The 72,089-nt window shown below is 34.6% G+C and overlaps 1 protein-coding gene, 2 long non-coding RNA genes and 2 pseudogenes across 3 annotated transcripts; 2 read left to right on the top strand and 3 right to left on the bottom strand.

Annotated features, from left to right (window-relative positions):
• Nucleotides 1-36,401: 36,401 nt before the first annotated feature.
• Nucleotides 36,402-37,160, bottom strand: LOC120154960. The gene is made up of 2 exons (XR_005518923.1): nt 36,875-37,160; nt 36,402-36,777 (listed from the first exon to the last, which is right to left on the bottom strand). It is a non-coding gene; the product is annotated as an uncharacterized LOC120154960 (long non-coding RNA).
• A 15,963-nt stretch (nt 37,161-53,123) lies between these two features.
• Nucleotides 53,124-54,907, top strand: LOC120154963 (annotated as a pseudogene).
• A 1,438-nt stretch (nt 54,908-56,345) lies between these two features.
• On the bottom strand, nt 56,346-57,595 carry LOC120154973. The gene is made up of 3 exons (XR_005518925.1): nt 57,503-57,595; nt 57,316-57,404; nt 56,346-56,816 (listed from the first exon to the last, which is right to left on the bottom strand). It is a non-coding gene; the product is annotated as an uncharacterized LOC120154973 (long non-coding RNA).
• On the bottom strand, nt 57,596-59,714 carry LOC120154971 (annotated as a pseudogene).
• A 7,301-nt stretch (nt 59,715-67,015) lies between these two features.
• LOC120154964 lies at nt 67,016-67,456 on the top strand. Its single transcript, XM_039166566.1, has one exon. The coding sequence runs from the start codon at nt 67,016-67,018 to the stop codon at nt 67,454-67,456; it is 441 nt and encodes a 146-aa protein (XP_039022497.1).
• The last annotated feature ends 4,633 nt before the right edge of the window (nt 67,457-72,089 follow it).

Below are 72,089 nucleotides of genomic sequence, written 5' to 3'. Positions count from 1 at the left end.
ATAAAAGGACCAATAGTGTAATTATACCATTAAAGAAAAACATTGCTGATTTGAGAGGATTTTTAGCTGATTTTCACGTGGGTTGAAAAACATGGCTGATTTGAGACGATTTTTAGCTGATTTTCACGTGGGTTGGGGGAAACTTTTTCTCTTTCTCTTCCCTAAAAGCTTCTCCTTCTTCATCTTATCTTCTCCCTTCACTTTCTTTCTTCTCTTTCTCTCTACTTAAGCAAGAACAAAGAAACAGGTTTCACCTTTCTCAATCTCCTTCCTCAATCTGAATTCTAGAGGTAAGATTATAACCTAGAGTTCTTAAGCTTCATGAAAAGCTCACCATCTTCAAAAATGGTGTCATTGAGCTTTCATGAGGTTTTTGGAGGATTTAATATCCAAGAGCTTCCTCCAACATTCTCATTCTATTTTCATGTGTTATAGTTGTTGTTTAACAACTAGTATCCTTCATTTTCATGTTGGAATCGATTGGTGGCTTTTGAGTGATGAAAAGTAGTGCAAGAACTCCTATTTTGAGCTAAGTCAAGGAAAGATTGTTCCTTGGGTAAACTATAGACGTTTTGAAGTTTCTACTATTCCTTACCACTTGTAATGTCATTTAAATGAATATCTTTGCATGTATGGGGCAAGAAAAACATGTGGGGGGTTTTGGTTCAAGTAAGCATGCATGAAAGATGGTTCCTTTAAACCTATAAGACCCCAAATAAGACTTAAATAAGCTTTGTTAGTCTTAAGGAAGTGTTTGGGTGAGATTTGGGAGTGTTTTTGTGCTCAATACAGAGAACCCAAGTCTGTCAGTATTGGTACTATAGGAATAGTACCAATACTCCTAAAGTACCGATATTGTTCTTTGTCCAAGACAAAAATTAATCATTTTGCAAGGGAAGTATTGATATCTCTTTAAGGAGTATTGATACTCGGGGTCCAGTATCGATACCCAAATGGCCAATATCAATACTGAGGTATTTTTGAAAACATCAAAGCTGATTTGTTATCGATACTCATGGGAGTATCGATACCCAAGGTAAAGTATCGATACTCTCCATAGGAGTATTGATACCTAAGTATTTTTCAAAACATTAAATCTGATTTGGTATCGATACTCACCTGAGTATCGATACCCAACGGGTGAGTATCGATACTATTACCCACGTTGATTTTTGGATAATTTTTGGTAAATTTAATAAGGTGTCGGGTTGAGGTGTCTTGAGTTCGTATAAGCCTTAAATGTTCAATGCAAGTGAAAACAAACAAGTTAACTCAATACTCACCTAGAAACCAAGCAAGATAGTGTGACATAAGATTTGCCTTTGTTTAATACTCGGGAAACGAGTAGGACACCGAGCTACTCTAGCATTATGACGTTTGTCTTCTATGTTATGTTATGATATGATATTCATATATCTTTGTTTGGGTATGCATCTGATGTACGTAAATTTCGGGTCATACATGTATGAATTCTGATGCACGTAAATTTATAATCGTTCCTTATGCTCAGAGCCCGTATCTGTGGGATCGAGATGTGAGCTTCCAATGCACGTAAATTTCGGACCTCACCTCGACCTCTCGAGGATCCATGGTAGACTAATTTCTATATTTTTTATGCACGTAAATTTGGTTCTTACCCCGAAGCTATTACGTTTAGATAAGCTAGTATATTGTCCGAGATGCAAGTAAATTCCTCCGACCACATTGTTGGACCTATCTCATATTTGTTGTTATGTTTCTACATATTCATGATATATTAGGTAAGCTAGGGGTGTCATCCTTATATGCACGTAAATTCCTCCGACCACACCACTAGACTTACCTCGGTACGTTTGAGTGTATTTGCATGCACATGTTTTTGTTTGTCAACATGGTCATTTAATGAATACATGTAGTATGGTAGAGGTATTGTGTGACACGGGGCTTACGAGCTCAACTTTCGAAATATGTTTTTGTTCGCTGGTTTCAGGTTTCGTGGATCACGATGGATAATGAGGTCATTAGAGGAGTCTAAGTAGAGTACCAAAGAATGACAATGTCGGCTTAATGGGCATGTAGAGGTCATGGTTTGAAAAGATTCAATTTGTGTATATGGGTTATTTATTTTATTTATCAATTTTCTAAATTGAGGCCTCGTTTTTATAAATTGTTACGATTTGTACTTTATATAAATACTTTGAAGCAAGTATGATTTCTGAGCGAAATATTTAGGTCTTCACTATTAAAAAATTCGTGTGGCATTCAAATTTGTGTGATTTGGATGTTATAACTCAAGTAAACATTCAATTCATGTATGGCCTCTACACCAAGCTTCGATGCTATTAATGATTCTCAACCTATCAACAAGAATTCTTTCTTCAATGGATCCAACTATACCTATTGGAAGAACAAAATGACGTTTTTCATCCAAGCTAGTGATTTGGGAGATTGGAGTGTAACACCCTTAACATATAAACTGAATACGAGTCAAAGATGTCACATAACATTTACAAACATACTATAGTTGAAAACCAGATCTGTATTTTGGGTTTTGTACGAAACGCAAACCAAACATTCTTTGCTGGGATTACTTCCCATTACAGACGCGTATATGAAGGCTGCATATGAAGACTGTTCAACTATGTATTTATTTATGTATTTATATATGCATTGCATTTTATCTTTATTTTTAATTTTTTGACTGCCAGAGGTCTTCCACGGAAGCTGCTCTCAATCCTGGCATTGGGGGCAGCCTACTACCCTATCTCCCCCTTATCCCATTGCATATGGGAATAGGGTTTTATTGTTGTACTATAGTTGAAAACCAGAACAAATTTGAATTTTTAAAACATATCCAATTTAATCATTCTAATAAAATAATATAATCACGTAAAATCATATTATACTATTTAAATATCCAAATCAATATTAGTTCCAGGCAACAACTAGACAGTTCTATACTATTTCCAATCATAAAGTAAACTGCCCAATAACTGTCTAATTTAAAATATTTCTTTATTCTAAAAATATTTTTTTATCAAAAACACAAAACTTAGATTCATATTTATATTCATAATAATATATCTCAGACATTTCTATTCATATACATTCTATCTAGAAAATTTAAAAGGGTAGGATGTCATTACTGATACTTGTAATTACTCTTTGTTGATTAATGCCAAGCTCCACTCCTTACTTCACTTGCTCTTCTTAACCTGGGCGTGAAAATCATCACATGCTAAGTATACACTTAGTGAGACATTATCAACAAACAAAAGTGATATCAAATATAAAACAACTTAATAATATTATATCAATTTAAAACATTAAAATTGAATTCAAATAAAATTATTAAATATTCAAACTGACTTATTCAAGCTGTTTTTCCCCATCATAAACCTGTAAATCATCATCTCATGATTTCTTCAAAACCATGATAATCAATAGCAAACATAATAATCACATCATATTCTTTTTCATTCAGATATATTTCTAAACATTTCATATTTTATTTTCATATTTCACTTTCGTATTCATTTTCATATTCTTTTCTTTCAGATACTTGTCATAACTTTCATATTTACTTTCATAGCACAATGTATATTTAAGAGAATGCAAGGTACGTGAGTCATACATAATGTGCACACTAGGCACTTCACGGTGCCAATAATCATCATAAGATGCACTCCAAGTATGCACCAATGGTGCCATACGTAGTGTACACGAATGTACCATAACTTAACTTGAACTTTACTTGACTTCCTGGCATGCCAAGTGTACCTATGACTCTCCATGCAACATAAAATGGGCTTTCTTATCATATTATATTCATATATTAATCAACATTTATATATTAGAATCAATTTCAACTTATCATCATAAAATTCATAACTTGGGTAGTTCATACCCGAAATAATCCATAATTTAAATATAGATATCATGTAAAATACTTTAGGCAATTCATGCTCTAAAATAAAAACAAATAATTTATGAAATTCTTAAAGAAATATTCCATCACTTAAAATATAGATAGTTCTTTTATATTATAATAAAAAATTTATTCGAATATCTTTTTAGAAGATATCATATAAAAATGTATTGGGTAATCTCATACCCAAAAATCATTCATAAATCTCTATATAAGCATTATGAAAATAAATCCATATTTATAATTAAATCACACAAATTTCATACTTTAAAAAATAATATGAGGTGACTTATCACAAGTCTTCCTCAGCCAGAATAAATAATTAAATAAACTGCACACACTTTGACACTTTATTTATAAGTCGAAATATAACCCTTGCTAAGCTTTAAGTTTAATCTTTTGCTTTCAATTTGCTTCGATCCCAAAATTTATCATAATTTCATACTCTAATAGTTTGCACTACCTTAAAATAAATATTATTTTGTATCAATCTATACACTTAAAAATTATTCCAGTTATACCATTGAAAACTATACTTGAATACGAATCTAACCATATAAGGCATTTCTTCTAGTTCAATTTTTACAATTTATAGTGAATTTCCAAAGCTAACTTACAGAAGTTGGGATTGAGAAAAAAATGACATCTCGATAGCTGAAACCCTAAAAAATAGGAAGCTAACTTGAAACCAACCCAATAATCCTGACATTTGTCAAAGGGATATAACTTTGAAAATTTAAGGAGCAGTTGATTATTTTGATACTCATTGAACTATGTTTTGCGATTTGCTTCAATTGTGAGCCTAAGAATTAGTATTATTTTGCTTCTTTAACAAACTTTTTAAAAGAAGAAAAATATTTTTAAACAAGAAAAATATTATCTAACAAGATAATTTCCCTGGAATGGTAAGGTCTCTAAGACTTAGAAGCTTGGAATCAGAAACTAGGCCAAACAAATTGAATGATAAAGGCCAATGTTGTTTGGGGGCAAAAGGAACAATTTTTCACAAGATGAAAGCCCAGCAAGGAAAAAGATTTAGCAAAGATAATGAAGAGGATTTTAACAAAGAACCAGTCCACAATTTTATAGTTGAAAGAAGCAGATTTCAGCAAAGAATTGATGACCCTCGGTTTACTACATTTAGGTATTTTAAATACATATCACTGACATATGGTAATCTTTTGTAGATTTAAAACTCTTCAAAGAAAGGATAATCCTATCAACATTTCCAAGGGAAGGGTTCCTAATGAGAAGAACGTGTTTGATGAGGGAGAAGAAGTTCCTAATGAGAAGAGCTTATTCGACCTTGGCTCATCCATCATAGAAAGGGTTGGATCAACATTTCCAGTGGAAGGATTCATAATGACAAGAACTTGTTTGATGAGAGAGAACCAATTCCTAATGAGAAGAGCTTGTTCGACTCGTTCATCAGAGAAGGAGTTGGATCAGTATTTCCAGTGGAAGGGTTCATAATGAGAAGAACTCGTCCAATTAGGGAGAAGAAGTTCCCAATGAGAAGAACTTGTTCGACTTTGGATCTTTCATCACATAAGGAGTTGGATTAGTATCATCATTTCGCTCGATTCCATCACATAAGAAGTTAGATCAACATTATCTCATTGGAGATTGCTTTCTTTGAAGAAGAGTTTTATTTTGCTCGATTCCATCACATAAGGAGTTAGATCAGCATCACTTTTGTTTGATTCCATCATAGAATGAGGTGGATCAATTTTCCCTTTTTGCTAGATTCCATCATATAAGGAGTTGGATCAACATTTACCTTTTACTAGATTCTATCATAGAAGGAGCTAAATCAGCATTTCTAATGGAAAAATTCATAATAAAAAGAATTTGTCCAAAGAGGAGCGAAGGGTTCATAATGAGAATAACTTGTAGTTCAAGAATTTTAACATTTCAGATCAATTAAAAATGATGCTTTTTTATCTTTGCTCTATTCCCGTTTCATAGCAATGAGGAAAGAGGAGTAATTGTCATCAATGTTTTTAAACCAAAGAATACCCTAAACCCAACTTGACTCGATTACACTTTTGGACCAAAATAACCTTAAGCCCAAATAATTATCCACTACCTAAACTAGGCGGAAACATTAAGGTTTCTATGTGAAATTGTTACCAAAATAATTTCGAAGTTTCATCAAATACCATCACGTGAGGGATCTCTTGCTTTCCACGTAGCCGAGAGCAAGTGAACAATGGTCCCCTAGCTACACAAGATGCCCAACAGTGGTCCTAAATAGTCTCTTTGATGCCACAACGGCCTCTACATCGCTACCAGTGTGGTCCTAACTTCACATGAACTTTTGACAACATCAATGGCCCTCGATCATTCATCCTCATCAGCAAATCACAGACAAGAACAAGTAAAATAGAAATCAAAATAGGTTTCTTCAGATTTTCATTTTTTTACTTCTTAAACCCTTGTAACCGTGTATATAAAACCCAAAAAATCTCTGTAAAAGCCGTTAGCAACCACAATAAAAGGAAATCAATTTTTTTCTTTTCATCATTCAAAATGTATTCTTCATTTCTTTTATTCGTTTTTTTATTCTATTTTTCTGTGTGCATGTGGTTTTCGAAAAAAGAAGAAAAGATAGAGCATTTTACCCAATGCGTTTAGATCTCCTCTTAGGGATCCATGTCGCTCATGAGAGGTCACCTTCATCGAGGATCGACGATTTCTATGCGTAGGGCCTCTTCAGCTTCTTCCATGTTGAGTGGGGCTTTATGGTCGGAAAAATAAGGGGTCATCGGAGAGTTAGAAACCGAAGGGTCGAGGTACTCTTTGAGGCTTTTAGAGTCTTTTTTGTGTGAATTAGACCCAGATCGAGGTTTATGAGAGTAAGGTGAAGGCAGTGAGTTTTTTTCAGTCAGTTTGGGTCACCGAACCATTGTGGACGGTGGTCGGATGTGGGTAGGCACCACTACGTATGGTGGTCTCTAAGCTTCTGTTTGCCGAGAGGGGAGAGCGTTTGAGAGATTAGAGAGAAAATGACGCTTTTTTGGTTTGGGGGTAAAATCATTTTGAAACAAAAAATGGGTTTTATAGCCAAACGTTAGGGGAAATCACGTTTAAGTCCCCTTAATTCACGCGTATTTTCATAGTTTGGTCCCTGGACCTTCGCTTTTTATTTGTTGCAATTTTGATTCATATTTTGCTTTTATTTCATTTTGGTCACTTGTTTCTGCCACTTTATTTAATTCAATTTGCTTTTTTAACTTATTTTGCATTTTAATCCTTGCATTAATTTTATTACTAACTTACTAACAACTAACCTACTAACTTTATTTTTTTTTCTCATTCAAATCGTTCTCCAACCTTATGGTGAGCTGCTCTGGGCTAAGATCCACATTATTTATGATCCGAATAAAATTCTAAAATAACTGCTAACTTCAAACTCAGTAACTTTTCTTTTTTATTCGATTTACATTTCTGTTATTATATTGACACAATTTTTGTTATTTACATTTATGTTCCTTTTTTATTTTATTTTATTTTATTTTCACTCTTTCATTTTTGTTCTTTATATTTACTCACTTTAATTTTTTGTTAATTACATTTTTGCCCCTTTTTACTTTATTTTATTTTCATTATTTAATTTTAGTTATTTACATTTACACATTTTATTTATTTTGTTATTTATATTTTCCCCTTTTTATTTTATTTTATTTTTGTTCTTTTAGTTTTGTTATTTACATTTAAGCACTTTATTTTTCTTCTATTTACATTTTTGTCTTTTAAATTTATGTACTTTAATTTTTTTCCTTTAAATTTCTAGCATTTGTATTTCAGTTCTTTTAAATTTCAACATTTATTTTTCTGTTTGCTCTTTTTAATTTGAGCTTTGTATTTTATTGTGCCTTATTTTTAGTCATTCATGTTTTTTTATCTATGTTTCATTTCTAAGGCATGTAATTTATTTCATTTGCATTTTGGTCCTCATACTTTATATTCAGATATCTTTTTTTTGTATATGTAATTATTTAGTACATTCAATAAATTGAGGCAATGTCTTTTTGTATGGGGAATCTATGGAAAAGTCTCTCGACTACAAGGGAAGCGCGTTTCTGAGGATTATCATACAAAATGACATTCTTTTATATGGGGAATCTATGGAAAGTCTCCCAATTACAAAGGACGCGTGTTTCCAAGGATTGTTCGTATAAAAAGAATTCCTTTTTTTTGGTAAAAATGGATCATAGTTTAAATATCATTTAAATTTACAATTTTCAAACATAAAGATGAGTATAATTGAATAGGTACCGATTTCGAGCGTTGTGGAGGTGTTAATCATTTCCTATCCGTAATCGACTCTCGAACCCTTTTCAAAATAAATTTATGGTTAAACTCAGGTTAGTTTTTGTTATTTAACTTGATTTTTCTTAAAATTGTTTTAAAGACATTTTTAGGTATTCAACCTACCTAACCTAAAGGTCGATGGTGAGTCTGAAACCTTTGTTTTCTCAAATCCCAATCTTTTCAAATCAAATTCGTTCGATCTCATTCCAGCTCATAAAAAAGATTAAGACCGTTTTGACACGAAATTATTTCCAGAGTTTCAAAATTCTTGGATAAATTTCGATACATGTTGTGCGGCCCCGTTTTAAAATAGGTTTTAAACCTATTTTCCTGAACCCTCTCTTATATTTTTTCATCTAGCCGTTCAAAAACCACCTTAAACCTCTCAACCAAATCATTCGTCCGCAACTCCACCGTGATCCATTCAGTTCTCTGGTGGCCATTGCTCACTCCAACCATCTTCTATTACCCTCATTGCTTCATTTTTTTTATTGTAAGGTAATTTTGAATGAAACCCTAAATATTTTTTTCTTATATTATGTTATATTTGATTTCCTATTCAAATTTCATGCTACATTTGTTTCTAACATCTTTTTCAAGTATATCAAACTTGTGATGTTTATTTATTTTCAAGATTTTGATTTAAGTTTTTGAAAATTCTTTAAACTTAGGGTTTTGAGATTTCATTGAAATTTATGCAAACATTAGTTAAATTTGATGTAATTAAGTTGATTATTGAGATTATATATGTGTGTTTTTCATGAAAGAAGGTTGCCCATTCGTCAATTTTTGTTAGAGCCCTAGTTTCTATGTTTGCCCACAAATTGTTCGGTAAAATTCATGAACCAAAATTTTCTATCCTATACACTATTTTTTTCATCCAAATGGCTCCCAAAGCTTCAAACAAACTTCTTAAAGCCAATACGTCATCCTCTTCATCCAACTCCTTTAAGTCCCTTTGTTTTGAATCCAACAAAGATCGGCGTAGCTTCCATCAACATTACCATGTAAATACATTCGAACGGAATGTAAATTTGATGAAGAATTTCTTTTCTCAAACATTTATAACTATAGCTTTCTTCAGCTATTTACCACTTGGAAGTGGCTCGATCTTATGTACATTCCAAATATCGTTTATTCTAATCTCGTTCGAGCCTTCTTCTGCAATATTGTTCTTATTCATGAAGAACCTAATCCAAATCTTTCTCTTCAATGTCAAACCCAAAAGGTTATAGCTATCCAATCCTATCTCATAGGTCAAATAATTGAGATTATTTTTAAACCCATAACTGATAACTTAGGAATTCCTTTTGAAGGTTCTTACAATGAGGATTCTCCTATTGTCATTACTCCTCTTCAAGGTCATAATTCCACTCTTTTAGAATTTGAAGAGTGTCTCTTACACCTCTTGTCACTTGGTTTCTCTGCCCTTCGGTTGGAAAAGCCACTCGTATGTGAGACTTAGACTATTGGTGAATTTATAATTTTCGTTCCCAAACTCTTCCTCTCCTAGATTAGATTATCTTTATCGAGCCTGTCAATATCGTCTCCAAAGGTCTACGGTCTAAACATTCCTTACTTTATGCTTGTGTGTTTAGCCACATCTTCACCAAGCGTTAGGTTAATAGTTCCTATGACACCGTATTTCCTCTTTCGAGCACCATCGATCTTACATCAACTCTCAAAATCGGGTATGAACTTTGTCGATGGTGAATGGGTTCGAATCCATCAAGATCAAGATGGAGAAGCTCCCGGAGTCGATGTCGTGTATGAGATTGTTCCTCTTGCTCCGTGTCCTCTCACCACTTTGGAGATGCTTTACAACTACATGGTCGATCAATTCGGTGACATCTCTCACTGCTTTGATGCCATAGATGTACTTCTTAGCTCCTTAGAGGCTTGTATGTCGAATCTTCACCCCTCCCTATTCTTCTTCACATCCGAATAATGATTATAATATTGATGATGAGAAGGATTGACTATTTTATATTATTTCATATTTCATGTTACATTTAGGATTGTTGGATTTTCCTTTGACATTATTGCATTTGGATGTTTTGGTTCTTTTGGATTTCATATTTTGGGATGATTTGATTATTTTGGATATTTTGGTTATTTATGCTTATGTTGGATATTTTTGGTTACTTATAATGGATATATATTGGATTAATATTATCTTGGATTATTATGCTATAATATTTTCTTCTCTTTTGTAGCTAAATGATTTTGACATAACAAAAAGGAGGAAAAAATATCAAAAACAATTTTTGATTAACACTTTTAGTTTTAGTTTTTGATATAAATTTTTGGTTAAATTTTTAGTCTCAAATTGTTTTTCAAATGGGAAGTTAAATGAAATTGTCTTTTGAATGATATATAATTTGAATCTTTTATGACAAATCTTAAATCAAGAATGTTTTTACAAAAATGTTTGTTTTATTAAAAAGGGGGAGATTGATAAACATAAATGATTTTGATATAACATAATATATATTAATTTTTTAAAATTAATTTTAAGTCCTTAAAATTTGTCAAAACTTTAAAATAAATCTTTTAAGTTCAAATTATATTAAAAATATCATTTAAATATTTTAAAATGATTTTCAAAGTCTTATATTTCTCAAAATGTCAAAAACTAACTTTTTAAACAAGCATTGACCAGAAGTTTCGAAACTTTACAAAACAACAGGCTTTAAATTTTTGAAACTTTCCAAGACAATAGGTAGTTTCGAAACTTTTTGTGCTTGTAGCCTTAAATGCGCGAATTTAATGCTTCAAACAGCTCCAAAATCTCTCTAATAACCATAAATGGTTAGTAATCAATAAGTGCATATAAAAGGGTCTTCAAACAGCCAAATGAAGACAAGAAATCTATTCCAACAATCAAAGAGCATTTAGAGCCAAATTTGTATTCAATTTTCCCTTTCTTACATAGAAATCTATTATAGTGCTCTTGGGTGTGTGAGAGCAATTTGCAAACATCTTATCTTGTGAGGATATTCAAAAGTTTGCTTATTTATAATTTTTTGTTAGGAAGGGTTGTACACTTGAGACTTTGGGGGTATAAGTCTAAGTATATCGTAAGGTTACACCTTGTCCTAAAAGGTTAAAATAAATTAGTGGATTTGTTGAAATCGTTAGTGTGGAATCTAAGATAGTGGATGTGGACTTTATTGAAGAAGTTGAAAAAATTTCTTATGTCAAATTTCATTTTCTTAAAAAAGCTTCCATCATTCTTTTAATTGCCAAATCACCTTATAACACCCTCAGACCAATGCGGGTAACCCGATTCAATACGAGGTGTCACATTAGGGCCACCGGAGTGACCCACAATAAAATCCAAGAAAAATTAAAAAAATTTTGAAATGTGTAAAATCATAAAATAATTTATAAATAAAATAAAATTTCAAAAAATCATTTATATATTAAAATAGAATTCAACCTACATGCCCCCTAATTACATGCACTGTACTCTACAAGCAACGCTGGTGGGACTCCTTTACTTATTTCGGTAAAAGCATAAGATCAATTTCTTTAACCTGAAATGGTAAGTAATAAAGTGAGCTTTGGAAAACTTAATAATACAGAACTACCAGATGAATGCAATAGGTCCTCAGGTATATGATAAAGCATAGCTTTCCTTAGTGGGACAGACATCATCAGGTTCTATCGATGATTTCAGATTCCATTAGTCTTTAGTTACAAACAGAGATTTACGGTCCGAAGGAAGTATTCAGAGGGACATATTCAGAAGATTAAATTGGGGAGTCTAGTGTGTTTCAACAAAACGTAGAAATGTGCACATATCCTTTAAAAACATTAGTAGTTTAAAACGTATTTTAAAACCACAGTAATACCCTCCAATCGAACACCTATATATAGTTTCCTCATAAATGAATCCATAAGGACTTACCCTAAGCACACAACAAAGGAGCCACCCTAAGGGAGTACCTTGGGGCCTATTGGCCTACCCAAGGGTCTCTTTAGGTCTGTAAGGAATTATCAGCTTGATCAAAGCTGAAACTCCATACTCCATAATACTACCCATACAATATCCAGTAGAAATCAGATTAACCAATAACTTTAATATCAAAATCATGATCCAGTAGAATGTTGTAAAAATGACAATGTAGTTATTTAAATCACATGAATGCCCTCCTTCCATACACCAAAATACAGTCCCTGTACTAAAGGAGTGCCTTGGGGCCTTAGATCATACCCAAGGAATACATTACGCCCGTAAGGAATTACTAGCTTGATCAAAGTTGAACCTCCATACTCCATCCTACCCATATAGTGTCCCAATAAAACAATTCAAGTAGTAACCAATAGATTTCATGATCCATAAATGAGGAACAATTATATTTTCCAGTGAAAATAGATAACCAAAGCGCACATATCAAGTAGCCATAGTTCATAACCAGTAAACCAATGCATCATTAAATCAGAATATTGAATAGTTAAAAGATTCAATAAAATAGTAACTTCAATAAATCACATTTCAGGCCAGATAAAATAATCATATAGCACATAGGGAATACACTATAGGATCAAATTATTTTTCCAGAGGTACTTAGTATTTATCAGGTAGGGAGCCACGAAATTTATGCAAACTGATTGAATTTCATAATGAGATCCCTATAAAAAAGGATTTTGATAGCTAACGGATTCATCTATCGTTCAGGAAGTGATTTATCAAGATCATAGTATCCAAATATTTTTCAAAGTCACTTAGTAATCAGGAAGGTATTCAGAATCTTTTACATCAAAGTTACTTGAGATTTTAGATATGATAGGAGTGATTCCATTATCCAAGAAATTAGAGGCATTTTAGACATTTTGGTTTCTTGAAGAATTCTTAGTAATTTAACCCAATGAGAGTGAAACAACAATTTATATTATTTAGCATTTAAATTGAATTATCAGGATTTCGAGTCCAATTAATCTATACAATCCCAACTCTGTGATACCTGCCAATCATTTAGACCGAGGTACTTGACCATTATTCACTTCTTAATACTAATTGCTCTAGTTGAACTGACCACGTTTAGAATCATCATTGAATGGGCCAATGGTATTTATTTCATTTATGTATTGCAATGGTATCAAGAAATGTTGATGTGCTTGATTCGGGGTTCCTAACCCTTATAGACGGTACAACATATAAGTTCATCAGCATTTCCAACTTATCCAAATCATCCACTTAATTCTAGGTAATAGAGGTTACTTAGGTCATTTAGTATTCAAGTTTATTCTGATTATTTTGGAGTTTATAGAGTAATTTGATCATTTCAATGATTTAGATACATACAATGCTTTCATTCAGTTCAATTTTGTCATATAATATAGTAGTTTCGATGTAATTTCAACGTGTAAAGTACTTTCGGTAATTTAGCCTCTGGTGTTCGCTTAAGAATTATAAATTCTAGGTCATTTTGGTATTCGATGGTGATTTATTCAAATCGTACTTTAGGGTACTCAATCATTCCAGGACTTAGAGGTACTTTGGGTCATTTTACACTTCATGGTCTTTTTGGTCATTTTCTTCAATCCAATCTTTCCATTTAATTCAACTTTTTTGAACAATTAAAATATAAATAGTAATTCTTGTGTTTTAGCCTTCAGGTATTTGCTGATAAATCAATAATTCTAAGTCTTGTACCTTCTCAGATGTTAAGATCTGATTATCGGTGACTTTTTGAATAGATCAGGAATTTAATAGGTGAAACAATAGTTTGTCTGATTAAATTCAAATTCTCAAGGTACTTCCACTATCAGGGCCAGTCTGAACCATTTTTACCTCATAGGGGTAATTTCATAATTTCTTAATCAGGTGATTCTAGTATTAAAACTTTTAATGAAAAATTAGAATTTAAATATTCTGAGGTTGTTTGTTTTATAGGTTAATCACTAAACCTGAAATTATTTATTATTAGTCTTCTAGTGTCTTATACGTGTAATGTGAGTCTTATTCAGTTTAATTACTTTTCATCTCATTTGGATCTAGTTTAGAAATATATTAATTACACACATGTATCTGAACATATTCGTCTATACATTAACCAATGCCAACATGCTCTATAAAGCATACATAAGATATTAATTTATTACCTTGATTTTTTAGTCATAACATTTAACCAATTTAACTCCATTTGATCACCCTCAAACTTTAATTCTATGTCTCATAATGTATCAGATACATGGAAAAACCAATTACATTAGAAACAAAATTTAAATGTAAAAATTCTTATTGAATCAGGACGAGATTGGATTTGGTTAAACAAGCTTTGGATTCAGACTCAGTACGTCAAAAAAGATAAAATATAACTTTTCAAAAAAAGTGACTTTTTGTCAAAGTCAACGCTGGTCAACAGTCAGGTCAACGGCCAGTCAAAGTCAACGAGTTGACTCTGTTCAAGTTGAATCAATCGGGTTGACTCAGCGAGTTGAATCATCTTGACTATTCGAGCTGACTCAGTCGGGTCAAATAGACCTGATTCAGATTGGGTTGGGCTGGTTCGATCCGATTAAACAGTTTCTAGAAGGTTTCCAGGAGCAAAGACGAGTTTCATGTGCACGCAACGACATGTGGTGGCGTGTGGCAGCAGCGATGAGGTTCGATCAGTCGATCTAGTATTCCAATAGTAGCCAATCATCATTTATAACACCAGCAACTCAAAAATCAACCAAGAACCGCAACAAATAATCAAATAAAGGTGTTTGGAAGCTTTAACATGGTGAATAGTGAGAACAACGACGGTGGATGACGAACTCGGTTGGGTTTTGGGCGCATGAAGGAGGGGAGTCTGGTGGTACAGGCAAGGGGCAAGCGAGGCAATTGGATTTTACATTTAACTGAGCGGCGGGGTGAGGGGTTTTGGCGGAGCTTCTTTAATGTCTCCACAGTAAACAGTAGCTCAACAAATTGGCAGAGGGGCTTTGGATGCGACAACCTGGTCCTCTGATTGGAGGTGACGGTGACCTACACCGTCGATCAAAGCAAGATGGATTGAGGGAGGCGACTTGGATGGTTAGATTGGGGTTTGGGGCTGGTTCACGACCAAAGGGGGAATAGGCTTCTGGTTTTAGGTTAATACCCAGAAAATTTAAAATAAAACTTATATTTTATTAATTAAATTAGAAATAGGAACCTAGCCTAGTGGTTAGGGCACCCTTGACCCTAGGGTCATGGGTTCAAGCCCTCTCAGCCACCAAAACCTCATTTTTTCTACAGACCAAAAAATGGAATAATTCAGGGCTAAGTCCTTACACTTTCCAGATTTTTTAAACCCAATAGTTCTAGCAACTTATAGTTTAGTCCATACAAATTCAATTAATTTATTTAATAAATTTATATTTTAAACTGGGGGTGTGAGACACCCCCTCTTGGCCATTCCATTAATTCGATTGACTCAACATAATACCCTACAAAAAAGAAAAAAAAATAAATATAATATATAATAATAATAATAATAAATAAAAATAATAAAAATAAAACAGACAAAAACGGATGTCGACAGCGCCTCTTTGTCCATTTTTGTGTTAACAAGAATATATCAAAGATAAAAATACAAGTTTTCGTTTGGCTTTATCTTGTATTTTGCAATTCGGTGCTACCTTATGAAAGACTGAAAGAAAACTTCTTATCTCGAGGGATATGTTTTCAAAATTCAATTTCAAGAGAAACATTCTCAAAAGAGTTAAATCTGAAAATGTTAAAAAACTTTCTTTTGAGAGAAAATTACCTCAAGTGAGGTAAAATTTATTTTGTGTTTCAAGGGAAACTGTGATAAGCTAGATTAAATTTTACTTCAAGGGAAACAGTCTCAAAGGATACAAGAGATATGTTCCTTTGCGTTGAGAAAGTCTAATCGTGTAGAGATAACTTGATTTTGGAAATGGCACGACTCCTACATGATGAGGATATCTAGACACTTTGGGTGGGTGATTTTCTCGAGGTCAAATATGATGGTGACATTGTTCTTTCACGTTTAGGAGTTCTAGTAAGTGGACCACATTGTTCCTTCGTGTTAAGAACTTCTATTTGTATTTGGAGATAAAATTGTTCTTTTATTGGTGAAAGTTCGATTTGAAAATAATGTTGCTCTCTTTCTTCTAAATGACGCTAGGTTGTAATTGGTAGGTAATGTATTCCTCTTGCTTAAGTACGATGAATTTGGTGATGATCTCACTATTTTCTCTAAAAGACGTTAAGTCATGGGAAAATCTTACTCCTTCCTCTTATGGACTCTAAGTCGTAATTGGTAGGTAACTTACTCCTTTTGTTGAAGGATGTTGAATCTGGTGACGATCTCACTATTTCCTCTAAAAGACGTTAAGTTATGGAACGATCTTACTCCTTCATCTGAATGACGCTAAGTTGTAAGTCATAATTGGTAGGTGACCCACTCCTCTTACTGAAGGACGTTGAATCTGGTGATGATCTCACTCTTTTCTCTGAAAGACGCTGAGTCGTGGGACGATCTTACTTTCCTCTTAAGGATGTTAAGTCATAATTGGTAGGTGATCCACTCCTTTTGCTGAAGGATGTTAAATCTGGTGATGATTTCACTCTTTCTTCTAAAAGACATTGAGTCACGGGATGATCTCACTCATTCCTCTGAAGGACGTTAAGTCCTAATCTAGGGTCAATCTTACTAATTCCTAAGTGATTTGTTCCTTCGTGTTGAAGAGTTTGATTTTATCTGAAGACAACATGATTCCTTCTTGTTGAGGAAATCTGATTGCTTGGAGATAATTTGATGTTGGAAAGAAATTGCTTATTCACGTTGAAGAAAATCTTGTCGTTTCTCGAGTGATTTTCTTTATGTCAAATTTGGGGCTGACATTGCTCCTTCACGTTAAAGAGGTCTAGTCAAGACAACATTGTTCCTTCACATTGAAGACATCTAGTCGTATTTGAATAGATGTATTTGAAGATAACACAATTCCTTCTTATTGAGGAAATTTGATTGCCCATAGATAATTTGATGTTGGAAACAACACTTCTCAGTCACATTGTAGAGAATTTGGTCATTTTTTTATAACTTGCTTGATGAAGACGACGTTGCTCCTTCATGTTGAGAAGATCTGATTGTCACAAGTTTTCGTAAAGATTCGAAAAAAAAAGTGTACATATATGAATGCAACTATATTGAGTGTTTTTAGACTGAATTCATCTGGTATTTTGAGCTTTTTGATTATGCATAAGGCAAAATTTCAAGAGAAATTTTTAAAAACATCCTCGTGAGAGGGAAATCCAAATTTATTATATTGTATGAGAGGATGAATGTTTGATGCAAAGATGTAAATTTATGTGACATGAATGTCTATGTTGATGCATGTTTTCTTGATCAGTAGCCAAGAATAATTGTGCAAGCAGTCTTCATTTTTTCCTATTCAATTAGCTTTATTCTTTATCACACTAAAGTGTAACCTTGCAATTATTGACTTGTGATAACTTCTTCTCCTTGCTTCAACAAAATTTTGTCTTTTCTTGTCCCAATTCTGAGCATGAGCTTCTGTGTTTGGGAGACATGTGTCAATTGCCTAGATCTACTCCAGGGAGATTGTCTTGTTTGAAAATGTTTTCCTTCCCCTTTTTTCAGAATGTGAGAAAAATTTGATGAATAGGTTTTAAAAATGTTTGATGAAAGAATTTTGAAAAATGAAAGAATTTTTAATGAAAGAATTTTAAAAAATGTTGATGAAAGAAAATGTTGCCCCTTAATTTAGGGTTCATAATTGAGACAAATTATAAAATAAGATTTCATTATAATATCAAATAATTAATAATATTTTTAATCTTCAAAGTTATGGCTCTTTGACAAGTGTCAAGATTTGGCGGGTTAATTTTAGGTTGGCATCCTAAATTTCCTATGGTTTATGTCATCGAGTTGTCATTCTCTTTTCTATCCATGTGAACATTGTGGCATGCTCTTCATTCTTGACTTGACATTTAAATCGGATGTGGACAAAATAATGCAACTAGCATACTCAATTGCTAGACCTTTTATAACACATCCATTTCGGTTCTTTGAAATCTTTCATTTGTTCAAGCTTCGTTGACTCCTTTAGCAGAGATAACGTTGAGATATCATTCTAAAGATGAAACTCCTGAGTGTTCATGTGAAGTTGACTATAATAAGTGTTCCTCAACTCCCTTAGTCCATCATCCACTTACACTCCTTAATTTAAACCTTAGGCATTACCGCCTTTATTGAATGACCTAAAATTCTTTTTCTTCATTCATTTTTTTTGTATTTTTGTGCTTATTTATTTTGTTTTCTTTTTTCTAATTTCTTTCCTTTACCTAATGGAATTCATCACGTCATAAGTAATGTCACGGTTTGAATATAACCATTTCATAAAGCTTAGACTTACCTCAATAAGTGCTTGAAATTACCTTCAACTTATCAACTTAATGCTTTCAGTAGAGTGGCCCCATTTTATTACACTCACCTATCACTATTTTTTAACCTTTTGAGTATTTGGCTTCAAGATTTCTTAAGCTGGTTGACCAGAACATGTTATAGTATAGGTATCGTTGAAGGTCAGAAAACCTCATCTTTAGAGTTCACTTCCCAAGCAACTAACCTAAACTAAGTTCATCTATTCCATAGTTCCATCTGAGAAGATAATGGTAATCATTGAACATCCTTAATGGAAGTATGATCTAGTCAGTTTTACAACTTCATATGCTAGATGCCATATTTTGTCATCTCCTATACATACCTGAATCCCATGCCTTTTGATCATCTCTTCATGGGAGGAGAAGGCTAACTTGGTCCTGCAAGAGAATGGTATAATGTTTGGGTGTATCTCTGAGGCATGATCACAGGTCCCTGTTTTATAAGTGTTCAATCTTGTCACTTGCCCAGAATCTATAACCTTGATTCTAAAGAGAGCTTTTAGTTCAAATGATATTTAAAGAACTTCAAGATTAAAACTTTTTCATTGCTCATAACTATAGAATGAGACATTTTATTTAATATGTTTGAAGAAAGTCACGCTCGTACTCTATCAAAGGTTGGTCACCCTAAACTAGGTGTGTAAATTGGTCCCTCAAGTCATCAGTTTGTGATTCCCCAATGTATTTCTGTTTGAACTCCTTTAGAAAGTATTCTCATATCGGTCTCACTAGCTCCAAAACTAGCTCAATTATCTTTTACCAGTCGATGGCATCGCCTTTCAGTAGTGTGGAGAGTCTTACAAAACCACTTATCGGCGGTAATAAGATTTTCATCCCTAGAACCAAAGAAATACATAGTTTTATAGTTAGAGTTGTTCCACTGGTGATTTTTAGTGTGCTACTGGTGGTGGAACAGGTGTGGCCAGTATGAATAGTCTACTAGGAATGACCCTAATGATAAGCCTAAGGGTAGTTGTAAGGTCCCTGAAGAAGGTGGCCTCATCTATTCATGTGTACTATGGGATACCCATCTTATCGGAATATTGAACGAACTCATCGTCGATATCTTTGACGAGCAAGACATGACTCATTACGACTCTCTTGACTGTGTGTGAGATCATCGACCAAATCCTATAGAATTCAAAGAAAATAAGGGTCATTATCGTTATTCCAGATAATCAAGAACTTTTGACACTCTAGGCAGTGATGGATCCGGAAATATTTTTTAGAGTGGACACACACATATTAATAATTGAAAATTTTTGTATGGGGTGGGCACAAATAAATTTTCAGGGTGGGCACCCATAATAAATTGAACAACTAATATAAAGAAATTTGGATTCCATGGTATGTGCCCACCCTGAATAAGTTTTACATCCGCCACTAACTCATGGGGCATGTACATCATTAACTCTTATCGACTCTAACCAACGAGTCCTAGGAACAACTAAACCTTATCCAACCCAAAGTCTGGAAAATATAGATATTATTGGTACCACTGGAGTGGCTAACCTCTTTTCTTTCTTTTCTTTAAAAAACATTTCACATAAATAAGTTTCATCCATAAATAAGAAAACGTAAATAATTCAGTTTTACAAGGAGAACTCCTAAAATAACATTTCAAATACATCCAGTTTATCAAAGAGTTACAACTCAATATACAAAATGGGTCTATGAGATACATGCCAACTAAAATAACCAAGACGTACTATGTGACTTATTGAAATCTGGAATCCTCAACATGGTGATAAGCTTCCCTAATCGGTACCTACTGACCTACAAAAAAAATGAATTTTGAACGCTGAGCTACGACCTTAGTGCCACATAGATAACTCTACTATACTACATGCACCCATTAGTTGAGAATGCTAACAAGTTCGGTTATGTGGAAACAAAATGCATTAAGCATAAATCATAGCAGAATATTGAACACAAACACAATGTATGGATATAGCAATGCATATACATATATCAAGGCCTTACCATCGAATAACGGAAGTGCCTTAACATTGATTCTAAAGTGCCTCGACACTAGTATGGAAGTGCATTTGCACTAATACTAAAGTGCCTCAACACTAATAGGAGAAATCTGGATACCTCACTCACAATTAATAGACGAGTGTTCATACACTCAAATTTTTCACTATTACTATCACTTTTAAAACTTATTAGAGAGGTTATAGGAGTTCAAAACCCTTTCCCAAACCATTAACTGAAAACTAGACTCTCTATCTAATTCAACACAATGGTACCGAAACTGACCCCTTTAGTATCGATACCTTCCCTCCAATATCGATAACCACCCTTGATATCGATGTCAATTTTTATTTGATGTTTTGAAAAATGGCTCAGTATCGATACCCCTACTGAGGGTATCGATATTCTTCCCTCGGTATCGGTACTTGCATGAGTATCGATACCAAAATAAGCTACTATAATATGTGATCTATACCTGGTATCAATATTCTATCCCTGGGTATCGATACTCCACTAACAATATCGATACCCAATGAATGTATATCGATACCTGATGAATAAGTATTGATACTCCCAATCTAAAAACTTTTTGTTTTTAGGCTATCATGTGAACAATATTAGTATTGTTCTTCTAGTACCAATACCTAAGCCCAAAATATCACAGTTTAGGCACGAAAATGTTTCCAACTTCCCTCTCAAGTCTCTCCACGATCCTTAAACATTAGGAATGAAATAGGAATGAGTTACTTTACTAATAGTTGTTGGAAAAACGTCTATAAGGTCACCTAATCACCAACTTATCCTTTTTCTTGCTTTTGGAGCTTTCCCCAACTTTTTTCACTAGCCAAAGACAATGAAGGGGATTACTAACATGTTTAAAGACTCTAAATGAGTATAAACATGATTATGAACACTTAGGAATGGATTTAGAAACATCATAGGCGCTAAAACAAAAACCTCTCTAAATCCCCCCAGCATGGCCACTATAGCCAAAGCATGAGATGGTGGGATTAAAATGAAGCTCTAGAGGAGGAGATTGTAGTTCTTACCTTCACAAATATGGATTAAGGCTAATGAGCAATAAAGTTACTACCTTTGAGAGATTTAGAAATGGAGAAGAAGATGAGAAAATATGAAGAAGAATGGAAGGGGAATGCCTTCTTTCCCAACTTGTGACATATATACAATTAAGGGGATCATGTTTTCATTCAAACTATGGGTAAATTGTTCTCTTGGTCCTCCTAATTTTGACCCCTAATAAAAAAATACCCTTTTTAAATCTATTGGGCTCAATATAAGCCCTTTACCCAAGCCATTCTTAACCCAATTGTTCCTCAAGGCCTATTCACACATTTTAAGCTCAGTCGAGTTTTTTGAAACTACTAACTCGGGTTTTGGAGTATTACACTTGAGATCATAAATGACCATATAAGGAAAAGGTTTAAAACCTAACTAAAATACTTGAACAATGATAGATACTAATAGATCTTACTACATCGACAAACGAGCCAAAAAGGGAGATGAAAACTACTGAAAAACCACCGACAAACCGCATATCAAAATCGAGCAACGTGAGAAACTATCCATGAATGCAACCATGTATTTGAATCTAATATGAGGGTCCAAAGCAGGGAATATCGATTAGATCTGAAATAATCTAAAAACATACACTAGTGAGAAAACAAACAAATTTGACACCATATTTGTCTTCATTCATACACATTGGTTTGCATATGGATCCAGTTTTATTACTCATATATATTTATTTTTATTTTTTTTGCAAAAAGACACCCAAGGTCCCTAAACTTTGCAAAAAAAATTAATATGGCCCTTATCCTATTTTTTGGATCAATTTGATCCTCCAACTTAAGAAAACAACCCAATGTGACCCTTTGACCAATATTTTTCGTCCTTGACTAACAGTTCTGTTAATTATTACTGTTATAAATTCGGTAAATTACAACATTCATCACCCAATTATTTTCTTCTCTTCTATTTTTGTCACTAAACTCTAAAAGTTTTCAATTTCAGGAACTTTAGAGATTTAGTGACTAAGGCTGTAGTTAACCCATTTTATTTTAAGGGTAAACTACACTGGTCACTTTTGTTTCAGGGACAAATTACTAATCATTGATGTTTTTATAAACCCAAAATAATCCAACGATAAAATATCAATTTACTCATTTTTCCCATATGTTTTATTTCCGAAACCTATCTTCTCCGCTGCACCACTTCCCATGTTTCTCGTTCCTTGGTCCATCTCGATATGAATATGATCGTGTCTTCGCTGCTCAAGGGCCCCCATCATCACCTCTGAATCTGAAACTTCTTTTTGTAGGGAAGATTTTATCTCAGCTTTTCCTCTGCCTAGCTTGTGTTTTCATGGCACTCCATCTTGGGTTTTTAACATAAAACAAATAGAAGGCCAAGGCTAAAGATCTTATTCTTCTTCAACCCCTTTCATCCATATCTGTTGACTCTTTAACAACAAAGTTTCAACTTATTCCATATCTGGTAAGGCATCTCTTTCCTCTCTTTGTTCCAAATGAAGAAAATAAACCTTTCTCCCCCCATCCCCAAGCTTTTAAAACCTCTCATAAATTTTTGTTTCAACAAGATTTGATCTTTGTTTATCAACCATTGCTCATAACTTTGCTTTAATTATAATGTGGTTCCCTTTATTCTTGGAGTAAATCTTGAAGGACTTGTTTTTGTTGCAGAAAACATTAAAAGGAAAATGGCTAGAGAAATTTGTGATGATAAATCGAAGAATGATATTGTTGTGCTGTCGGCTGGTTTTTGTTACTTGAACGTTTCATCTGGTAACTCAACCATGCAAACTCATCTCGTGAATCAAATACAAAGCCTTGTAAAAGAGTCGATGACTGAGTTCTGTCAACCTGAGTTCACAACTGCGTTACAGACATGGCATGCCTATGATAATGAACATGATGCCATTAGGTTCATCGGTTCATCGAGTTCTAGAGATGGCTTCTTTGTAAAGCCTGCAAATTTACATTATCAAGGGCAGTTCCAACTGAGGAATTCAAAGTACTTGGGACCTGCACAAAAACTTTTGAATGAGTTTTGCAGCCTGGGAAATGAACAAATCGATGCATCAAAACAAAAGCTGCCGACCCATGATATGAAAATGGAGCTGGTTCTTCAATTAAGCAGGGGAAGGTGCACGGTAGGATAGGCTTGGGGAAGAAAACATATGAAAAAAAAGGGTAAATTGATATTTTATCCTTGAATTATTTTGGGTTTACAAAAGACCTATGATTAGTAATATATCCCTAAAACAAAAGTGATCATTTGTGTAGTTTACCCTTAAAATAAAATGGGTTAACTACAACCTTAGTCCCTGAAGTCTAATGGTTTCAAAATTAAAAACTTTTAGAGTTTAGTGGCCAAAATAGAAGAGAAGAAAACAATTGAGTGTTGAATGGTGTAATATACCCAATTTATAACAGCATGAATTAATAGAATCGTTGTTCAATGACAAAAAAAATTAGTCAAAGGGATACATCGGGTCAAGTTGGAGAGTCACTTTGTTCCAAAAAATAGGATGAATACCACCTTAATTTTTTTTAAGTTCAGGATCTCAAGTGTCTTTTTGCTTTTTTTTATAAAATACATAAATGATATATCGATTTCAAGATATTATTTTGTTGAGTTCTGATTATTAAAAGTTATAAAATTATCCTTCGTAGCATTACTTTTATTAAATTTTTAATTATTAAAAATTATAAAATAATCATTCGACTATTCATATATTTCAAATTAATTTTTTTTATTAAAAATTAATAACAATTTGAATTAAATATAAACATGTTAACTGGATATGGTAAATGAAAGAAGAACATTTCATTTTAAACGATAATATACATTTTTCTTAATAATTTCATTATTGTAATTAATGAGACCTATTCGTTAATGAGACTTATTGATTAATAATAATATACAAAACTTCTTATTTTTAAAAAAAATATTACAATAAATTGATATATTTAATGGCCACGTGTGAGACGAAAAGAAACCAAACTGTCAGTAATCATCAAAACTGGACTTTGTAATTGCCTTAAAAACTGCAAAAAGAGAGCACCTTTAAAAGAAGAAAAAAATGTATCCGATTATTTTTGTTTAATTTAATCCTTTCGATTATTTTCTTATTATCATTCTATTGTTAATTATTCATATATTATTATATTTCATCTACTGTTTTATTATTTTTATTAAAAATTTAATACGTTAATTATCAGTTGATTTGGTAGAGTAAAACATTAAGTCTCTTGTAAAAAGATCAAAAACTCAAATCTTAACTATTGTGAGTGAAAAAATAGGATTAAGATAGTTATCCCATAATAAATCTATGTGATATCCAATTTAGATTACTTGATTAATAGATTCATATATTAGTTATTATTCCAAAATATATATTTGAAACAATCCAAAAATGTCACGAATTATGAAATTAAAAAAATAATAAAAATATTTAAAAAGTAAAGAAAAAATAAAGAAAAATCCTAAAAATATAAATATATATCTAAATTTTAAAATATATACTTTGATTGTATATTTTTTTTAAAAATATAATTATGCTTAATTTATTTAAAAATATTTTTTAAAAAATAGAAAATTCATAAAAAATGATTTTTTTTAAAAAAAATATCTTTTAGATCTTAAGCTAAAAAAGTTGAAATGATTTATGATATCATGGAATAGAGGGGAAACAATGATAGTGTTGTTTGTCCTGTTATAAAAATGGAGGTGCATACTGCCTCACATTAACAGTATGCCACCTTCCAAGTGAAAAAGCAGTTCTTAATTATTAGATCGTATGATACATAACCCATTATTTCCCATCAAGAAAATTGTTGAATAATAAATGAAATATGTTTTCTATCAAGCTAATGCCTCAATCATTATATCTAAACTGTTGAATAATAAATGGAATTTTAGGGTGTATTTTCACATTTGTTATTAAAGTCACTTTATGAATTTATTAGCAGATAACAAATATATAATAGCAGTATGTGTCATAGTGGAAGGTGGGACAGGACAGAATGAAGAAACCTTATCACATAATTTCAATTTTCATGTACGATTACTAAACTCTATACGAAATTAAGTGTATCTCCATTATTTTAAAAAAATGATAAAATTTATTTTAATATGTTATAAATAAAAATTTTGTATACCCATTATTTATAAGAAAAAATATTAAAATTTTAGACTTCATTCTTAAATTTCTAAATTCGGTACTGAGGACTACTAGGATCGAATACAAGGTTTGCATTTCAGCTAGCTGTCCTCATCACCTCGATTCTAGATCATTATTGTTACAAATTTATCGCCCAAACACATCGCCCTTTCACCCTTTCATTTTCGATATAAACCTCATCCCATCACCATATCTCATCTCTCATCTCCCTGTTTCATCATCTTAGTTGTTCACTTGTTCTCCTTCTCTATTTCCTTGTTTCGGGTTTCCGAAATGTTGCAGTGCCACCCGAAATTCACCGCCGGCCTAGCATTCAAGCTTAGAAAGAATGGTGTAGCCAAGGATGACTTGCCGACTCTCTCTCCAATCGATCCGTCGGCGAGTTGTCCTTGGCTACATTTTTCTTCCTGCTTCTCATGCTAGGCGTGTTGGTGATATCTTTCTCCATTTATTATTACTGTTACCAAAAGTATATCTAACAAATCTGTGTCTATTCATATTAAGATTTATATAGTTTACCTATTGTTCAATTTATCTATTCATATTATTTACTTAAAATTCATTTAGTTCATGCAAACTGATCAATTATAGGCATGTGCTATCAGCCAACTTAAGAAACTCTTGTTAGCTACATGAATGTACCCCCATAGAGTTTATTTATCAGTTTATTTAATCAAAGCTAAACTAACATTTATAAGGTAATAACTGAATTTGATTATTACTGTTATGCATCAGAATTGGAGAAATCATGAGAATATTGATCCAAATTTTGGAGGAGATAGATTGTTGATACAACGAGATACATTGTGGCTAGGATTAGAGTCAAATTTAACTCGAGAACAACAAAGAATGAAAATGCAAGTTGACCATAAGCGTCGAGATAATACCCTGCAAGTTGGTAGTTGGATGTTTTTATGCTTGCAACCATATTGTCAGAGGTCACTTTGGTTTCACAAGCAGCACGATATTGGACCCAATTATTTCAGACTCTACGAGATTCTTCAAAGGATGAGTATTGGAGCGTATAAGCCGGAGCTACATGCATCTCCTCGACTACATCGAGTTGTTCATGCAGCCATGCTTAAGCCATGTCATGACATTCTTCAACAACTGATCACTCCACAACCTCGGTTGGAAAATTCAGGTTCAACATCTGCTTCGAACCTTGAGGACAAGGTTCTTTTCCAAGAGGAGGGTATTGTTATGACCCAAGAGCAGTCCATGCCAACTCAGCACGCACATCAATCATTGCCAAGTCAGCAAATGGTGAGGAAGAATACACGTAAGCAAGGGCATTCCAAAATCGATTCGTTTGGTGGTTACATTAGCTGGCTATTAAAGGCAATAGAAGATAGAAGGAAAGCATGAAAATATTGTTGAAATCTGTTATCCTCTTTCCTCTCTAATTCTCTGTCGTCTTCTCTGTGTTTCTTCTATCCTATCTCCCTTCTATCTTCTTCTTAGTTACTGTAATTCTCTTGTTCTTCTGTGAAAATACAGGTTTATCATCTTCGATTCATATCAGTGTGTTCTTGAGTTCACAACAATTACCTTCTTGAGTTTTCCATGAATCGAAACATGATGGTGTTTCACATCTATGAACAAATAAGTTCATCTTAGAAGTCCATAGATGTAAAACACATTGGTAGGGGGCAAAGACGAAATTAAGAGAATCAATTCCAGGCTTTGTGAAGTTCATACCATTTCGAGAGCTCTCCTGATGGCATTGATGAGAGTAGCAACAGAAAGCTCCTGCAAATAGGAAGGTAAGCCAAAAGCTCGGTGAACAGAACATAGAAACATGTTCTAAACCAAATTCAGATAGGTAGGATAGTACTGTTGACTCAAGTGTTTCCAAAATATACTCGATTCAAAATAATCTAATGATCTATCAAAATTTCAAACATAAATGAATAAATACGTTGAAACAACCCCTATACCAAGGACGAATGCAAGATTTTTATATTAGGGGACAAAAATATATTATCAATAAAAAAATATAAAGAAAATATTTAAATTGTATGAAGATTTTATATTAGGTATCCCCTCACCTTGAGTTAGCATGTGGAGCTACTCTGGTGTAAGCGACCTTCTCCTGGGTTCATATGGAACCTAGGTGTGCGGGCATTGAGACTAAACAGATGGTACAATATCTCTCTAGGATGATACTTAAGGATGGTTTGGGGTCAGTGGGCCTCATATCGTGTTCTTGATTGAGGAATGGAGTTGCAACCTAGTATCCATCCGTTATGTCTTGCGTGATCTCCCTTCCAAGAGTACTTATGGCTTTGGGATTATATTATGGCTTGGGGACTAATATGTGGCTTGTCTATTTGGATAGGGTACTGTGGGATCGACTAATGAATTGAGGGATGATTCTTTGTCAATGTGGCTTGGCTTCATGACTAGTTTATTTGAGATTTGGATCTATGTTGGAAAAGGCTTACTTGTCTGGGAGTTGCCTCATTCAAATGATGTATGACATAACGATAGGGCCGAGACGTTATGTCTGTGACACTAAGCAAATGATTTTGGGTACCCTTAGCTTCTCAGTTGTTTGGCGCATTAGGTCATTCAGGTTTTTTATTTAGCTCATTAGGGCATCCGGGCTTTTATTTTGGAGAATACGACAAATGTTACAGTATTCATGGAACTCGTCACATCAAGGTGACGAGCTCTATGTAAAAAATCTTTTTTTATTAAAATTTATCAAATTGAGGAAAAAAGCTTGAATAAAAAATATTTTTTGTTTGAAATTCATCATTTCGAGATGACGAGTTTCATATATTATATAAAATGACGTAGATCCCAAAATAAAAGTGTATCTGCCCTACTTTACCAAAAAAAATATTGGGCCAAGAAAACGTAGCTTTTCTATCTGGTATTTTAGCCCAAAACTTGTAGGCTTTGAGCTCCTACAACACCCGAAAAGGTTCTTCAAAGCAACAACCAAACACGCTTCTATTATTGAAAGGAAAATCCAATCACACGGTTACGTACAGATTTTTATGAGCAGCTTAAACTGAATTAGAAACAAATGAAAAGAGAAGGAACCGGAGGGTACATTATTAAAATAATACTTTTTTAATATTCTTTTACTAAAATACGACCAAGTTGTATTTACTAGCTAAAGCTTTTTATGACAAGTTACTTTGAGATTTAAACATTACCTAAAAAGACTCGTTTTTGGTGGGTTTAAATACTCTTTTTTTTTTTCACTTTTGCTTTTCCCCCCTCTCTCTCTTTATATAATCTTTTCTAAATTTTCTCCAGAGCAATGGTCCAAGTATATATTTAACTATACTAAATTATCACTATAAAATGAAGAAAAAAATTGTTAGATCTATGATTCGAACTTAGCATTTAATGAATAAGATTAAACATTAATTTAATAAATTCCAAAATTATTATTTAACATATAAAAACATTAAATTAAACTTAATTAATTTCTCGTTTTAATTTAAAATAAAAATAATTAAATAATTATTTATATATTTTTATAAAATCAATATTAGTTTATTTTAAAAATTATATGTATTATATCATAAGTAGTTTAAAATTATATGTATTTAATTATTTAAAATTTAATTATAAAATTTTGAAATACAATTAAAACTTATTTATATTTATTTAATTATTAAAATTTAAATACAAAATTTCTAATTTATAATTATTTATGAAAATAAATAATAAATCTATATTTAAAATTATTTAAACAATTTGAAGGATATAATATAAATTTTAATTTAATATTATTCATTAATTATTTAATTAAATAAATAATATATATTATAATTTAATTTCTTTCATTTTATAGTGATAGTTTAATATAACTTAAATATACACTTTGACATTTAGAATCAATTGTTCGCCCTATCTCAGATGGTTGAACGCTTCTCTTTCTCTCATAAGACCTAGTTTTGAACCCAGCAAGCACTCCCCATGGGATTTTATTCTTAGTTTTATTTCTAATAAGGTGGTGATATTATTAGTTGAATAAAATTAATTAAATAATAATTTAAAAATTAAAAATACCAATTCAGCTCTACCTTAAGTTAAGGTGTTAAAATGAAATAAAAACTAAACGATATATATAATTTTGTATAAAAATAAAATTTTAGGTACTAAATGCACAATTTACCTTAACTAATGATATCAATTCAATTGGAGAAATTAAAGTAAAAAAAGTTTTCCTTAGAAAAAGGAAAGGGAGGTGGGTGGCGTTGTCAAATTAATAACAACCTTAGGCTTTGTTCACCGTCACCGTTTAGAAAGTGTTTTTAAGAATTTTTCATTTTTTAGTTATAAGTCTACGTTTGAAACTAAAACTATAATATAATTTTAATTGTTAACATATAATATGTTTATTTATAATTTTTTAAACTTTTAATTTTTTTTATCAATTCATAATTATATGATTAATAAATTTTTTAAAATTTTTAAAAAATTATATCATAACAAATCGATTTTAACAATATTTTAAATTTTATAGTATATTTTTATAAAACACCTACAATCATTATAAATAATTTTTTTAATTAAAAGTGTATTTTTAATAACTTAAATTTTTATATATTGTAATATCACAAAATTTGTATATTATTTAAACATATATTTTTAACATATAACATCATATATAAAATAATTATTTACTTTTAAAATAAACATTTTGGTAATATTAAATACGTGAATGTTAAATTAATTAAAAATATATTTGTTTATCACACTTTATAAAAATATAATTGAAAGTTTATAATGACCGAAGTGTAAGGGCATGTTATATACCAAGGAAACATAGATTTGAAGCATCCAAACATTTCCTTCTGCTTCACACAAAATTAGAAAAGTTTCACTCATGAAAATAGAACATACGTTGGACCAAACATTTATCTTTCATGAGAACATCAAGTATTATCATCTTTTAGCAATAAATATCTAATTCCAGAGAGAGAGAAAGAAAGAGAGGGAGAGGGTGTGGGCAGCCCAGGCGGTGGCATTGGGTTTTTGATTTCAAGCAAATAAAACCAGCAGGCAATAGTTGAGTGGATATGCCCTGGACACTTTGCAGGTGATTAAGCTTGGGGTCAGTTTTGAGTACATGTTCCTGTCCTTGTAATAAATTAGACAAAAAATGCTGCAAATTTTAACCAGTGGTTGAAGATGATTGTTGTTAGGAAAATAAACCGAGTACAAGTAATTTCCCTATAACCAGATTAGTGAGAATGCGAAATAAAAGCGGAAAAAAAAATACCCGAAAATTGATAATGGAGTTCAGCCAATTGTGCTTACGTCTCCGGGCTGCTGCAGATCTTTTACTAAGAGAGAAAATTTACAGGTGTTTACAAAACACTCACTACTCACAAGAAAGCTCTCTAGTATAGGAAGAAAGAAATGTTTTGGGATGATTTTGAAGCTAAATGGGTAAGGGTATTTATAGTAGAAACTTAGGGACTAATCTTTGAAAATACCCTAAAGTGCAATGACTAAAGTGAATTTATCCATTCCTTTTTTCAACAAACATCTACCAAAATTTTACCAAACTTTGAAAAACATTTTTCAAAGAAACATTTACCAAACTTTGAAAAAAAAACATTTTCCAAAGTTGGTTGCCAAACTTTGAAACTTTTAACAATCTCCCACTTGAAGACTGATTTTAATATGTCTTCACACCTCGATCAATGCAGCAGCATGTCTGGTCTTGTTATTCTAGCATGCCAACTGAAGTTGAACACAACTTCAGTTTATCCGTAGTCACCGTCTTTGTCAACATGTCTGCCGGATTTTGAGCTCCACTAATCTTTTCAAGTTTCAAAATCCCATCTTCCAGAAGAGACCGGATAAAATGATATCTCAATTGTATGTGCTTTGTCCTGGAATGAAAAGACGGATTCTTTGCTAGATGGATAGCACTTTGACTGTCGCAATACAAGATATTGTTTTCTTGTTTCTTGCCTAACTCTTCCAAGAAACTTTGAAGCCAAACCATCTCCTTGCTGGCTTCCGTAACAGCGACATATTCTGCTTCAGTTGTGGAGAGAGCAACTATCTTCTGTAGTTGAGAAACCCAACTCACTGCAGTTCCTCCTAGAGTATAGACATACCCTGTAGTGCCCCTTCTGATGTCGACATTTTCGGCTAAGTCAGCATCTACATAGCCTGTCAGTATCATATCTCCACCTTTGAAACAAAGTGCTTTGTTTGTGGTACCCCGAAGATATCTGAGGATCCATTTGACTGCTTCCCAGTGTACCTTGCCCGGATTATTCATGTACCTGCTAACAGCTCCCACTGCATGAGCAATATCTGGTCTGGTACAAACCATGGCATACATCAGACTTCCAATTGCTGAGGCATACGGCACCTTCACCATGTGTGCACGTTCTTCCTCCGTCTTTGGTGATTGGTCTTTGGAGAGTCTGAAATGAACACCTAAAGGTGTACTTACTGGTTTAGCATCTTGCATGTTGAACCTGGAGAGTACTTTGTTGATGTACTCAGCCTGTGATAACATCAAAGTCCCCGACTTTGTGTCTCTCTTGATCCTCATCCCAAGAATCTGCTTTGCAGCGCCCAGATCCTTCATAGCAAACTGCTTCGACAATTTTTCAAGTGTATAATCTCTTGCATGTCTGAGCCTGCAACGAGCATGTCATCAACGTACAATAATAAAATAATGAAGCTGTTGTCGAACCTCTTGATGTAGCAACAATGATCTGCTTGGCATCTAATAAAACCACTGCTACTCATGAAGCTATCGAACTTCTTGTACCACTGTCTAGGAGCTTGTTTTAAACCATACAAGCTCTTCTTCAACCTGCATACCAGGTTTTTCTTGTCTGCCTCTATGAAGCCTTCTGGCTGCCTCATATAGATTTCTTCCTCCAAATCACCATGAAGGAAAGCTGTCTTTACATCTAACTGCTCAAGATGTAAATTCTCTGCAGCTACAATTTTCAACACCAGTCTGATTGTAGACAATTTTACGACTGGAGAGAAAATTTCATTGTAGTCAATACCTTCTTTTTGCTGAAAGCCTTTGACAACCAATCTTGCTTTGTAGCGTTTGCTCCCATCGTGCTCTTCTTTGATCCTGTAAATCCACTTGTTGTGGAGCGCTTTCTTGCCTGGTGGTAATTCAGCTAATTCCCATGTCTGATTTGACATAAGCGAGTCCATATCATCTTTCATGGAAGACTCCCACTTGACTGAATCCTCCACTTGCATTGCTTCATCATAGCACTCTGGTTCACCATTGTCAGTCAGCAACAAGTAGTGTAAAGAATGAGAATACCGTTGGGTTGGTTTAGGAATTCTGGAGGAGCGTCTCAGTTCTGGTGTGCCTGGTTCTTCTTGAACTGCTTCAGGATTGATCTGAACATCATTTCCAAAAATCTCCTCGAACTCAGCAAATTCCTTTGTTTCAGCTTCGGTATTACTTGATTCTGCGGTTGACCTATCTTTGTACATCACATTTTCATTGAAAATGACGTCTCTGCTTCTGATGATCTTTCGATTTTCGTAGTCCCAAAACCGGTAACCGAACTCATCACCACCGTAACCAACAAAGACGCATTTGTTGGACTTGGCATCAAGTTTACTTCTTTAAGCAGAGTTTATGTGTACATAAGAAATACAACCAAACACTCTTAAGTATGAAAGGTTTATTTCTTTCTTGCTCCAAGCTTCCTCTGGTATTCCGCCATCCAAAGGAACTGAGGGCCCACGGTTGATCAAGTAAGCTGCAGTGTTGATAGCTTCAGCCCATAGAAATTTGGGCAATCCGGCATGTATCCTCATGCTTCTGGCACGTTCATTCAGAGTTCTGTTCATGCGCTCTGCTATGCCATTCTGCTGCGGTGTTATGGGAACTGTTGTCTCCATCTTGATCCCATTGTTTGCGCAGAAATCTCTGAATCTATTGTCTCTGTATTCTCCTCCATTGTCAGACCTCAACCGCTTGACTTTCAAACCAGTCTCATTTTCCACCATGGCCTTCCATTTTCTGAAGGTATCAAAGACTTCTGATTTCTTCTTCAGAAAATAAACACACACCTTCCTTGTTGAATCATCGATGAAGGTGACATAATATAGTGAGCCCGCAAGAGATGGAACTGGGGATGGTCCCCATACATCAGTATGAACCAACTCTAACCTTTCTGCCTTGGGTGTCTTACCAATCTTTGCAAAACTGACTTTCTTTTGTTTGCCAAAGATGCAATCCTCGCATAGTCCGACATCTACATTCTTTAGATCCGGCAGCTTCCCTTTTGACAGAAGTATCTTCATTCCTTTCTCGCTCATATGGCCAAGCCTTTGGTGCCATAGGTTTGATTTTCCATCAGCATCTGCTACTGCAATGATATTCTCTAAATTTGAGGTTACATAGAGAGTACCAGTCTTCTTACCACGAGCAATGACGAGTGCTCCTTTGGTAATCTTCCATTCACAGCCTGAAAAGGTTGTGTTATATCCTTCTCCATCAAGCTGTCCAACAGAAATCAGATTTCTTTTGAGGCCAGGAATATGTCTCACTCCTGTCAGCTTCCAGGTGGTCTGGTTTGGCAACTTTAGTCGGATGTCTCCTTTTCCGACGATCTTTAAGGTTTCATCATCAGCAAGATGAACCTTCCCAAAATCACCACTGACATAGTTCTCCATGATTTCTTGGTATGGGGTGGAGTGGAAAGATGCCCCTGAATCCAAGATCCATGATTCAATCGGACTGTTGACGCTTAGAATCATGGCATCACCTGTCTCCTCTGTCACGTTGGCAGATTCCTGTGCACCGGTATCTTTCTTCAGTGCTCGGCAATCTCTTTTGAAGTGACCCTTCTTGCCGCAATTATAACATGTAAAATCTTTATTTCCTGTTCTTGATTTGCCCCTTCTGGATTTTGATCTGCCACGATTTGAATTTCTTTCTGAAGTTCTCCCTCTAGACTCGGTGTGCAAGGCTGAGGAGGTTGATGCTTCACCCGATTCTCTTCGTCGAATTTCTTCACTCAATACCAGGTCCCGAACATCGTCGAATTTTAATTTGCTGTTTCCCGACGAACTGCTGACTGCTGTAACAGTAGCATTCCAACTGTCTGGTAGAGATGATAAGAGAATTAAAGCTCGAACTTCATCATCGAACTCAATTTCCACTGAACTCAACTGGGTTGTGATTGTGTTGAGTTCATTTAGGTGTTGTGCCACCGATGCCCCTTCCGCCATCCGCAAATTGAATAATCGCCTCATCAAATGAACTTTGTTTGAGGCCGATGGCTTCTCGTACATACTGGAGAGAGCCGCCATAAGACCCGCCGTGGTCTTTTCCTTTGTTATATTAAAAGCAACATTGCGGGATAACGTCAGTCGGATAACTCCAAGGGCTTGTCTGTCGAGAAGAGCCCAATCTTCATCCTTCATGCCCTCTGGTTGCTTTCCTGAGAGAGGTTGATATAGATTTTTCTGGTATAAAAAATCTTCAATCTGCATCTTCCAAAAACCAAAGTCCGCACCATCGAACTTTTCAATTTTCACATTCCCTTCGTCTGCAGCCATCGCTCCCACTCGAATCTGGCTTCGTTTGGATCGTTTCTGACAATTCTTGCGAATCACCGTGTATTAGAACACCACCGTCGACAAACTCGTATCGCCGATCGAATTTCACTATTCACGAAATTCACTATTCACGTAAATAGTAATCAATAGTAACCTCGCAGAAAATTTGAAAAAATTCACAACCAAAAGCTCTGATACCAGTTGTTAGGAAAATAAACCGAGTACAAGTAATTTCCCTATAATCAGATTAGTGAGAATGCGAAATAAAAACAGAAAAAAAATACCCGAAAATTGATAACGGAGTTCAGCCAATTGTGCTTACGTCTCCGGGCTGCTGCAGATCTTTTATTAAGAGAGAAAATTTACAGGTGTTTACAAAACATTCACTACTCACAAGAAAGCTCTCTAGTATAGGAAGAAAAAAATGTTTTGAGATGATTTTGAAGCTAAATGGGTAAGGATATTTATAGTAAAAACTTATGGACTAATCTTTGAAAATACCCTAAAGTGCAATGATTAAAGTGAATTTACACATTCCTTTTTTCAACAAACATCTACCAAAATTTTACCAAACTTTAAAAAATATTTTTCAAAAAAATATTTACCAAACTTTGAAAAAAAACATTTTCTAAAATTGGTTGTCAAACTTTAAAACTTTTAACAATTGTCAACTGTCCTTGCAAAGGGCAATTCTTGAAGCTTCCATGAGTTCTACAACATCCACCCATTTTTTTCAGTACAGTAGCTGATATCTTTCTTTCGGCACACAAAGGGAGTTGAGAGTAAATGGATACCTCTTATCTTATTTTGAATCGTCATATTCAGGGATGCCCATTTCAACTATATCCCAACGCAGAGCAATCGATAAGCAGAGCAATCGATCTATCCAACAATCTCACAAATTACGCAAACAGAACAAAAAAATTGCAGCTAGAGTGAAGGATACAAACAGGACTAACCGTGGCATTGGTACATCTAAAGCTACATAAACGACCCTGAGCTCCTCTATAGAACCGAAAGAAAGGAAAAACATGTATATTAAGGCTATAACACATGGATTTATGCTCCTCATAGTTCACTTTAAGGAACTGCACATCTGAGTTCATCTCTGCCAATTGGTAAATCTGGCAAATCCACTGGTATCAATACGAATACATGGATATACACAACAATGAAAAACAATATATATAAGCTTTCAAATGCATATTCTTATACTTTGGGATAAAGAGCCTTGCAGCCACCACAGCCAGGGGAGAAGAAATCTACTATAACAAGTTTATCCCCAGCATTCAAAAGAGAGTCTACCAAATCTTGTACAGATGTCACTTCTTTCATATTTGGTTGAACTCCCTTCTCCCACCATTTCTGGGTTTTACCAATAAGGCCAGTTTGCATCTGGAACAGATAAAATATGATAAGATACCCACAGCTTTTTCACCAAAGAAAAAAGAGATCTAAAAATTGGAAGAAAGAAAAAGCTACTTAAACCAACCTGTGCTTTAATGGGGAACTTGACGAAACCTTCTATCAATCACACTTTTCTTCTCTAGAAAAACCACTCCTTGTCCATTAAAATCACTCCCCAAAGCCTGAGATTTCACCTTCAAGGAGTGAAAAGTATTCTTTTTTAAACAAAACCCAGAAATTGTCCTAGAAATTACTTGATTCTTTCACAGGCTATGGTTACTAGCTGTAAACAGATTCGTCTTCCCCAACACTTCAGCCATGCTTAACTTTCTTTCCTTTGTTTCCCACAACAGAAGCCCAAATCCAGATTGAAATCGAACCCTTTGAAATCCAGATGGAAATTTTTAAAAGTTGAAAACGTATTGGATAAGGTTTCATTTGTGTGTGTGTGTGCGTTTTTTGTTGTTTTTTTTTTACATTTTAAACTTTGGTGGTTTTTATGGTGACGTGGACGTACATGTGATGATGAATTTGTGGGTTTTTTGACACGTGGCTTCATAACTTAGATTATGCAGAAGTGAAGGACGGTTTGGGATTTATAAAAGCTAGGTGCTTTGAGACCTCACCTATTACTTCTGTGGCCCACATTGGAAAATTATCAGATGATTTTTTATATTTTATATTTCTATCTTTTTCACATCAAATTTAATAATTTTTGTTGAATTAAATTATCTTAATCGTTAAATAAATTATTATTATTTTTAGAGATTTTAAATTCAAGCATCAATAATTATATGACAGAATATTTATACATTCATTGTTAAATAATTGATAACCTCTTAAATATATACTATTACTTGTAATAGTGATAGAACTAGACAAAAAATTTGGAGGGTCAACTTAGAACTTTAAAAAAAAGTCCAAATTAAAATTTTTTTAAAAGTTGTTAAGGGTTTAATTTATATTTTTTCCTAAAAAAATTGGGTTTAACTAAAAAATTTAAAATTTGAGAGGTTTAATGAGAATTTTTAAATATTATGGAAAGGGATTTAATTAAGAACATTAAAATTTTTTAATTCAATATGAATTTCTAAAATTTTAGAGGGTCAAATTGATTTTTTTAAATTTTAAAAGTCTTAATTATAATTTTTTAGATTTTGGGTGACCATGGCCCCCACTAGTCATTCTTATATTTTCTCACTTGAAATAACCCTATATTAATAAAAAAAAAAAAGAAATTTTGATTACAAATATTATTATTTTATTAAGTTTTAACTATTGAGACATTGAATGTTGTTAGTTTATTGGTGACAACTTAAAAAGTTTATTTTTTATTTTAGTCCCTAAGTTTTAATTAAAATATTAATTTTTTAATAATCTAAAGATAAAATATTAATTTATCGTTTTTAAAATATATTTTCTTCCAAAACCTTGTTTTTTCATTTGCGCCGCACATTTATTTCTCAATCGCTTACGCCCTAACAAAGACAAACTATCCTGAGAGGCTACCACCAAAAGATTTAGAGAATATCCAAACTTGTTATCTTTTACTCGTAAAAACAGCTCTGCCATACTATTTTCATCACAGATATATATAGCACCCTTTTTGCTAGGTGTCGTAACTAATTTCCGGCGGTGCGACGTCTCGACTTATTTTTGTGAAAACATAATTTTGTAAAAGAAATATTTCGGAGTCACCATCGACCTTTTGAGTTACGTAGGTCGAACATTCAAAAATATTATTTTAAAAGAATTTTTAGGAAAATGTCATTTAAAAGATTTACTGATCTACGTGTAACCAGGGATTCATTTTTTAATAATAAAATGGGTTCGGGGGTCGATTACGTGTGGGGAAGGATAAGTACTCCCACAACGCCCAAAATTGGTACCTATTGATTATATATTGTCTCTAATTAGTAGAAATCTAAGAATTCGAATATATATTTAAATCAAGATTCCATTATTCCGAGTTCAACCATACAATTTTATAGAACAAAAAATTCTTAGAAAAAATAGAAAATATTATCATATTTCCAATTGAAGAGAAAATACTCCCTAAAATAATTTAGGACGAATATTTCTCTTTCCAACTAAAATAAAAGGAATATAATATTTTTTTCTAAGAATTTAATATTAAAATAATTTTTATATAATATTATCATATATAATAATACATGCAAAATAAATCTCTAAAAAATAAAAACATACTTTAATGGTACAAATAGACAATATACATATGAATCTATTCATTAGATGGTGACAAAAAATAAATGCATAGTAACCTTAGTATCCTAAACATTAATAAACAAATATCATGGCATGAGACAAGAAAATGACAAAATAGAAGCATCAGAATCATAATAAAACCATAGATATAGGACTAAAATGGAAAAACATAAATATAAGTAGCTAATCTCGAAAGAAAAAAAAACATTCAGCAAAGGACTAAATTAACATAATACAAAACCAAGAACCCAATTCACAAACCGTATAAAATAAAAAGAAATTGTGACCAAACTGCAATAAATAAATAAAACAGTAGCTAAACTAAAATGAACAAAAAAATGGTGATCAAAATAAAATGACAGAAAACAAATGAGCCAAAATTGAAGCAAATAAAAAGATTAATTGGTGACTATTCTATGCGCTTAAATTTAGGGGGCCTAATTAGCAAATAGTCCAATAAGTAATAACACATGTACAAAAACGGTAAATGACATAAATGATCCCTCCCTTGGGATTGGAATGCAAAACGCGAAAAGAACTAAGGGACCTAAAGCGAGATAACCCATTAATTAACCCTATATAACACACTTTAACCTCATTTCATTTTAAACCCTAACCCCTAAAAAAATTAAACACTCTCAACTCTCCCTTTTCCCCCCTCGGGCGAGGACCCTCGCCGGAAGCCAGCACCGTCGCAAACCCATCGCTTCGGCCATCACACGCGGTGGTCGGAGCCCTAAAATCGACTCGAAAATCCTCCCTTTCTCATGTAAATTTTCGATCTACTCATCCTATTTTTTATATTATTTTCTGTTATTTATGGGCACTAGGTTAGATTCGAGAGTAATAAAAATGCATATATATGGTGGTTTTTTTCTTGATAAATATCCGTATTACAATACCTGAAGAAAATCAAAGGAAACTCTACTCATCCTAGTCGAACATGCAAAGATTCGAAATTGATATCCTTTGAAGTCTGTTATTGATTGAATATAAAGTTTACAGTGTATTTTTGGTGGGATTTTTCCGAATCATGTTTACATTATCTTTGTTTGGGTTAAATACCCAGTTACAACCAAATAAAAAACATGTCCCCATTTCCTTGTGTTCTGTTTTTGCAGGTGAGTGGGGTATTGGTAGTCGTGTCGGAGCAACAAGGCGTGAAGGCATGGGCTGTTGGGGAGTCGAACTGCACTTGGGATATAGGGCTACTGAGTGTTGTGCATTGTTGTGCAGGAACAAGGTTGGAAATGGTGAAAGCATGGGTATTTGCAAATAAAAAAAAGGATGTGCAAGTACATGGGATAGTGGTAGGGTTTGTGCTTCACGTGGGGCATTGGTTTGTGCTCATTTTAATTAATTATGGTACTCACAGCTGTCCCTCTTTGCTCATTACTGTGAAACGGGAATAAAGCAAATATAAAAGAGTGTCATCTTTGACTCAATCTTTGCTCTTCAAGTCGATGTTTTTTTTCATCGTAATCTTTCTTTCAAAAGTGTTGATCCCTCAAGTAAGGTGTTGCTGATTCAACTCCATATGCGATGAATCGAGCGAGAACAACAATGTTGATAATACTGATCCAACTCCGTATGTGATGGATGAGCCAAGGTTGAACAAGTTCTTCTCATTACGGACTTCTTCTCCCTCATCGGATGAGTTCTTCTCATTATGAACTCTCTAATGTTGATCCCTCGAGTGAGGTGTTACTGATTCAACTCCATATGTGATGAATCGAGCTAAGGTTGAACAAGTTCTTCTCATTACGAACTTCTTCTCGCTCATTGGATGAGTTCTTCTCATTACAAACTCTCTACTGAAAATATTGATTGGTTCTCTTTGAAGATCTTCCAACCTGTAAAAGATTATCATGTGTCAGTAATAATTGTATTTGAAGTACCAGAAGGTAATGAACTGAAGGTTCTCAAATCTTTGTTGAGATCCATTTTTTCAAAAATAAAGACGTGAATCAATTCTTTGCTCAAATCTTCTTCTTCAATTGTGAAATGAAACCTCTGCTAACTTTGGAATTCTTGTCAAATATTCAATAGCTGGATGAAAATAAATAAGAAAACTGTTTTAAGAGAAGCTCTCTTGAGTGAGATAAAATTTCTTGTTTCGAGGGAAACAGATTCAAAGATTGATGTTTCAAGGGAAACTGTCTCAAGGGAGACAAAATTTGTTTCAAGGGAAACTGTCTCAAGGGAGACAAAGATTGTTTAAAGTAAATATTGTCTCAAGTGAGACAAAATTTGTTCTTAGGAAAAATATCTCATGATCCGTCTACTAGAAATGTTCGTCCCACGAGTGAGGCGTTTGATTCGAAATATAACGCTTTACGTAAAAGGGAACGCTGAAAACACCCTGCCCGAAAGTCTTATGGATGGCTTGAATGACTTATCATCTTGCTCGAAAGACTTATAAATGGCCCGAAGGACTTACACATCATGCTCGAGAGACTTACTGATGGCTTGAAGGACTTACTCATCAAGAAACCCTTGAAAATCAAGCTTAGTTTCTTAGTTGTCAAGAAACCCCTAAAAATTAGACTTAGCTTCCTTTTTTGAAAAACTCTTTGGAAATAATCCTCAATAAACCCCTGAAAATGAGGCTTAGTTTCTAAAAACTGATTTGAAAACATCCTGCCCGAAGGTCTTATGGATGGCCCAAAGGACTTACAAATCAAGAAACCCCCGAAGGCTTAGTTTCTACAATCTCATTTGAAAACATCCTGCACTGAAGGTCTTATAGATGGCCCGAAGGACTTACAAATCAAGAAACCCCTGAAGGCTTAGTTTCTAAAATCTCATTTGAAAACATCCTGCACCGAAGGTCTTATGGATGGCCCGAAGGTCTTACAAATCAAGAAACCCCCGAAGGCTTAGTTTCTAAAATCTCATTTGAAAACATCATGCACCGAAGGTCTTATGGATGGCCCGAAGGACTTATCATCTTGCTCGAAAGACTTATAGATGACCCAAAGGATTTACGCATCATGCTCGAAAGACTTACTGATGGCCCGAATGACTTACTCATCAAGAAACTCTTGAAAATCAAGCTCAGTTTCTTAGTTGTCACCAAGGAACCCCTACATATCTCATTGGTCCCTCAAGTGTGTCATCAAGGAACCCCTACATATCATGATAGTCCCTCAAACTCGTCCTCAAGAAACCCCCTACATATCACGATGGTCTCTCAAGATTTTCTTTAAGGAACCCCTACATATCACGATGGTCCCTCAAAGTTATCCTCAAGAAACCCCTACATATCACGATGGTTTCTCAAGCTTTTCATCAAGAAACCCCTAAAAATCAAGCTTAGTTTCTTAGTTATCACCAAAGAACCCCTACATATCTCGTTGGTCCCTCAAGTGTGTGATCAAGGAACCCCTACATATCACGATGGTCCCTCAAACGTGTCCTCAAGAAACCCCTACATATCACGATGGTCTCTCAAGCTTTTCTTCAAGGAACCCCTACATATCACGATGGTCCCTCAAACTCGTTTCTTATAAAAATTCATTGAAAGTCGTCATCAAGAAACCCCTGAAAATCAGGCTTAGTTTCTTAAAAACTTTTGAAAATATTATGTTGTTTGGGTAACGTGACCCCACATCAAAGTATTGAATCTTCTTGGATTGGACTCCTCAATTCTTGAGGTTCTGCCAATCAAAATATAATTCCCTTCATTTAATGCTTGAATTCTATATTTTTCTTCTTTTCTTTTCTTGGAAAACCTGTAAAAAAAATATGCTTTGATCCATGCAATATGAATGCAACATGTAATGCATAACTTTCTTACGTGCAGAAATATTTATCGGTGATCATCTTTTGACTTCAAAATGGAGATCTCGGTCTTCCTTCACTCTTGTATGGAGTTTGCCCATAACATCAGTACGGTCAAACTAATCCTGTGGAATAATCATGTCCCTCTCATCTTCTATATTTTGTCCTACTTCTTCAACATAATTCTGGAAGAGGAGTTACCTCTCTTGAATTCTTGTTACGATCAAGTAGGTGACTGGGCACTTTACACGTCTTTGACTCGATTTTTCAATCAGAATTATTTCTCTAGAGTCCTTGGCTAACTGCAGCGTGAAGGATTCATCTCTCTCGGTAAGCTCTGCTTGTGTTCATCTTTCGACCCTGGCACTCCAAGCGACGGGGGTTATTCACCATGTCTGCTTGGTTTGAATCTTGTTATCTTAACGACATCTGGTTTAGATAATGCCCCAATACGGGTACTCATAGTTCTCTTTGTGCTAAAATCTCCATCTTGAAGGGTCTTGCTCTTGTATCGCTAACTAATAATGTTAACGAATAGCTTGAGGGCTTATCTTCATGATGCCACCATCAGATGGACACTTAAGAAATGATCATAACTTTTTTATTTTTTTTATGAGTTGGGATATGTGCCCTCTTTAATTAAGGCGATCATCTGCTTCTTGCGATGTCACAATGAAGTGTTAGAAGTTCCGTCCTCTAGTCCTTATGATCTCTCAGACTATCTTCTTTCAAGAAATACTTCATCGTTCTGGCATCGTTTGCTCTTTTCTTCGTTAGAGGCAGAATGAGCCTCATCAGCTTCAAGGACCTTTTTCACTTGAGATTGTCCTGTTTGAAAATGTTTCTCTTTCTTTTATTTTAAAAATGTGAAAAATATTGAATAAAAGAATGTTGTCATTTTCTTCCGGCTCACAATCAAAACAAATTATAAAACAAGAATTCATTGAATAGCAAATAAACCATATTTTATTTTAATCCTTAAAAAATTATATACATTTGAAAAGTGTAAAGATTAATGCTGATAAAAGGCTCAGGTTGACTTGGGAAGATAATGTGTTTCAGGTTAATTTGGGGAGGTAATGTGTTTCAGGTGTCTTCTCGCGTTCTCGATTCTGGTGTTCATTGATCTGATGAAGCAACAATCATGCTTCTCTTCTAGAAATGTTCGCTGGTTCCCAACCCTCGCGAGCGCCTTTGGACTGTGCAATGCTTTATCAAGAGATGTATAAGATTGTCCTTCTATACAGTGGTTGGCAATCTTCGTGTTTGAGCTGCCTTTTCAGGTTTTCAACTTGAATCCTCCTTTGGTTTCAAGACATCATCTAAAATTATACGTCATGAACCCTCCTTTTATTTTTTCCTATCATGCATTAAAAATTTTAGAAAACTAATTTTTGCAAATAAAATTAAACCTGAGGGGAGGAGTGAAATCTAAAGATAATCTCTCTACTTAGAAATCCATGTATGATTAGAAGGGACTTTTCAGGCACGTAATGTAGGCTAGGACTCATGGTTATAAAAGAAAAGGATAAATAGGCCCAAACAAGTGTTTAACGGTTATCGAACCAAGGATCAATTTATTTCTGTCATCTTCAATCTTGCTCTGCCTTATTTGAATCTTCTCGTGTGTCCTTTATTTTATTTTCTTTTGGTGTTCTCTGAACTTCTGGTGAATTAATTCTAGATCTTTGAACTGCTCGTCCTGAAGTGTTGGATCTGTCTATTTTCCTCTTTCTTTTTTCTTTTTTTCTTTTTTTCTTTTTCTCATTTTCTCTCTCCTTTTTTCTTTTTCTTTTTTATTTTTCTCTTTTTTTTCTGTTTTTACTTTTTTTTTCTGTGTTTTTTCTATATCTCTTCTTTTTCTCTTTGTGTTGTTAACTCGATTTGATCTTCGAGCGTTTCGTATTTGGTCCACCTTGTGATATCTTGTTATTTCTTCCTATGACTTGCCTCTGTAGCGAAATTCAGATTAATGATTTTCACTCATGCGAGTAGATGTCCTTCATCTTTTCCCCAAGTGTGGAGGGTGACCCTTGGCTAGGGTTGAATCAGAAGAAACTATTATAGGCTCAAAAGGGGACAACAAGGGATATATATATACATATAAAAGGATAAATAAAACAAAGCCGTTCATCATCTCATACACAGAAGTCTTTGTAAAAGAAGTATCCTCAGGGGGATGAGTATTCAGGATTAATCGTATTTACATGAAAACAATGTAATTAATGCATGATAGAATTATTTCAATGATTTCATTTCCTATTTGCCCCCAGTATGCCTCAATTATCCAAATTCTCTCGCAATAACTTGATCCGCAACACTCCATCTTTTCTTTTTTTGCAGAAAATATCCCCGTCATACCCCCAGGATTTATTGAGATTGGGAAATGAATGTTGGTTCCATGTATAGGAATGAAAATGTGTTACTTTAAAGTCGTTATTCTTAAGAAGGTAATGTTATTGAAAGGTTATTTCTATCTGGAAATGGGTATGGAAGGTCTAATCTTTCCCCTTGTCAAAAATCTATAATTAATGAAGTAGTAAAAGAACCTTTAATTCATTTGATATTCAAAGAACTACAAGATTAAAACTTGATTTATTGTTCATAACCTTAGAAAATGACAAAAGTTCAATTAACAAAATATTTATTGAGTATACAAAGAAAAAAACACGTTCAAATAGGACAATGCTAGTGCAATATGGTTTAATTGTGAATGAAAAAACTTTTTTCTTATCGGCACCAAAATGTCTCATGACACATTAAAGGTTAATACCCTCGGGTTAAACAAATTTTGGACCTTGCTCTTTGGTGTCCCATATATCTTAATGATGTGTCTGTTTGTTGATGCCTTTCAACAGACACCTTTTCTCGGTTGTCAACCAATGTAGCCAAAACTCCAGTCATCTGACCCAATACCTCTTCTTGATAGACTAAGGCTTGACTCCTTATCCTCTGTTGCAGCGTGGTCATTTAACATCGCATTTGATCTCGTAACTTTCCTTGGGACTACTCTATTTATTCTAATCTCTTATCCATCGAGAGTGGAAGAGAAATATAAATGGCTGATCTTGGTATTACTGTTATGTAACCTCTCAGAAATTAATCTGATGATATTTTTTACATTAGAAATGTATGAAAAATAAAATAAATGCAATGCATGCAAAAGAAATGTGTCAATTCAGAGTAACCATCTTAAAACGATTTTCACTGAACACAAATGGTCTTAGTACATCAAATAGCCAAACTACAAATAATAAATAGCTTTGGCTCCTAGCTTTTCTATCTCGTTCAGGAGCCAGGTTATCTTCCAAGCATGATCTGGTGATGAGCCATCAATCTGCTTCAAATCTCTTGCAAAGACAGCTAACTCGACCAACTTATGAGCCACGTTGCTTAAAGTAACCGCCTCATTCATAGTATTTTTTTTCCACTTTACATTTCAACCTTTGAAGTTGTAGGTGATATTGGCCATTTTCTTTCTCAAAAGACTCGGCACAGTCATAAAGTTCTTGTGCAAAGTTCTTACAGTCAACAATCAGCTTTGGTCAATGTTTTATTTTTAGCTTTACTAGTTTTTAGCTTGGTTTCTAAGTCGAATAAACCGGTTGTCCACAAATCAAGTTTCTTTTGCTAAAGCCCCAAATTTCGCCAGGTTTCCCTACATTCACCTTCTGTAATCTGCATATCTCAAGAGTTCTTCTTAGCCCGTCCTTCATGCATTTTGCAATTTATTTTCCATCGTTCAACATCTTTCTTCAATTTAAAAGCCTCTTTTGCCCATTCCTCCGGGGTATTGCCCAAACCCATATTTTGGAAGGCTTGATTGATTCTATAAAAACCATCTTTCATGGCTTCTAATTCTTTGTTCAGAATATCATTTTTGCTTTACAGCTGATGTATTTGAGCTTTGTATTTCAGCAAATGTTCTTTATTTTGGCTATTCTCACTGATGTTTTTTTCCTTGGACTCTATTGGCTTCACTTCAACCAGATGTTTGGTTATTGAACCAGGATGACCTTCCCTCTCGAATTTCAGTATTCCATGCTCTATCAGGCAATAAACTCGACGCTTGAAGGCAACACAAGTGTCGATATAATGTCCTTGAGCTCCTGCGTGATATTCACAGTTGGCATTGACATTGTACCACTCCAGATACGGAGGTTGCATAGGTTTCACATACTGCGGAGTCATTTCTCGTGCTTTTAGCAACTTGTTGTATAAATCTCCGTATGAGATAGGAGCCAGATCAAAGTCAAGATCACTACCTCCTATATTTCGGTCATCAATAAGGTGAGTCTCCTGTTTGAAGTGATTATGTGTTTTTTCTTCCTCCATATTTCCTTGAAATTTTATAATTGTCACTGTTTCTTTTGTATCTCCTGATAACTTGTTAATGCGGACAATGATTGTACAAGACTCCTTAAGTTTACTTGGGTCACTTTGTTCACAAGTAGCCTCTTGTGTTACAGTTTTATTTTTGTCGAGTTCTCTCTCTTTTTGCACAAAAACCTCTTCTCCTTTGGCCAACAAAGTTATTATATCCATCATCTTGGATATTTGTTCCCTCATTTGTTGCATTTCACTTTGCTTTTGTTTGGACGTACGACTCTATACTCTTCTTGTAACTTCTTTCAGAGGCCATTTCCTATTTGTATCGTGGCCTACTTGATCATGAAACAATTTGTCCATTGTGAAAACCTTTTAATTGGTAACTATTCAGAATCAACACCTTTTTGCGTATGTGACTATATGGTGCAAGAAAAAGACATAAAAAGGTTAGGACATATAGAAACAAATTAGGTGTAAAGGTAAATGCAAATACGAAGATGCAAATATATATGATAAAATGTTGATCCCATCGACGGATATCGTAGAACAATTTTCATGAGTGATAAAAGTTTTCACATTACAAGACTGTCTACTTTACAGATATGCATTCACTTCGATGGTTGAATCTAAAGTTGATCACTTCTTTATATTGGATCTTCGTCCTTGAAAATGATGCCCCTCAAGCGCTTTGTAACCTAACTCTGTTAATGCGCGGGCGGTGTTGAAGTCAATGCATCGCTCCTTGAAGGCTAGTTATGAGATGATCGTATATAGGAATCTATGGCTGGATTACTTCCTGGATCAAATGATTATCTTTCTAATCTCAAATGTTGCACTACCTTTGAACAAGTCTCAATCTAGTATTCTGAACTTCTCTTATCCCTCGGCGTATGTCTGTGTATGCGACTGCTTTATCGAAATTTTTTATCTCTTCTTGTGCAAAATTTTCTCATGAATATCCCCTTACTGATCAGCACCCTTGCATTATGTTATGACGATGCAATGTAATGCAAAAATGATGAAATATTACATAGACAAAAGAAAAAAATAGGTTAGTGTACACAAACAAAAGAAGTGAAAAATAGTTAGTACAAGTAAGATAATCAATACATATACAAATGTTATTCAAAGATGAATAAAACATCTACCCAGTCATGATATCTACCCAAACATGCTTTAATTAAATAATATTCCTACTCGGACATGCTTTCTACCCACAATGATTATTCAAGAAATTAATCCTAACCGCATGGTATCTAGTTCACATGTTGTTATTCGAAAAAAACAAATATATTCTACGAACATAAAGCAAAAATGTAAAGGTTCAGAAACACTCCTCCTTTGTGTACACTTATTTTAGGTACCTATTAATAGATAGAGGTTTGGTATGTCTATACCTAGGGTGATTGTTCTACGGTTCACTATGTGCATGGTCTCGTCTCTATGAGAAAAAAAAGTACTCGAATTGTCCTTGTCGGTGCCCCCTTGGGCTGCCAAACCCTCGATCCTCACCCGTTATAGGCTTAAGCGGATCGAGTTCAATTTGAGGGGGCACATTTCCCTATGCATGACATAGAGAATAAATCCTCACAAAGATATAGGATATATGAACCCGGAAAGTTACTTGCTAGGTCCGACACGGAGAATAAATTCTCACGAAGACGTCACTTTCACTCCCACTTAAAGGAAGAGCTCGGGTATAGAGCTTATGTTATGCAATGCAAGTGTCATATGTGAGGATAAATTCTCAAACCTTTGAAAAACAACCACACAAAAACGAACTAAAGTGAATCCAAGACTTTAATATCTGAAAATCAATCAAATGCACACATTAGTACAAAAATATAAAATAATGATTGAAAGGAATCATAAATTAAATAAAACCGAATTCTCAATTTCTAACTATAGAGACAATATATAATCGATTTAAGGCTTGACCCTCTATGTCCCCAGCTGAGTCACCAAAGCTGTTGTAACCGATTTTCGACGGTGCGATATGTCTCGACTTATTTTTGTGAAAACCCAATTTTGTAAAAGAAATGTTTCGGAGTCGCCATCGACCTTTTGAGTTAGGTAGGTCGAACACCCAAAAATGTTCTTTTATAAGAGTTTTTAGGAAAACATCATTTAAAATATTTACTAGTCTACGTGTAACCAGAGATTCATTTTTTAATAATAAAATGGGTTCGGGGGTCGATTACGTGTGGGGAAGGATAAGCACCCCCACAACGCCCAAAATTGGTACCTATCGATTATATATTATCTCTAATTAGTAGAAATCTAAGAATTTGAATACATATTTAAATCACAATTCCATTATTCCGAGTTCAACCATACAATTTTATAGAACAAAAAATTCTTAAGAAAAATAGAAAATATTCTCATATTTCCAATTGAAGAGAAAATACTCCCTAAAATAGTTTAGGACGAATATTTCTATTTCCAACTGAAATAAAAGGAATATAATATTTTTCTAAGAATTTAATATTAAAATAATTTTTATATAATATTATAATATATAATACAGACAAAATAAATCTCTAAAAATAAAAACATACTTTAATGGTACAAATGGACAATATACATATGAATCTATTCATTACATGGTGACAAAAAATAAATGCATAGTAACCTTAGTATCCTAAACATTAATAAACAAATATCATGGCATGAGACAAGAAAATGACAAAATAGAAGCATCAAAATCATAATAAAACCATAGATATAGAACTAAAATGGAAAAACATAAATATCAGTAGCTAATCTCGAAAGAAAAAAAAATATTCAGCAAAGGAGTAAATTAACATAATACAAAACCAAGAACCCAATTCATAAACCGTATAAAATAAAAAGAAATTGTGACCAAACTGCAATAAATAAATAAAACAGTAGCTAAACTAAAATGAAAAAAAAATGGTGATCAAAATAAAATGACAGAAATAAATGAGCCAAAATTGAAACAAATAAAAAGATTAATTAGTGACTATTCTATACAAATGCACTTAAATTTAGGGGGCCTAATTAGCAAATAGTCTAATAAGTAATAACACATGTACAAAAACAGTAAATGACATAAATGATCCCTCTCTTGGGACTAGAATGCAAAACGCAGAAAGAACTAAGGGGACCTAAAGCGAGATAACCCATTAATTAACCTTATATAACACACTTTAACCTCCTTTCATTTCATTTTAAACCCCAACCCCTAAAAAAACTAAACACTCTCAACTCTCCCTTTTCCCCACTCGGGCGAGGACCCTCGCCGGAAACCAACACCGCCGCAACCCCATCGCTCCGACCACCATATGCGGTGGTCGGAGCCCTAAAACCGACTAAAAAATCCTCCATTTCTCAGGTAAATTTTCGATCTACTCATCCTATTTTCTATATTATTTTATGTTATTTATGGGCACCTAGGTTAGATTCGAGAGTAATAAAAATGCATATATATGTTGGTTTTTTTCTGGATAAATATCCGTATTACAATACCTGAAGAAAATCAAAGGAAACTCTACTCATCCTAGTCGAACATGCAAGGATTCGAAATAAATATATCAGAGGGAAAAATCATTCGAATATGAATAAAAATAAAATAAAAAAACAGTAAGTAATTGATATCCTTTGAAGTCTGTTATTGCTTGAATACAAAGTTTACAGTGTATTTTTTGTGGGATTTTTCCTAATCCTGTTTACATTATCTTTGTTTGGGTTAAATACCCTGTTACAACCAAATAAAAAACATGTTCCCACTTCCTTGTGTTATGTTTTTGCAGGTGAGTGGGGCGTTGGTAGTCGTGTCAGAGCAGCAAGGCGTGGAGGCATGGGATGTTGGGGAGCCGAACTGCACATGGGATATAGGGCTACTGGGTGTTGTGCATTGGTGTGCAACAACAAGGTTGGAAATGGTGAAAGCATGGGTATGGGATGAGATTTGCAAATAAAAAAAGGATGTGCAAACACATGGGATAGTGGTGGGGTTTGTGCTTCACGTGGGGCATGAGTTTGTGCGCATTTTAATTAATTATGGTGCTCACACTAGGGTTTACACATTTACATGGTTATAGCAACCCATAGGGCTGTAAATGAGAGGAGATTGATCACGAGCTAATTGAATTCGACTCGGTTAAAATTTGACAAATATTTGAACCGAATGACTCGACTTGAGCTCGACTTGAGTTCTCAACGAGTCGAAACGAGCTACTTGATACTCAACTCGAAAAACTCGTGAGTAACTCAAAAATACAATATATTAAGATTTTATTTTTTAAAAATAAATTATTAATAATATTAGCATTTATGTGATTTTTTTAAAACATAAAAGGTAAGGTTTTCATGCATTTAAGGTTCATGTTCGATTTGAGTTTGAGGCTTCAATCGAGTTAAGTTTAATATTTTTTTTTCATTTTGAGCCTTTACGAGCTTTTATGAGCTTCAATTCATGATTTTGAGTTCGAGTCAAACTTAAAAATTTTAATCTCGTGAATTTTCGAGTCGAGTCGAGCTTAACAATATTTAAACTCGACTCGGCTAGTTTACACCCCTAGCAACCCAGGTATAATATGCCATCATAACAACCTGCCACCTACTAATTATACTAGCATTCACCCTACTCCTTTGTAGTTTAGCATTTTATCAGGACCATTAACAGCATTATCCCTTTGTCGAAATGAGACAGTAAGAGCAAGGGACTTGGTAAACTCAATGGTCTTTTGATGTGGAGCTGGTATATAGTTGACATGAAGACATACAGCTGCAATTTTTTCACTCACAAAGTGAAGATCTAACTCACATATTTTGAGCGAGCGTGGAAGACGACATGGTCAGCACTCATCACAGCAGCATTTGTGTTATCGATCCACACACCCGAAGTGGTCTCCAAAGAAACCCTTACTTCTTTCACCAAGGCTTGCAACCACACTATTTCTGAAACATCGGCAATATATTTCGATAGTAGTGCAACATTAAACATGAAATCGTTCATTGTTCAAAATGTTTGTCCAGCTCCAAATATTTTATAAATCATTTGGTGCAAGCCTCTCATGATAGGTTGTATTTTTGTTTGGACGTAAGCAGTTGAGGTTCGTTTACCCAAAGTTCTCTGTTTCATGTCTGTCAAGTGAGCGGCGATGGAGAAGATGAACAATAATACAATGTGCGGTGTAAGTGGACAAGATAGAGTTTGAGAAGTAAATAAATTAAAAGAATAGTAAATTAAAATTTTCCCTAATTATTTTGGGTTTATAAAAAGATTCATAAGAGTGATATTTTATCTAAAGTTCAAAGATTAAAAAAAATTAAATCCTTCTATTAATGAATCACATCATAATACCGACACTCAAAATTTCAAAATTCAAAACTTAATAAAACGATAATGTAAATTATCAAAATTTAAAAAATTTAAAAAATTTAAAATATTAAATTGAAATATAAATCATAGTTTAAGTATGTTTGTAATTAACTTTTTATATATATATAAATGTAAAAAGAAGTAATAAGTCATTGTTTGATTTACCTACTATTTTATGAGTGTAAGCCCATTTTTAATTTGGCCCATGAAAAATGACTTCGAAGTTTGTTTGTTTGTTTGAACGGCTGCTCTGCTTCCTTTTCTTCATGCTTGACTTTGGAATAAATCATGAAAAAATATATAGGATAAATCATCTTTTAATACCTGAACCTGGTAATTGTTTTCATCTTAATTCCTGTATTTTAATCCATATCAGTCCTAAACTTGACGCCTTTTTCATTTTTAGTCTTTTTGATGATGTCGCATCCTGAGATTGCGTGGCTTTATCAAAAAGATGAAAAATCAGAGTTCAAGGACTAAAGTGAAGAAAAATTTCAAGGACCACGTTAATAGAAGTTAAGTTCAGGGATTAAAAGTTTTTTTATCCCAAAAACTCATTGCTCTTCTCATAGTTGCTCTGTAGGTCCATTTTGATCCCCTCCAAGGTCTTCCATATAACTTTCCCTACCAAACAGCCGCCATTCAAAGAATGTCAACACTGTGAAAATGGCAAAAAGGAAACTACTCGAGAATCTCTGTCGAGGATTCCATTACCCCCAAAATTTTCTTCCCAATATGTTACTTTCTCACCATCCATCCATTTTCAACTCACCATTGAAGTCAAGATTTAATCTTTATGATCCCAACCCTCACAGGCTATCCACAGCAGTATTCAATGCTAATTCTTTTACATTAACCTCCAAGAATCACCAGCCGCTTCTCAAATGCACACCCCAAAGTTCGGCACTTCCTGTTGTTTCACTTGATGACGAGGAACATAGTGTTGAAACACTGAAGAATCAGCTGCCAGAAGGATCCCAACACCAAGACAAGGACAAGAGCTTCTGGGGTGCTGTTAGTTTGATTATTGGTAAGGCTCTAGGGCCTGGAATGTTGGGTTTACCAGCTGCAACAATAAAACCAGGTCCACTTCCAGCAACCATTGCCATTGTTCTGTCTTGGGTTTATGTTATTTCGACCATCCTTCTTGTTGCAGAGCTGAGTTTTGCATTAATGGAGGAAGATGGGGTTGAAGAAGTGAGCTTTACTGGTCTTGCAACAAAAGCATTAGGGGGTAATTTTGGTGCTTTTGTTGCGGTCATTTATGCCTCCCTTAGTTTGCTTTGTTGGTCGCTTGTGTTTCGGGCATCGGTTCACTGATGTGTCAATGGTTTCCCTGGATGAATTTGGTATTAGCTCATGCTTTGTTTCCACTAGCTGTTGGGACTGTCATTGTGTTCTTTCCATTGAAGGCCATTGATGTTTCCAACCAGCTTTTGTGCTTTCTCATGCTGTTCTCAATAACCGCATTGGTGGCCATTGTTTTATCGGTGGACAGAGCAAATGTGTTGGGCTTCTTTGCTCATGGCTCATGGAATCTGTCAACTATTTTGCCTGCAATTCCTGTTACCGTACTCACATTAGGATTCCATGTTATCACTCCGTTCATTTGCAAGATTCCTGGAAATTCGGTGTCAAGGCTCGAAAAGCAATACTGATCGGAGGGGCTGTTCCGTTAGCTAATGGTTCTATCATGGAATTTGATTGTTTTAGGACTGGCTGGAAATACCTCGCCGAAAGACCCTATATCCCTCTTACTATCAGTGAATCCTTCTGCTTTATCAGCTGCTCAAGGCTTTGCACTCTCTGCGTTGGCAACTAGCCTGATAGGATATGCTGTAAGCTTCCCTAAGCAACTTCTTAATACCTTGGAATTGATTCTAGGGAAAGCAAGGTTGGCAAAGCAAATGCCTTATCAGTCTCAGTTGGTCTCTAATGGTTCCGGGAGAGTTGGTTTTGTGGTTTATTTAACTCGGCTTGAAAGCGGGAATTTTGGGAAAGCTTCATTTGGATCAAACAGCATTGCTGCTTCAGAAAATGTACAAAGGTTGAGAAAACCCGACCTCAAATCATTCGAAAGATTTGTAATGCCACTAGTGCTCACTGCTCCAGTTCTCATAGCTTCCTTCTGCCGTCCAACTATTTTGAGAGCCCTTGATTTTGCCGGGGTTACCCAAACTGCTTTCTCTTTGGCATCCTTCCCCCTGCAATGGCATACATACAGCAGTCAAGGAAGAAGCTCAGGTAATGCAATAATAGTTAAATACAGCAATCTACTGCATATACCCGGCAGAATAAAGATTACTGTCCATTGCATTTTCCCCATTTCTTGGTTAACGTCTTCAATTCAACAGGTCGTCGATCCTCCCAGGAGGAGATGCCGCACTTGCGCTACTCTTTTGCTTCGCAGTCGTTTTGGGGATATGGCATTAGATAACCAACAAGTAGTTCAAACAGAAGATCATTGCTGCTAGCAAACATTTTCAGGCTGCATGTTGATACTGAATTCAGACCATGATTCCTGCAAAATGTTTGTGAAATATTGTATCTCGTCTTTTTATCGGTCCCCTCACTGGATGAACCCCACTGAATGCTAAAGTAATAAACTCAGTCTTTTGTTGTTCTTGTGCATATCTATATGATTACATCAGATTTTTGCTTAAATCAACAATAAGCAAGTTTACCCTCAAATGAATTTACAGGTAAACACCATCATATGTTATGGTAAAGGAAAATGACATCTTTGGGATTTTCATTACAGGAGTCATAGCTTAGCACACAAGACAGGAATTTCCGTGAACTTTTTGAATGTAGAATTAAGAGAGAATGAAGAAAGAGAATTTATGACAGTAAATATTACAACCTCAAATGTTAAAACACAAGAGTAAGCCTTCCTTTTCGATAGCTTATCGTTTCTTCCAAGTAATGAATGCTAAATTATGTGATTAACGTGTAAAAGGAAAAGAACCAAAAGATATAAATCATCAAAATGGGGAAACTGAGATTACACTGTGAATTGTGATTACAAAGCTCAACACAATCAAGGGTAATAATCCTAAATATTTCTATTTCCAATCAATCACCAGCATGCTTGTGCCCAGTTTATGATGGACGGAGAAAAACCGCAAGGGCAACACAACGGCTTCACTTACATTAGAGCTAAGGAATGATGATGAAGGTTTACCATAAGCTCTGTAGGAGCAAGTTGGCAAGACCCTGTTCGTCTTTGCTCTATTTTCACCACTGAACATGACACCTTTGGTGTGGACCTTCAAGGCCAGCCAAGTAAATATCCCTGTGAAAACTTTAGTCGCAAGAGACTCGTTTCAAAAACATATCCGCTTAATGCGGACTTGTGATTGTAAAATTATGGAGGTAAAACCGCCTTGCTTAATAACATAAGGCTTAATCACCAATGTGAAACCACACAGTTGATAATATGGAGCTTGCTCTGTCGCCTCATATCAATTCCGGCCGAACTGGACTATTATTGGCTTGCCTTTAAATACATAACCATTTACGAGGTTTTGCAAAGAAGGATAATCCGATTGAAAACAAAATGAGAAATTCATCACCGTATCTAACATAACAAAGAATTTATAGACCTAAAATGAAGCAGTATTCCCTGGGAGTAACTATTACAGTGAGAAATCAATAACAAAGAGTGTGCTAAGAATTACCTATCTTAGAAGATGTTTAAGGTCGCTTGCAAATAAAACTAAAATCTTATTAATAGAAGTATGCGATTTGTATTAATTATACAAGTAGGAGAGCCTCAAGAACACCATTTTGAGCTTCAATAGGTTGTCTTTGGCTAATAACACATTATTAGCCAAAGCTTTTATCTTCGGATATAAGAACTGATGTTTAACTTCACTAGCTTTGTCACAAGAAAAAGATTTATGGCGAAAAGGAACCAGGTTGGCTATTTTGGTAAAAGAACCAGAATGTTGAGAGGATAACAAACTCAAGGAGAGAGCCAATTTATTTTGCCCCACTTTTGTTATTGATAATACCAAAGTAACAAGTTAAGTTCTAGCTGGTTTGGCTTGAGATTTCATTTTGCTCACACCGGTTTGTCCCTGGTCTCGAATTTTAAATGCTGAGGACTAGGTTAACATAAACACTCTCTCAAAGACAACAGTGGGTGTTAAGGCAACTTTTATGGGATACACGAAATAGACAAACTCAGGAAAACAAAAACCTGAGAGCAACATACCAAAGCATGATGGGCAAGTTCAACTGATGGAAAAGTCACAAAAGCTTGACCCCTCATCCTTCCCTCCTGATATCAAAAGATTATTTTCAGCATCGCAATTAGGTAACCACATCACTTTTTGACCTGCATATAAGTGAAATATTTTAAACAGAAAGACTCAATATTTCCATAAGTATAACCACATATTCTTCTGATGTTCAAATTCCAATAATTCAACTCTTGGTTCAATGAAAAAATTCAGATATTTGAGTTTGATATCAGTTTGTGAAGTCAAGTGTCGATTTTCCAGTAAAAAGATCAGTAATTAAGTTGGAAGATGAAATTTATAAAAGCAATGTAAATGAGTTGGAAATTAGCTTCACATTAAGAATGGATTTAGCAGCATCAATGCTTCCAAATAATGATCCTACATCACAACAAGACTTAATCAGCAAAAAACATTTTGCTAATACCAGCAAGGAACAAAGTAATGATGCACTTGAATTCCAAGGAGTTAAAAAGAGCAGTTTTAGCCTGCATAGTTATAAAGTTAACTATTATCTTATTTTCCCATTTATTACGGTCATTGAGCTGCTAAGAGGCCACTATTCAATACATCAAGAAGGAATGCATTTAGTCTCACCAAAGATGAAGTAGAAATCTTCAGGAACAACATCCTTTTGCCAAGTTCTTTATATACAGCACAGAAGCAGGATTACCTGCTGTATAGTTCTGCACAAACCAAGATTCTCGATTCAGTTTATGTTTTCACAGATGCACAAACTCAAGCTAGTTTCCATGATAGTTTGTTGCAAGAACAGCTTTCGTACTTCAACAGATGAGTAAATGGAATCTTGGGAAATTGCATATTTGATTTCATCTACTATCTAAAAGCAATCTGCTGAGATAAGATCCAATTCCTTAAACATTGGAAGGGATAAGATTTCTTCTGGTGGCAACTTCCCCTTCTCCAGTTCATCCGCAGTAGCAAATTGTTTGGCATCTATACCCTCCTCATTAGGTTCCTCTGAAATCTGTTTATAGTCATCATCAGGATCAGCATGTTTCTGCTCATTTGGAATCTGTTTGAGGGCAATTTTGATCTGCGAAAACACCAAGAAGATTGTTAAAATTTAGACAGAGTAAAGCTCATCCTAACATAGTCCCATTAGATAATAGTATGACCTGTAGAAACGGGTTCTTCTTCTTTATCAACGGGATTTCTTTTGGGATCAGGGTGGCAGGTTTCACTCCAACAGCTTCATGAGCTACACTTCTATCAATTGCAGGGTCCACAGTAGCTTCTCGCCTTGCATGCTTCCTTGCAGATCTTGGAGCACCTTTATCACTGGCCTCCTACAAACACGTTAGTAAAGGAACAATGAACAACGAATGAAATCATAAACAGGGTTAAACTTGACTAAAGTAGGCACAGATGTTCTGGTTAATTTAATCTAATATGTGATTATTAATTTTCAGCATTTAGCAGCAAGATCTTGCCTCATCAGAAGACTCCATTTCAGATTCACTAGAAGATGCATCTTCCAAATGAGGCTTTGCAGGTGAGGAGGCAGGAGGTGGGGGTGGTGACTGCAGTGCAGGTACTGGAGGTGGCAGAGGTGGTGTGGGCAAAGCCATACGAAATGGAGCTGGAATGTTCATTTTATTCATTAGGTGCAACACCTGAAATAGAGATACTATATGGTAAGAGATACATATCCAACTGCGGTTAATCCGGTATAATGAAGTAAATATCACACAGAGGATAAAACCTAAGAAGATTAAGAAATATTTAAGTAGGTTTAAAATAAAGGTGAAACTAAGAAAACCTGGGTATATAAGCGAGGAACGGCAATAAGTGCATTAACAATATTGGTCAAAATATTTCCATCCGGTGGAGGATAGGCATATCTGCAACAAAAATATGCATAAACTTTTGTTCATATCTGACACGTTTATTTCATTTAGAAAGAAAACCACGTACTCTATGCAAACTATAAAATCTTTATTGAATAAATGCTTAAGCACTGGTTGCAAAAAAATTGAACCCAATAATTCTATACCATGCATGCATAATGCTTGACATCATATTGGAACCTTCATATTTCAAGCATCTTCTAATAAAGTGTAAAAGGAAACTTGAAAAATAAATAGGAGGAAAGACTCACTCAAGGTGAGAAGGAAATGGATAGTCTACACCAAGTCTAGGAGCAATGGGTTCACTAGAAGGTATTGATCCCAATCTTGAACCTAGACTCGGGTCTATAGTCGAGTTGGCATCTTTCAGCGAAGATGCAGATTGTGAAAAATCCTTTCCAAGCTTAACTCCAGTTTGCTGAGGTTTATTATGTTCGGTTGGCTTACTAGCTCTCTCCACTAACAAGACTTTACCAAGAAACCTCAGGCTGAGAAACCAAATAAATAGGATAATCAGTTAATGATTTCTGATGTTGTATCGATATAAACACATGAAAACATAATTAATAGAACAATCATGATATATAACAATAAGATAGGGGTTCTCATCCAATGCCAGTGAGAGATAACTCGTGCATTTGAAAAAACCTAGCGCCTAACAGGAGATAACAAAAAGAACAAACTAAGCAAGAAATTTACCCGTTTAATTGACAGTGTGCTTGAGAAGCCAATGCTCATTTTTGAAATCCACAAATGCACAGTTTCTTAACCTACATAGCAAAAGGAGGAAAATATGAATCTATAGGATAAAAACATACAATGTGCAAGATCTTAGAAACTAATTCCAAACTGAATAAAATTTACACTGAACCGTCAAAAGTTTAAAATTCATTTACTTTCCACTATAGCAAGGACGAACAGCGAATGCACCATAGTGAGAGAAAAGCCGAAAAAGGGTTTCAGGAGGAATGGACTCAGGAAGATGCCGAATCAAAAGGGTAGCTATCGAATCCCCTTCTAGAGGGTTCGCCGTTTTCCTTCAACACCTTGATATCCAAAATGCTGCATTTGACGACTGCTAAAACGCTGCGAGGTTGGAATAGCAGCCATTAAAACATCACAGCAACTTATTCCCTCTCCTAAAATAATAAAATAATTCAAATACTAAACCTTATAGAAAACAAAGCCATTGAAACGAAGAAGACTAAAAGGAGTATTAACAAACTTATTTTCCAGCTTTGAATTTTGATATGCTTGTTATTTTTTTCTGGATATGGATATTACCAAAACTCATAATATAGTAATATAATAGCAACTTTACAAATTGAAAAACAATAAGAAGAAGAACAAAACATCATCAGCATGGAACATAAAACTACACAAAATTAACAAGAATTACCCTTCTTACAATCACATTTGTGTCCCGAAAAAAGAAAACTTCTCAGAAACCCATGTGATTTCTTAGTTTCCGTATATGTATTTCACATTACAAGGTAAAAGTAAAACCGCACCTTCGAGTTCTAGGTATTGATTTGCTCCGCCTGCTTGCTTCTCTAGCTTGTTCTTCCTCCGAAACAAAATCTCAGGGAGGGTTCTAAAAGGAAATTGACGGGTTCATACAGATAGATCCAATGGAATGATCCATGGAGACTTTGGGGTTTCAAAATGGGCTTCTGAGATCCAAAATCTATGGTTCTGAGCTTTGTTCATGTGCTCATAAAAGAAGAAAGAGCAATAATATTTCTATATCTATAGTCTATTCTATTACTAATATTCTTTGTTTTCTTTTTTTGTTTTGTTTAATAAATCTTATATTTTTATGAAAATTTTAGATTTTTTTGTATATATATATATATATATATATATAAATAACACGTTTTTTTTTCTCTTTATGAATTAGATTTGTTATTATCTTTTCAGTTACGATTATTTAGTTATTTTGTTGATATTGTTCATACTTTAATTTTTTAAGATAATTCTCTCAATTTTGATCGGTATCTACAATCATCGTAAGGATGTCGTACTTGAGTTGTGATCAACTATCAACATATCATCGTGTTATATCATTATGTTAATGTATTGGCGCTTATCATTTACCGCCAACAATAATGTTTGTTGTATTTTTTTATTTTCTTTGAATTGTTTAATTATTTTATTATATGATACTATTTTTCTTATTCGACAATCATTTTTCACTCTTTGATGATTTTAAAAGGAATGATTAGTTAATGTGATTAATCTACCTTATATTTTATAGATTTTTTAATTAAGATTGTGAGTTTTTATTTAGGGTAAATTATGCGTTTAGTACATAAACTATTAGTTTTGGTCTGTTTTAGTACTTAAACTTTCATTTTTATCAAAACCATACCTAACATTTAATTTTTGTTTCATTTTAGTACCCCCGCCTATTATAAACTTAATAGATGAGCTCGTCGATTGCTGGTCATCGCCTTCGTCGACCTATAAAGCCCAAACTTTTCAGCCTGTATTTGACCCTTTGTACGTGATTATGACCTCTATTTCACCGGGAATATCTCAATCTCCCCAAATCAACGATGGAATCTTCAATTTCTTCATCCCCTAATCTTCATTGTCATCCGTCCAATGGGCCTGAAATTGGACTATGTTGGTTGACTCGTCATTCTCTCGTGTTCTACCATTCGGATTGGTCATCTGACCACTAGAGGCCTGGAGTTATGCCATGTCAACCCGTATGTTAAGTTTTTAACGGTGGGAGTATCAAAATGAAACAAAAAGTAAACCTTAGGCATAATTTTGAAAAAATGAAAGTTTAAGTACTAAAATTGTAATTCCTCGAATCTCAGGTCAGTAGTTTAAATCAACCCGATACCCATAAGTAGAACCCATTAGATCTTTTAAATTAGTTTAGACCAATTTTTAGGGTATTGGGCTCAAGTTTGGCCCAATAGTTAAAGGCAAATGATGCTTTTTAATTGGGATAAAAGGAGAAGGGCCAAAAGAGCAATTTAACCATTGCTTGTTTTGAAAGATAAAACCTCCTTATTTTAGTTGTTTTTCACGTGAACCCAAGCTTACCAAACCATTTATCTTTTCTTCTTCCTTTTCAATGGTGGGTTAATGGAGCAAGCTTTTTGAATTCTAAACCTAGTTTGAATCAACCAAGGTAAGAATCTTAATCTCCATCCCTCAAGCTTCAATGCAAGCCCCGAAATCTTAAGTTTTGGTTATGTTTTCAAAATGGGCTTTAACAGGTTTAAGGGATTTAAGAGATTTAAGTTTGTTTTTAATAAATTTGAGTTGTTTACAGTGTTCCTAACTTAGTTTTAACTCCTAGATGTAATGCCCAAGATTTTGGGTTAGGAGTTTTAGGTTAACCCGGGATGGGCCTTGGAATAATTTTTAGCTTAGAAGAAGCCTTGTCCCAAATTGAAGAGGTGTTGGGCTTGAGATAAGCCCAACAAGGGGAAAATGACCATTTTTAACTTCCAACCAAAATCAGGAGGACCAAAAGTGTAATTGGACCATAGTTTAAAATTAAAGCTGAAAATCAATAAAAGAATGTGATATCACGTCTGAAAACTCTATCCCTATTTACTCACCAACTCTTGTTTTCTTTCATCATCTCCTCTTCATCTTCTTCTTCACAGTAATTCCAAAAGATATAAACTTTATAGATTTCTAAGTGTTTCAAGATCAAGATAAGGTAAGAATCAACATGTCCACATTCCTAGCTTCATTTTAAGAAATAAGGGTTTTAGAAATGGGTTTTAGGATGGTTTAGAGAACCCTTAAGTCCATTATGTTTTTCAAGAAGCTTAGACCTTTAGAAGTGTTTTTAAACCTTTCTAAACCCCTAGAATCATATGGTAACCCATGTATTTGGTTATACTTAGAGAAATATATTAGAGAAAGCTCCAAATCTAAGGGGAAGGAAAAACTTACCTTGGGTTGATCCATTGCCCCTTTCCAGCAGCTTAGACACTAAAGTAACTCATTTGTAACTCAACTTTACTATGTGTAAGTTATTTAGATGAAATGTAGTAGGTTGCATGAGCTGGAAGCATTTCCATGGTAGATGCATGATTTGGGTGTTTTAACATGTTTTTAGACCTATTTATGACCCCCTAATATCTCATAAACCACTTAAACATTAGTTGAGGACCTCACTATGGATTTTAGAGTAGAAATACAAGATTTTTGGAGCCAAAACAAAGCCTTTTGTAACAGGGATATCAATACTGTATGAACAGTATCCATATTGATCTTCAGTCAAGCTTAAAACTGGGCAATTTTAAAAGGGAAGTATCGATACTCATTCTTAGAGTATCTATACTAGAGTCCCAGTTTCGATATTGGTTGGGTTGTATCGAGACCAGTTAATTAAAATATAATTTTGGAACCGATACTCACATAAAGTATCGATACCCCAAGGAGAGTATCGATACCGAGATTATTTTTTAGAAACATCAAACCTAAATTTGGTATCGGTACTCAGTCTAGTATCGATACCCAAGGACAAAGTATCGATACTCCTCTAGGAGTATCAATATTGTCTATTCAAATAACCCACTCAATCAGCAGGGTATCGATACCAGTAGATGAGTATCGATACCAATGGTTCAATATCGATACTAAAAGACCAGTATCAGTACTGACGGATAATTTTAGATAAATAATTCAAGGGACATTAGATCATATCCGAGGTACCCTAAACATACTCGGATAATAGAAAATAAGACTTCAAGTGATAACAACAAATAATATTAAAACAATAGAAACGGTGATAACTAAGTTGACATAAAACTAACCTTGTTTGATACTTGGGAAATAGGCAGGACACCCGAGTTCCTTCTAGCACAATATGACAGTCAGTGGATCTAAGTCAGTGTCATGCACTTCAGTGGCCAACTGGGAGTAAATGTCCCAAGACTCGACGAAGTAAGTTGGCGACTATGCACTTCTGATGATGAATTTCGAATCTCACTCTAGATGTACCCGATGGTATATCAGTAATGCTAAAGGGGTACGTGAGCTCCGATATGCAAAATCCCTTAGTCGTACCATGATGCCAACCACAAATTAGTGGTTCAGTAGTTGTATGCTCAGACTTGTGCCACTTGTCATTTTATTAAGTGAATGCATATAGTATAATATAGTTTTTAGTGAGGCACTGAGCTTGTAAGCTCAACGTTTAGATTATGTTTTCGTGCGTAGGATCTTAGGGGCAGTTGGTGGGAAATTATCATCACTAAATATTCTAGTATAGCAGATAAGATTTTCAGGGACCTTTAGAGTACGTCTTGAGTCATCTTTAGAGGACATGTGCTATATATAGACCCTTATGTATATTCAATTGTAACTCTGATTTGCATTTGGTACTATATTATTTTAAGATATAATTTGGGAGTTTCCCATCATTTTGTAAACCCATATTATCTTGTTTTATTTTTATTGCTATGGATGGTTTATTTTTAATGATTATAAATAGTTTTAAAAGAAATTTTTTGGGTTACTATTTTGGTAGTCCCATGTAACATTGTAATTAATGGTTATTCGGGTGATACTAGATTAGGGTGTTACATTTAGTGATATCAGAGTGTCCAGGTTTAATAGTTCCTAGGACCTATGGGTTAGAGTTAGTCAGTGTCTAAAAATGTACATGCCTCTAGGGAGTCAAGAGTACTATAACAACTCGAATGAGGATAATGACCCTTTTTCTCTTTCTAATTTCATATATAACTCATGGAAGATGATCCGACCCATTATTAGGATAGTAGAGACGAGAGTCAAGCCTTACTAGTTTCAGATATCGATGATGATTTCGTCTCGGATACATCTCATCAGAAGGCACCAGTAGATGCGAAGATTGAGGTGATGACCTTTTTCAGAGACTTCACCTCCATACCTATATAGATAGCTAGGTCTCTCCCTAGTTCTTCAACTACACCACCTCCCCTACCATTACTTCTAGCTCAGCCAATGGCCATTTCTCATTAGTCTCCAATAAAGCGACTCCATAGAAATAAGACCACTCAGTGGCTCATAAAGATTTTCACACCCTTATATAGTTACATCTTACCCTAGTGGGTAACCTAAAATGTGTCATCTTGCTGCTTAAGGGTGATGTAATAGATTGGTAAGAGACTTTTGAGATGGAGATGGAGCCATAGAGGCCGATTGGGAGCAGTTTCTCACCGAGTTCAGAGAGAAGTACATCGGACAAATCCATATTGATGACCTGATGGAGCAGTTCATGCACTTGACTCAGGGTGATCGCTTAGTATTGGAGTATGAACGAGAGTTTCTCATGCTTAGAAAATATATAACATATTTGATATCAATTGAGGAGTGTCGCTGTTACCGGTTCAGAGAGGGCCTTCATGGTAACATATTGACCCACCTTACAACTGATCCTCCTAGGATATTTGCTCAGCTGACCCGCTAGGCAAAGGCAGTTGAGAGGGCTTTGAAGAGACAAGCTAGACAGTCCAATGAGGTGACAAATTGTTTAGGAGAGCCATTGAGTCAACAAGACCTTCTCAGGCTCTAAATAAAAGGGCCAGGGATATTCAGGGTTCTTTGAGGCCTCCAACATCTTAGTTTAGGAAGATTAGGTAGAGTTCGGGCCATGGGGGTAGATCCGACTCGAGGAGGATACCATTGAACATAGTTTTGGGGAGTGTTTCCAGTGAACCGTCTAGAGGGTACATATACAATATGTAATCGATGCGGAAAGAGATATCTGGAATATTCCAGTTGGGATTCAGAGGTTGCTATAGTTGCAAATCTATGGATCATTACGCCAGAGACTGTCCAGAAGCATAGGGTACAGCATCAGCGACGACTCAGCGTTCGACACCGTCGGTGTAGAAAAGATAAGGGCCAGCTAGGGGTGGTAGTGTTGTGTCTGGACAATAGAGCCATGGGACTGCTAGATCGGTGACTAGTGCAGAGTCGAGAGTGACATCCAAACAATATGTTATGTGAGCCCGAGAGGAGTTCGATTTGGTAGACGTCATATCAAGTACCTTTACAGTATTTTCTTTACCAATCATCACTTTGATAGACCCCGGTTCCACCCACTCTTACATCTGATCCGACCTAGTTCAAGGGATAGAAATTCCAAAAGAGGACCTGTAGGTAGGTGTTTGATTCTCAAGTCTCATAGGTTTAGACATCCTTGTGGAAAAATCTTCAGGCGGTGCCCAGTGAGGATTCAGGACCAGACCTTCCCCACATATTTGATGGAGTTACCCTTCAGAGAGTTTGACATGATTTTGGGGATGGATTGGCTAACTGAGTACGATGCCATTTTAAGGTGTAAATCCAGGCAGATTAAACTCAAAATAGCCGACAGGACCAAGTTAGAAATGATAATTGAGAGATCCATCCAGCCATGCATAGTATCGATTTTCAAAGCTCAAAAGATGATCGATTGTGGATTTTAGGCCTTCTTGGTTCAATGGTCGACACCCAAATTTTAACCCAAACACTCAAGGATATCCACACAATGCAAGATTTCCTTGATGTGATCCTAGAAGAATTGTTGGGTTATCATCGAGTGTGAGTTGGGGTTTAGCATTGAAGTAATATTGGGTTCAGCTCCGGTGTTCATTGCTCCCTATCCCATGGCACTGATAGAACTAAAAGAATTAAAGGCTCAGATTCAAGAGTTGTTAGAGAATGACTTCATCCAACTGAGCATCTCTATTTGGGGAACGTCGATCCTATTATGAAAAAGGAAGCGTCAAATTTCATCGCTAGATGTCTAGTGTGTCAGTAGGTTAAGGCGGAACACCAGGTTCCTTCAAGTTTGCTATAGCTCATATAGATTCCTTAGTAGAAATGGGATAGGGTGACAATGAACTTTGTGACTGGGTTATCAATGACCAGACCGAGACAAGACGCAGTTTGGATCATAGTTGACCATCTAACCAAATCAGTTCACTTGCTTCTAGTTAGAATGGATTATACCCTTGAGAGGTTAGCTCAGTTGTACATCCATGAGATAGTTAGATTGCACAGTGTATCGAACTCCATTATATCAAACATAAATCATTGATTCTCTTCTCATTTTTTGGAAACCCTCCACAAATCCTTAGGCACCAAACTACACTTCAACACAATATTTCACCCTCAGAGAGATGGTTAGTCAGAGTGAGTTATCTAGATCCTCAGGGATATGATCAGGTGCACTGTCATTGATTTAGAGGGTAGTTGGGAGGTCTATTTGTCGTTAGTGGAGTTTACCATCAACAACATCTTTCAGTCGAGCATCCTGATGGCTCCTTATGAGGCCTTGTATGGGCGCAAGTGTAGGACTCTGTTATGCTGGACAAAACTCAGTAAGGGTAAGATAGTGGGCCCAGATTTGATCAGAGAGGCAGATGAGAAAGTTCAGTTGATCCAAAACTGATTAAGAGAAGCTTTTGGATAGACGAATGTCTTACACAAACTTGAAGCGTAAAGACATTGAGTTCATAGTTGAGGATAATGTGTTCCTCAAGGTTTCCCCTTGGAAGAAAGTACTCCACTTTGGGCTCAAAGGAAAGTTGACCACTCCTTTTATAGGACCTTATGAGGTACTTGATAGAGTCGGACGAGTGGCTTACAGGTTAGCCTTACCACCAGAGTTAGAGTGCATCCACAATGTGTTCCACATATCTATGCTCAGAAAACACCGCTCTGATCATTCGAACGTTATACCCTTAGAGTATATAGAGGTTAGTTCAGATATAAACTATTCGAAGGAACCAGTCAGAATCTTGGCAATCGAAGTGAAAGAGTTAAGTAACAAGAGAATTCCTTTGGTAAAGGTTCTATGGAGGAACCATGACGTCAAGGAGTTAACTTGGGAATCAAATGAGGACATGTGGCTTTAGTACCCTCACATTTTTTTATCCAGGTAAATTTCAAGGACAAAATTTTTATTATAAGGGGAGAGTCGTAATGCCCCATATTTCGGGTTAGGAGTTTTAGGTTAACCCGAGATGGGCCTTGGATTAATTTTTAGCTTAAAAGAAGCCTTTACCCAAATTAAAGAGGAGTTGGGCTTGAGCTGGGCTTGAGTTAAGCTCAACAAGGGGGAAAAGGGACATTTTTAACTTCTAACCAAAATCAGGAGGATCAGAAGTATAATTGGACCATGGTTTAAAATTACAGCTGAAAAACAATAAAAGAAGGCAATATCACATCTGAAGCCCCTCATCCCCATTTGGTCATTAACTCCTATTTTATTCCCTTCTCTCATCTACAAATTCTTCTTCACACTAATTCCAAAAGATAGAAACTTTATAGATTTCTAAATGTTTCAAGATCAAGATAAGGTAAGAATCAACATCTCCGCATTCCTAGCTTCATTTTAAGCTCCCAAATACAAGGTTTGGCCATGGTTTTGGAAATACAGTTTAGGAGGGTTTAGAGAACCCTTGAGTTCCTATTTGTTTTTTTTAAGAATAGACCTTTAGAAGTGTTTTTAAACCTTTCTAAACCCCTAGAATCAGATGGTAACCTATACACTTGGTTATGCTTAGAGAAAGAGGTTGGAGAAATCTCCAAATCTAGGGGGAATGAAAAACTTACCTTGGGTTGAGCCATTGCCCCTTTCTAGCAGCTTAGACACTCAGGTAACTCATTTCTAACTCAACTTTACCATACGTAATCCATTTAGATAAAATGTATTAGGTTGCACGAGCTTGAAGCATTTCCATGGTGGATGTATGATTTGGGTGTTTCAACATGTTTTCTGGCCTATTTATGACCCATAATATCACATAAAACACTTAAACATTAGTTAGGGACCTCACTATAGGTTTTGTGGTAGAAAGATTGAATCTGTTGAGCCAAAACAGAGCATTTCGTAGTAGCGGTATCGATATTGTATGAACAGTATCGATATTGTTCTTCACTCAAGCTTAAAATTGGGCAATTTTAAAAGGGAAGTATCGATACTCATTCTCAGAGTATCGATATTGGGGTCTTGATTTCGATACTCGTTGGGTGGTATCGAGACCAATTAAGCAGAATACAATTTTGGCACCGATACTCACATAGACTATGGATACCAAGGTAGGGGTATCGATACCCTAAGAAGAGTATTTTTCAAAAACATTGAACTAAATTTGGTATCGATACTCAGTCCAATATCAATACCCAGGGCTAGAGTATTAATACTCCTTTAGGAGTATCGATAATATCTATTCAAATAACCTAATCAGTCAGTAAGGTATCGATACCAGTAAGTGGGTATCGATACCAATGGTTCGGTATCGATACTAAGGGATCAATATCTGTACTGACGAACAATTTTAGATAAATAATTCAAAAAATATTAGATCAGACCCGAGGTACCTCAAACACACTCGGATAATAGTAAATAAGACTTCAAGAAATAACAACAAATAATATCATAACAGTAGCAACATTGATAGTTAGATTGACATAAAACTAGCCTTTATTTGACGCTCGGGAAATAGCTAGGATACCCGAGTTTCTTTTAGCAAAATACGACATTCAGTGGATCCAAGTTAGTGCCATGCACTTCAGTTGCCAATTGGACGTAGATGCCCCAAGACTCGACATAGTAAGTTTGCGAGTGTACGCTTCTAATGCTGAATTCTGGATCTCACCTTAGGTGTACCCGAGGGTACATTGGCAGGGGTAAAGAAGTATGTGAGCTTTGAGATATAGAATCCCTCAGCCGTACCTTGATGCTTGCCATAGATTAGTAGTTCAATAGTTGTATGCTTAAACCTGTGTAACTTACCATTTCATTTAGTGAATGCATATAATGTAGTTTCTAGTAAGGCACTGAGCTCGTAAGCTAAGCGTTTGGAACGTGTTTTCGTGAGCAGGTTCTTAGGGGCATTTCGTGGGAAGTTATCGTCACCAAATATTCTAGTGCAACTGACTAGATTTTCAGAGACCTTCAGAGTACGTCTTGAGTCATATTTAAAGGGAATATACTATATATGGACCCTTATGTATATTCAGTTATAACTCTAATTTGTATTTGGTACTGTATTATTTTGAGATATAATTTGGGAGCTCCCTATCCTTTTGTAAACCCATATTATCTTGTTTTATTTTTATTACTATGGATGGTTTATTTTAAGTGATTATAAATGGTTTAAAAAATTTTGGGTTACTATTTTGCTCATGTAATATTGTAATCCATGGATCTTTGGGTGATTCTGGATTAGGGTGTCACACTAGATAAATTAGTAATCCTTTTCTTACCTTTGTTTAGCTAAGGAAGTGGGAGAAAGTTATAAGCCAAGGGGGAAAGAAAACGTGCCTCCTAGTTAATTTGATAGAGGTTTACTAGAAAAAAATATCAGATAACACACTCACAACTTCTCATAGCAATTGTGGGTCATTAGAAATATGTCATAGCTATAGAGTTGAGTTATGAAGCTTAGATATGCTTTTCATGGTAGATTTTATCTTTGATGTTATTAGCATGTATTAAAGCCTTATTTATGACCCCTATGATCACATAAAACATTAATAATCATTGGAAAACCTCAAGGTAGAGAAATTGGGGAGTTTGAGGGGCAATTTCATGGCCAAATTGGGCATTTTTAAGTGTGAGTATCGACACTGTAAGAAGTAATATTGATATTGTTCTTGTTAAGGGCATAATATGAGAGTTTTTGAAGAATAGTATCGATACCCTTGTAGGAGTATCGATACTAAGGGTTCGGTATCGAGACTGGGGTGCTTGGTATCGAGACCAGTGTTCCAAAATATCATTTTGGTATCGGTACTCTAGGAGAGTATCGATACTCAGGGTTGAGTATCGATACTTTCCACAGGGGTATTGATACTTCTCCTTTGTTTTTAAGATGACATAGCTAGAGGGTATCGATACCCTTAAGAGAGTATGGATACTAAAGAGGTGGCATCGATATCGAGAGGCTAACATCGATACCAAGGTATGTTTATGGGCATGAAATTCAAGGGACTTTAAAAAGTGATGAGGTTTCATAAAAGCTTTATAATTACTCTAAAATAAGACTACAAGTGAGAACAATAATAATACTTAATTACATGTAGAAATGAGATAAATTGGGGTGACATAAAACTAGCATTGCTTAATGCTCGGGAAATAAACAGGACACTTGAGTTCCTTTAGTAAAGTTAAGGGTGTCGAATGTATAGAATCATTTCGGATATCCTTATGGAGTGCACAAGGCACTTTAACCTAACTAACTAGGGCCAAGGTCTGACACTTGCAAGGGGTGGGTTAGTCGAGTGTGTTGGCCGATACAGAGATTTTAGGCACCATCCTTGGTAGACTAGAGAGATGTGTGAGCTTCGAGATGCAGAACCCTCAGCCGCACCATGATGTCTACCATAGAGTAGAGAGTGAGTATACAAGTATACTCATAATTTACTAGTCTAGGGTGTTACAAAAACATACCAAAAAGAAACTAAACACATAGTTTACCCTTTATTTATTTATTTAATTAAATTAATTATTTCATTTAAAAATTTAAATTTTGAGATCAAAAGTAAAAGAAAATTTTATGAACAAAACCTTATTATTGTTTTGAAAATATTTAAAAACATTAGTGACAGTAATTAATATCTTGGATGTTATGATGAACCTGAAGATCTCTTGCCGTCATCAAATTGGTATGAATTTAATTTTTTAAAGAACTTGACAGAATGCTTGCATTTGCAAATTCTTTTGTAACCCATTTGATGAGTTAAAGATTGACTGTACTCCATTTTATTAAAAAAATATATATAGTAAGACATTTTGGACATTCTTTCATCAACAACAAAAACAAATGTGTACCAGATTTCATCATTGTCTGCTTTTGTCTTCTTTCTTTCATTAAAAATCAAAATATTAATTTTATCATTATTTCAACTTAAAATTATATGTACTCTTCTAGCAAAATCAAATCAAACTCTATCGTTTAAGGGTGACAAATAAGAACTTTTTTGAGCGACATTAGTGATTAAAAATAATATTATTATGTCTTAAAATTTTTGTGTTGAATAGTTTTATCTACGAGATATATGTGCGTTTTTAATGATTTAGAAATATTTTAAATAGAGACTGACTTGTATCACTCCAAATTATTATTTTTTAAATAATTATATCATTATTTTAATTTAAAATTTCCATGAACATTTCCATGAATTAAGTTGGGAAGATTTTGATGCATCTTGAGTGCAAATAGATAAGATCAGTGAAGGTAGCTGTGTACCTACCCCACCTTCTGTTTTCTTTCACACACATGAAAAGAAAATGCTTTAAATACAAAATCTACTGACTATGAAGTTGATACTTGGGATTGTCAGTATCTTAAAAAACAAAACACTCTGTTCAATTATTACAGAATCATTCACTTTCCTGAATTTAAAAGCAAACTGCTGGCTGCTTGTTTTCTTTTCTGCAATTATTGTTGCTCAAACCTTGGATTTCCCTAATTATTGCACCCTTCAATTATTTTGAGGATGATCTGTTAGTTAATTTTTAGGGTTAGGATTTGGGTTTTA

Source organism: Hibiscus syriacus, unplaced genomic scaffold (genome assembly GCF_006381635.1).
Source record: "Hibiscus syriacus cultivar Baekdansim isolate YM2019G1 unplaced genomic scaffold, ASM638163v2 tig00111156_pilon, whole genome shotgun sequence".
NCBI classification, from domain to species: domain Eukaryota; kingdom Viridiplantae; phylum Streptophyta; class Magnoliopsida; order Malvales; family Malvaceae; genus Hibiscus; species Hibiscus syriacus.
Note: the sequence above shows the minus strand (reverse complement) of the source record. Positions and strands in the feature narration are given on the sequence as shown.

Excerpts from the sequence above, each read along its gene's own strand:
- LOC120154964 (XM_039166566.1), top strand. The coding sequence starts at position 67,016 with ATGTCTTACACAAACTTGAAGCGTAAAGACATTGAGTTCATAGTTGAG.